Source organism: Triticum urartu, chromosome 4 (genome assembly GCF_003073215.2).
Source record: "Triticum urartu cultivar G1812 chromosome 4, Tu2.1, whole genome shotgun sequence".
In the NCBI taxonomy this organism is placed as follows: domain Eukaryota; kingdom Viridiplantae; phylum Streptophyta; class Magnoliopsida; order Poales; family Poaceae; genus Triticum; species Triticum urartu.
Window position 1 is genome coordinate 448,524,107 of NC_053025.1, and position 72,089 is coordinate 448,596,195.

The 72,089-nt window shown below is 44.0% G+C and overlaps 3 protein-coding genes across 3 annotated transcripts; 2 read left to right on the forward strand and 1 right to left on the reverse strand.

Moving 5' to 3' along the window:
* The first annotated feature begins 11,576 nt into the window (after positions 1–11,576).
* On the forward strand, positions 11,577–14,326 carry LOC125551977 (glucan endo-1,3-beta-glucosidase 9). The gene is made up of 2 exons (XM_048715402.1): positions 11,577–11,992; positions 13,096–14,326. The coding sequence occupies exons 1-2, from the start codon at positions 11,631–11,633 to the stop codon at positions 14,192–14,194; spliced, it is 1,461 nt and encodes a 486-aa protein (XP_048571359.1). The 5' UTR covers positions 11,577–11,630; the 3' UTR covers positions 14,195–14,326.
* A 723-nt stretch (positions 14,327–15,049) lies between these two features.
* Positions 15,050–15,927, forward strand: LOC125553933 (egg cell-secreted protein 1.3-like). The gene has a single exon (XM_048717584.1). The coding sequence runs from the start codon at positions 15,326–15,328 to the stop codon at positions 15,797–15,799; it is 474 nt and encodes a 157-aa protein (XP_048573541.1). The 5' UTR covers positions 15,050–15,325; the 3' UTR covers positions 15,800–15,927.
* Positions 15,928–59,972: 44,045 nt separating this feature from the next.
* On the reverse strand, positions 59,973–60,648 carry LOC125553934. The gene has a single exon (XM_048717585.1). The coding sequence runs from the start codon at positions 60,510–60,512 to the stop codon at positions 60,009–60,011; it is 504 nt and encodes a 167-aa protein (XP_048573542.1). The 5' UTR covers positions 60,513–60,648; the 3' UTR covers positions 59,973–60,008.
* Between the last annotated feature and the right edge of the window lie 11,441 nt (positions 60,649–72,089).

The window sequence follows — 72,089 nt, forward strand, 5'->3', positions numbered from 1 at the left end:
AGGCTTCTCCAATTACTTAATGCTTTGCTTGATCATCCTCTCAAGAAAAATGAAATACTTGATATCTTTTATAGTGGACTAACCGATGCTTCCAGAGACCATCTGGATAGTTGTGCTGGTTGTGTTTTCAGGGAAAGAACTGTTGAGCAAGCTGAATTGCTATTGAATAATATTTTGAGTAATGATAATGATTGGACACTTCCTAAACCAACTCCTAAGCCAACTCCGAAGAAAAGGGGTATTCTATTTCTTAGTCCTGAAGATATGCAAGAGGCAAAGAAATATATGGAAGAAAAGGGTATTAAAGCTGAAGATGTTAAGAATTTACCACCTATTGAGGAAATACATGGTCTTAATAACCCGACACAGGTAGTAAAGGTAAATTCTCTATATAGATTTGATGAAGGTGATATTCCTCGTAATAAGTTTGTCAGCCAATGCTTGGATGAGTTTGATAATTTTATTGTTAAACAAGAAAACTTCATTGCTTATGTTGGTAGACAATTGAAACGTAATGCTTATATGATTGAACACTTGAGTGATTATATGTCTAGAGTTAAAGGTGACCTTAAACTTACTAGTAAACATGCTTCTATGGTTACCACTCAAGTAGAACAAGTGCTTAAAGCTCAAGATGATTTTCTCATTGAATTAAATAATAAGAAAAATGGTAATGTTGTTAGAGTTATGACTAGAGGGGGTAAAATGACTCAGGAACCTCTATATCCTGAAGGCCACCCTAAGAGAGTTGAGCAAGATTCTCAGAGAACTAATGTTGATGCACCTAGTCCTTCTAAGAAGAAGAAAAAGAAAAATGATAGGACTTTGCATGCTTCTAGTGAACCTGTTGTTGACACACCTGAGAATCCCAATGATATTTCTATTTCTGATGCTGAAACACAATCTGGTAATGAACATGAACCGAGTGATAATGTTAATGATGATGTTCATATTGATGCTCAACCTAGCAATAACAATGATGTAGAGATTGAACCTGCTGTTGATCTTGATAACCCACAATCAAAGATTCAACATTATGATAAGAGAAACTTCGTTCCTAGGAAGCACGGTAAAGAAAGAGAACCATGGGTTCAGAAACCCATGCCTTTTCCTCCTAAACCATCCAAGAAAAAGGATGATGAGGATTTTGAGCGCTTTACTGAAATGATTAGACCTATCTTTTTGCGTATGCGTTTGACTGATATGCTTAAAATGAATCCTTATGCTAAGTATATGAAAGATATTGTTACAAATAAAAGAAAGATACCAGAAGCTGAAATTTCCACCATGCTTGCCAATTATACTTTTAAAGGTGGAATACCAAAGAAACTAGGAGATCCCGGAGTACCAACTATACCATGCTCCATTAAAAGAAACTATGTTAACACTGCTTTATGTGATCTTGGAGCCGGTGTTAGTGTTATGCCTCTCTCTTTATATTGTAGACTTGATTTGAATAAGTTGACACCTACTGAAATATCTTTGCAAATGACCGATAAATCAACTGTCATACCTGTCGGTATTTGTGAGGATGTGTCTGTTGTGGTTGCAAACGTTACTATTTTAACGGACTTTTTTATTCTTGATATTACCGAGGGCGATAGTATGTCTGTTATCCTTGGTAGACCCTTTTTTAATACTGCGGGGGCTCTTATTGATCGCAACAAAGGCAGTGTCACTTTTCACGTTAATGGTAATGAGCATACAGTACACTTTCCGAGGAAACAACCTCAAGTCCACAATATCAATTCTATTGGAAAAATTTCAACGATAACTATTGAAGGTTTTGAATTCCCTCTTCCTACTGCCAAGAAGAAATATGATACTCTTATTGTTGGGGACATGCATATCCCCGTTGAGGTAACCTAGTGTTATTCAAAAATTCTCCGGTTTCATATTATTCGGAAAGAGTTTATTAACAAGACTTGGTCAACCTTGTTAGCGAATTCCTTTTGATGAGCATGAGATGGATGAAGTTAGAAAGCACAACTCTCTGTATCCTCTTTTTACTTTCTGTTATTTAGATTAAATAAAGCAAAAATAGTACTTTTTGTTTGTTTTCTGAATTATCCTTGCAATAAAAATACCCCGAAAATAAAAGTTCTCCAAATGTCCTGAAAATGAAATATGATTTTTTTGTAGAATTTTTAAGAATTTCTGGCACTGAGAACACACCAGGGGGCCACCATTTGGCCACGAGGGTGCAGGGCACGCCGACCCCCTGGGGCGCGCCCCCTGCCTCGTGGACCCCATGTGGCCCCCCTCCAATTATTCCAGCACCCACTCACTTCGTCTTCCTCTAGAAAAAAAATCCTCCCATAGTTCAAACCCGTGTTCTAGCTCATGTTGATGCCATTTTCGATCTCCTTGCTCAAAGCTCCATTCATAAAACTATTTAGGGAGATTGTTCTTCGGTATGTGACTCCCCCAATGGTCCAATTAGTTTTTGTTCTAGTGCTTTATTTATTGCAAATTTTTGCTGCTAAGGTGACCCTGTTCTTGAGCTTGCATGTCAAATTTATATGGTCCAAAGTAGTTTTAATGCATGATATAGTCTCTAGGCACTTGTGAGAATAGTTTCTATCAATCTTGTTGAGTATGGTTCACTTTTATTTTGAGTCACTACAAAATTTCAGAAATTTTTCAGAGAAATAAAAATGCATAGGGAAATGTACCAAGGTGGTTCCTCAAGGAAGCAAGGATTTAGGCTCGCGATACGTGAGCCGGACGATGAACCACCGAGGGAAGCTCAAGAGCAGCCTTGTGAATGGTCGTCAGAGGAGTTTATGGTCCAGGCAGGCATCAAGGATGAATTTGATGCGTATATGCGAAATGCTGATCTTGAGGACTTCGTGTCAGATAAGTGCCTACAGTACCACTACTTAACTGATTCCTTTGTGAGGAGGTTTAAATTTACATCCTCGCGCAATTCTCACGCTGTTTTATTTGATCTTTATGATAAATCATATACCATGGACTAAGAAGATTTTAATACTGCTTGTAAATTCCCGCAGTGAGGCAATGTTAGTGAACCTCACAAGTCTGAATATAAAGACTTTCTTGCTAGTATTACTGTGGGGGAATCTAGGGAAATCACACAAGCTGCCATAGGGAGCATTCATTTCCCTTCCATACATTATTTTGCTCTCTTTATTGGTAGATGCATTAACAGTAAAGATGAGGCTTGTCACATGTGCGTTCCAGATCTTAGTGTCCTCAAGAGTGTGGTATTAGGTGATAAACAATATAACTTGGGGGCCATTGTTGCACGAAGGTTGCATCTTAACGGTATAAGTGGAGATTTGTTTGGTGGAATTTATGCAACTCGTGTAGCTAATTATCTTAGTATACCCATACATGGAAATGATATAGAGTTGCCTCCTGCTTATCTAGATTATAATGCTATGGTTTGCCATCAGTTTCTTGAGATGAACGAACAGTTTCTCCAGTACCGACTAGTCTTTGACAGACAGCGCACTGTCCATGTTGCCCTCCTTGCTCCTACTTTCTTTAACTTTCCGGCAAAAAGGAGATATGTTATAACCAGGGAGGAGGCGAACGAGTACAAGAGGAGGACGGAGGCAGCTCGCCACCAAGCTGCGGCTCTTTAGGAAGTAGCTGCTGCATCTCAGTACAACCCCAGCTACGACTTTGGATACCCACCAGGCCAGCGGTGGCCATAGACCAACTTAGGCCAAAACCCTAAGCTTGGGGGAGTACGTATTTCTCACCGACATTACATTCATGTTCACACACTCATGCCAGTTGTCGGTGCTCATACTTTTTCATTGTACTATCCATGCTAGTTTATTTTCTTTTCTAAGCCTTCTTCTTGTGTGTTTGAAAAACCTTAAGAAAAATAAAAAAATTAGTTGTAGCTTTTAGCTAGTTTACTTTCCATGCCTGTAGTAGTAGTAACTAAAAGAAAACCCAAAAATATTTATCGTTATTCTTTTGCTTGTTAGGAGCTTTCCCATGTAAATAGTTTTATTTCCTTTCTATTTCTTTGGGGGTCGAGAGGAGAAGACCATGATGAAAATGTTGAGTGGCTCTCATATGCATTATTGTTGATTTAACCAAGAGCCCATATTACCTTGTCTTCTCCTTTGTATTAAATGCTTGCAGATTCCAGCTTAGTCCAATGCACGTGCACTATTATTATTATCCACATTGTTCGGTCGTGCAAGTGAAAGGCAATAATGACGATACATGATGGACTGATTGAGATGAGAGAAGCTGGTATGAACTCGGCCTATCTTGTTTTTGTAAATATGATTAGTTCATTGTTCCTGATTCAGCCTATTATGAATGAAACATGTTTGCAATGACAATTAGAGATTATAGTTGCTCATGCCATGCTTAATTAGCTAGGAGCTTATAATGGTTTACCTTGCGTGCCAACATGCTATTAAAATGGTTGTGATGTGGTATGATAGGGTGGTATCCTCCTTTGAACAATTCGAGTGGCTTGACTTGGCACATGTTCACGCATGTAGTTGAAACAAAATCAACATAGCCTCCACGATATTTATGTTCAGGGTGATTTATATCCTACTCATGCTTGCACTCATTGTTGATTAATCTTAATGCATGTTCATGACTGTTGTCGCTCTCTAGTTGGTCGCTTCACAGTCTCTTTCTAGCCTTCACTTGTACTAAGCGGGAATACTGCTTGTGCATCCACTTCCATAAAACCCCAAAGTTATTCCATATGAGTCCACCATACCTCCTATATGCGGTATTTACCTGTCGTTCCAAGTAAATTTGTATGTGCCAAACTCTAAACCTTCAAATGAAATTCTGTTTTGTATGCTCGAATAGCTCATGTATCAACTAGGGTTGTCTATATATTCCTGCTAGGTGGGTTATTCTCATGACGAGTGGACTCCGCTCATCACTCACGAGAAAATGGCTGGTAACCGGGATGCCCAGTCCCATGCTCAAATCAAAATAATTACAAACAAAACTCCCCCAGGATTGTTGTTAGTTGGAGGCACCCGTTGTTTCGGACAAGCCATGGAATGATGTTTGCTAGTGGGGGGGGGGGAGTATAAACTTTACCATTCTGTTTGGGAACCGCCTATAATGTGTGTAGCATGAAAGATATCGAGATCTCTTGGTTGTTATGTTGACAATGAAAGTATGCTACTCAAAATATTATTTATCTCTGTTTCAAAATTCGAGCTCTGGCACCTCTGCAAATCCCTACTTCCCTCTACGAAGGGCCTATATATTTACTTTTATGTTGAGTCATCATCCTATTATTAAAAAGCACCAGTTGGAGAGCACCGCTGTCATTCGCATGCGTTGCTATTAATTTACATTGAGTATGACTGTGACTGGATCTCTTTTACCATGAATTACAATGTCTAGTCAGTCCTTGATCTTCAGGAGTGCTTGCATTTATGTTTTGTGATCTCAGAAAGGGCTAGCGAGATACCATCTTGTTATATCATATTATGATTGTTTTGAGAAAGTGTTGTCATCCGAGATTTATTATTATTGCTCGCTAGTTGATTATGACATTGATATGAGTAAACATGTGACCTAAATGTTATTGTGAATATGGTTAGTTCATAATCTTTGCTGAAAACTTGAATGCTGGCTTTACATATTTGTAACAACAAGATCAAACAGAGTTTGTAAAAGTTTTTCTTCATCACTTTCAGTTTGTCAACTAAATAGCTCGAGAACAAGCGAAGGTTTAAGCTTGGGGGAGTTGATACGTCTCCAACGTATCTACTTTTCCAATCACTTTTGCCCTTGTTTTGGACTCTAACTTGCATGATTTGAATGGAACTAACCCGGACTGACGTTGTTTTCAGCAGAATTGCTATAGTGTTATTTTTGTGCAGAAATAAAAGTTCTCAGAATGACCTGAAAATCCACGGAGACACGTTTTGGAATTAACAAAAAATACTGGCGAAAGAATCAGCATCAGGGGCCCACACCCTGTCCACGAGGGTGCAGGGCGCCCCCCCCCCGGGTGCGCCCCTACCTCGTGGGCCCCCTGGGACTCCACCGACCTCAACTCCAACTCTATATATTCACGTTCGGGGAGAAAAAAAATAAGCGAGAAGGATTCATCGCCTTTTACGATACGGAGCCGCCGCCAAGCCCTAATCTTCATCGGGAGGGCTGATCTAGAGTCTGTTCAGGGCTCGGGAGAGGGGAATCCGCCACCATCGTCATCATCAACCTTCGTCCATCACCAATTTCATGATGCTCACCGCCGTGCGTGAGTAATTCCATCATAGGCTTGCTGGACGGTGATGGGTTGGATGAGATTTACCATGTAATCGAGTTAGTTTTGTTAGGGTTTGATCTCTAGTATCCATTATGTTCTAAGATTGATGTTGCTATGACTTTGCTATGCTTAATGCTTGTCACTAGGGCCCGAGTGCCATGATTTCAGATCTGAACCTATTATGTTTTCATGAATATATGTGAGTTCTTGATCCTATTTTGCAAGTCAATAGTCACCTACTATGTGTTATGATCCGGCAACCCCGAAGTGACAATAACCGGGACCACTCCCGGTGATGACTGTAGTTTGAGGAGTTCATGTATTCACTAAGTGTTAATGCTTTGGTCCAGTACTCTATTAAAAGGAGGCCTTAATATCCCTTATTTTCCAATAGGACCCCGCCGCCACGGGAGGGTAGGACAAAAGATGCCATGCAAGTTCTTTTCCATAAGCACGTATGACTATATTCGGAATACATGCGTACATTACATTGATGAACTGAAGCTAGTTCTGTGTCACCCTATGTTATAACTGTTGCATGAGGAATCACATCCGATATAATTATCCATAATTGATCCATTGCCTATGAGCTTTTTACATATTGATCTTTGCTAAAGTTATTTTTCCGTTGCCACTATTATGATTGCTACAAAAACTACTATTGTTACTTTTGCCACCGTTACCGTTACTTTCATACTACTTTGCTACTAAATACTTTGCTGCAGATATTAAGTCTTTCATGTGTGGTTGAATTGAAAACTCAACTGCTAATACTTGAGAATATTCTTTGACTCCCCTTGTGTCGAATCAATAAATTTGGGTTGAATACTCTACCCTCTAAAACTGTTGCGATCCTCTATACTTGTGGGTTATCATCCTCCGGCAAGGAGGAGGCAGGCATCTCCTCCGGTGACGAGGAGGACCAACCACAGTAGTGGCTCCGTCTTCTCTCGGAGGCGGCTTTGATGGACGAAGAATCCGTCCGTCAGATGGAGATCATGATGGAGTGTTCGCTCCGTCAGATGGCCTGGCGCCATCATCGCCGACGCACGTGAAGGAGGATCCATCGTCCCCACCGAGGGTCCATGTTAAGCGGGAGCCGGCATCCCCACTCCGATGCGTGAAGGACGAGTCAGCGTCCCTGCCATGCAACCGCGGCCTCCACATCAGCGGTCGCGTGAAGCAAGAGCCGACGTCCCCTCCCCCACCCCCCAGCGCCTCCGTCGCGTGAAGGACGAGCCGGCATCGCCCTCGCCGTGCAGCCGCTACACGTGCATCGACAGGCCCTCCTTGCCACCACGACGCCACCGCCGCTTGATAAAAAAGGAGCTACCGCGCGTGATCACCAATGCGCGTGGCCGCATCCTCCGCTACCTCAGAGCAGGTTGTGCCTCCGGCTCTCGAGCCGTGGTATCCGAGGCCGAGCATGCACACGGCAGCAGGCGAGGTACGACCAACACAATGTCGGTCGCCGCTTTGCGTTCACTAAGACGGATGTCGCATCGGAATTGGTCCGCAATGACCTGGACCTCACCGCGGTGTGGGTGCTCGATCGCTTCGGCACCATCGCGGAGACAGCCGCCACCGCTGCCTTGACGTCGAGCTCGCCGAGATCGGCGAGGAGTGGTCGCTTAACCTATGTAATACTCCCTCCGTTCACAAATATACGTTGTTTTAACTTTTCTTTGAATTATATATATATATATAGACACGTTTAAGTGTATTTGTTCACTCATTTCAGTCTGTATGTAGTCCATACTGAAATATCTAAAACATCTTAGTCTCTCTTTGATTCAAAGGATTTCTAAAGGAATTTTGAAGGATTCTAATCCTTAAGGTTTGATTTGTAGGATTACAATCCATAGGAATTTTTCCATAGTATTCACTTGTACTCTCTCCGGTCCTTTTAGTCTGTATATAAGTTTTGTCCAAAGTCAAACTATCTCTACTTTGACCAAACTTTAAAAAATATTAACATTCACAATGCCAAATTAATATTGTTAGATTCATTATGGAATGAGTCTCATAGTATATATATTTGGTATCGTATATGTTGATAAATTTTTAATATAAATTTGGTCAAAGTTTAACTTAACACAAATATAATATGCAGAGTAAAAAGAACCGGAGGAAGTACTAGTTTTCATAGGAAATTTTCTCTCCAACCATCGTATGTTTTTCCTGTGCACGACCAAACACTCATACTAATCTTGTACGATTGAAAATGGTATGTGATACGTCAATTTTGCATCATGCTTTTATATTGATATTTATTGCATTATGGATTGTTATTACACATTATATCACAATACTTATGTCTATTCTCTCTTATTTCATAAGGTTTACATGAAGAGGGAGAATGCCGGCAGCTGGAATTCTGGGCTGAAAAAGGAGCAAATATTAGAGACATATTCTGTGCAACTCCAAAAGTCCCAAAACTTCACGGAGCATGTTTTTGGAATATATAAAAAATATTGGGCGAAGAAAGTACCAGAGGGGGGCCACCAGCCAACCACAAGGGTGGAGGGCGCGCCCCCGATCTTGTGGGCCCCCTGGCAGGCCTCTGGTGCCCATCTTTGGCTATATGGTGTGTTTTGACCTGGAAAAAAATCAGAAGGAAGCTTTTGGGACGAAGCGCCGCCGTCTCGAGGCGGAACCTGGGCAGAACAAATCTAGGGCTTTGGCGAAGCTGTTCTGCCGGGGAAACATCCCTCCGGGAGGGGGAAATCGTCACCAACGTCATCACCATCGATCCTCTCATCGAGAGGGGGTCAATCTCCATCAACATCTTCACCAACACCATCTCCTCTCAAACCCTAGTTCATCTATGATATTCGATCTTAGTCCCAAAATCTCAGATTGGTACCTGTGGGTTGCTAGTAGTGTTGATTACTCCTTGTAGTTGATGCTAGATGGTTTATCCGGTGGAAGATCATATTTTCAGATCCTTAATGATAATTAATACTCCTCTGATCTTGATCATAAATATGCTTTGTGAGTAGTTACAATTGTTCCTGAGGACATGGGAGAAGTCTTGTTATAAGTAATCATGTGAATTTGGAATTCGTTCGATATTTTGATGAGATATATGTTGTCTCTCCTCTAGTGGTGTTATGTGAACGTCGACTACATGGAAGTTCATCATTATTTGGGACTAGGGGAAGGCATTGGGAAGTAATAAGTAGATGATGGGTTGCTAGAGTGACAGAAGCTTAAACCCTAATTTATGCGTTGCTTCGTAAGGGGCTGATTTGGATCCATATGTTTCATGCTATGGCTAGGTTTACCTTAATTCTTCTTTTGTAGTTGCGGATGCTTGCGAGAGGGGTTAATCATAAGTGGGAGGCTTGTCTAAGTAAGGGCAGCACCCAAGCACCGATCCACCCACATATCAAATTATCAAAGTAACGAACACGAATCATATGAGCATGATGAAAACTAACTCGACAACAATTCTCATGTGTCCTCGGGAGCCCTTTGCTTTATATAAGAGTTTGTCCAGGCTTGTCCTTTGCTACAAAAAGGATTAGGCCACCTTGTTGCACCTTAGTTACTTTATTTACTTGTTACACGTTACAATTTATCTTATCATAAAACTATCTGGTACCGATAATTTCAGTGCTTGCAGAGAACACCTTGCTGAAAACCACTTATCATTTCCTTCTGTTCCTCGTTGGATTCGACACTCTTACTTATCGAAAGGACTATGATAAATCCCCTATACTTGTGGGTCATCAGTATGCCATTCAATTCCTCCGGCTTTTCCTATTCTCATGTATTGCAAATCCCATGAATCAAAGAGGACCTTATATTTGTGAACAGAGGAAGTAGCTACGTTGGAATTCAAGTTTTATCTTAAGAGATGTAATTAACTGAATTTTTATGTAAATATAATAGTTCTGAAAATAAAGTATCTACAATGTTTGATGCTACCTTTAGTTTATGTATTTACGCATCAAATCTATTCATTTTGTATTATTGACGTGGATGAGTATTTTCCGCCTAATTTTAATGTCATCAACATGGAGCTTGGAACATGTAGCGCTCGAATGCTCATTTTTGGCCGATGGACGTTCAGGAGATCTTGAAACGTACGTCCCCGCTTAATTGGCATGACTTTTTTTTGCTTCATCCCTGAAGAAGAGCGGTCGCTTCTGGGTAAAGAGCGTGTACTGCCTAACAACAAGTACAGTGACACAATTTGTTGGGGATACGTCCAACAGTAACCCTGAAGGAGACCGACTTATATGGCTTTGTATTTGGAACTTGTCGGTTCCATAGATGATGAAGATCACGACATGAAAAATATCGATAGGAGCCTTGGCTACTAATTAGTGCAAGGTTCACATGCATTTGGTGAAGCCACACGTGTCCACTATGCGGAGTTGAAATATAAGGAAGCTTTCATGCCTTGGTAAACTGAGGGCACGTCATGATTTTGTGGGAACTCATGAGAGTAGCATGGTTGCTTCCTGCCAGTAATTTGCTGATTGATACAAGCAAACGACCACTAAATGTTCTAGCAGGGTGTGAGAAGAATGTCCACAATATGATAATTATGCTTATTTGGCGTATCTGGTAGCTTCGCTTAGATATGGACCATGGAAAAGAAGTACTTCCCCTTGAAACACATGTTGAGTTCTTGCAGAGTTACATGAAGTCACAGCTCCTTTTAAGGATGTATAGCACTAACGAAATCATTAAAGGGAAGATGACAGTATATGAAACTTGTTCTATGCCGGAGATTAAGAGTTATGTATCGGTACAACCTTGATCGCATCGCCGACAAACCAATAAGCCCTTGGTGGATGACTCTTTTCTTGCTCGTGATAAAATGGTGGCGGCGGGCATACCCTTCGAAGGCATGATGGCAACATAATCTTTTTAGCTTACCGGTTCTTATCGCATTGCAATGATGCTCTAGAGACGGAGATTCGCGCACTGATGCAGGGATGGCCTTGACCATACATCATTCAGAAAACCCAGACATAATCTAATCGGACTCCTCTGAGGCATTGGTGACTTTATTTGGTGATAGCTTAGCTCGCTCAGCATATGAACATCTTGCTACTGAGATCAGGTCCTTGATGGAGTAGGGAGTTTATCCCATAGAAGTTTCAATGCAAACAAGATAGGGCAGCTTACAGGCGCAACAAATGTAACACTGTTATATGAATATTGTATGGACATGTAAAGGATTGGGAAACTTACCTTTAACTGTAACCCTATAATTTTAGAATTAAACCCTGTTTACCGGAACAAGAAAAAGTTTAAAGGGGCATTTTGAACCAAATTGAAGTTTGGGGTTGTAGTGTAAACCGCTGAACAAATTAAATTTAGGAGGCGGCAGCACCGCAACGGTGTGTACACGGAACAGCAGGCAATGCGGCCCAGCCGCCGCCGCCCGCTGCGGCCAAGGGCACCTGCGCTCCCGCTTCTCCTTTTCCTCGCCGTCGCCGTTGCGCCGCCGCCGGCCGCCGCGGTGGGCGTGAACTGGGGCTTCGCGGCATCCCACCCGCTCCCGGCGGCGCAGGTCGTGCGTGACCTCCTCCTCCCCAACTCCGTCCCCCGCGTGCGCCTCTCCGCCCCCTCGCCCGACGCGCTGACCGCCCTTGCCGGCACCCGCATCGCCGTTACCATCGGGGTCCCGAACGAGCTGCTCCGCCCCCTCGCCTCCTCCAGGAAGGCAGCCGCCGCCTGGGTACACGACAATGTCACCCGCTACGCCTCCGGCGTACTGTTTGAGTAAGAGCCGCATCCCCTTCTCCCCTTTCAGTGCTCGGTTTCCTTCTCTTTTAGTCTTGCGCTGATCCTTTTCTCTTCTTTCCGACATATTTTAGTGATCTTATATCATGAAATGCGAAGGGGCCAAGGTGTATTCGTTAGATAGTTACTGTATGATACTAGTTGACTGAATAAATCAAGTCTAAATTATGCCTCAAGCTGACCCCGTTGCTATAATTAGAAATATTATAGGCTCCATTGGCACCAGATGATGCGATTAGTCAATTTGTGTCCACTGGATTTGCCAATCATGCATGCTGACATGCTCAAAACCAATATCATTAATAATGTTGACGGTTGACCAATCTGATCTGAAGGAGGAAGGCGCTGCTTTAGTTAAGTCCATTGGTTGACTTCAATAGGTTGTTATGTCTATATTGCATTAGTGCACTGGAATTTTCTTCTAGGTACCTCAAGGTCTTCTTTTCATGGAACAAACAAGTATGATCTATGAAACACTCAACAAATGTCAATTACCAACGTGCTAGTAGGTGTTTATACTCTACAAAGTTTCAGATCCTATGACTTGTGATGGATTCCTCTTGGTGAACTAAAGATGATAAAAGGAACATGCCCGGACCTAGTTAACAATGGGAAAATTTGGATGTATAGCACAGCTAGATCCTATCAATTTGTCCTGAACATTTGGGGATGGAGTGTATTTTTCTGAAGAGCTGCAAACTTCAGCGGGTAGATCTGTGCACAGATCTGTAATTTTCTGTTACAAAACTTGACCGTCCGGCTTCTGTTGATATTTCGCTTGTGGCTGAGCATTCTTCCTTTCTTTTCTAGCTTAAGTAGCAGAGATTCTTCTGTATTAATCAAATGTGTTTGGTATATTTGTATCAAATCTGAATTAATAGTAGCGGAGTGTAGGGTAATATGGTTGTTAAAGAGAGTACATAGCTGTCTAGGTGAGGTTAAATCTGGATTTGAGGCAGGCGATCTGTTTGGCAACAATGCTTAATTTGTTTGTTTCATGTTTGCATTGATGTTACATTTCACATTTTGTGGGTTTTCTTGATATTATAAGTTTTTATATTGACGAGTAATGTAATTTGTAGGTTTATTGCTGTTGGAGATGATCCATTTCTTCTTAATCATGGGCAACAGTTTCAACCTTTTGTGGTCCGTGCAGCAGCAAATATTCAACGGGCATTGGATGATGCAAAGTTATCGAGCAAGATGAAAGTAGTTGTGCCTTGTAGCTCTGATGCATACCAAAACGCATCAACTCTGCCTTCGAAAGCTTACTTCAGGCCAGATGTTAACAAAACCATGGTTGAGCTCCTCCCATTTCTTGCTAATCATAGCTCACCGTTTATGGTCGAGCTGAATCCTATTTTGAGCTTTCAGCAGAAGAAGAATATTTCATTAGACTATTACCTTTTCCAACTAATGTCGCGTCCGATAAGTGATGGTCATAGCAAGTATGACAACTACTTCGATGCGAGCATAGATGCTCTGGTTACTGCTCTAACTAAAGCTGGATTCGGTGATATGGACATCGTTGTTGGGAAAGCAGGATGGCCAACAGATGGAGCTGTGAACGCAACTTCAGCTATTGCTCAATCCTTCATGACAGGCCTGGTCAACCACCTGGCGAGAAAATCCGGGACTCCACTTCGCCCAAAATTTGCTCCAACTGAGACATACCTCTACAGCCTTTTAGACGAAGATCAACACAGTATAGCAAGCGGAAGTTATGACAGGCACTATGGCATTTTTACGTTTGACGGCCAAGCCAAGTACCATGTCAACTTGGGTCAAGGCCCTACGGCTCTCAAGAATGCGCTGGATGTGGACTACCTTCCATCGAAATGGTGTGTGGTGGACAACAACAAAGACCTTTCCAATGTTTCTTCCAGTTTCTCTGCCGCTTGCTCCAATGCCGACTGCACCGCTCTGTCCACTGGTGGCTCCTGTGCAGGTCTTGGCTGGCCTGGGAATGTGTCGTTTGCCTTCAACAGTTACTACCAGCAGCATGATCAGAGTGAGGAGAGCTGCAGCTTCAGTGGCCTAGGTTTGATAACCACAGTTGATCCATCCGTTGATAATTGCCTCTTTGCTCTTGCAATTCGCGCTTCTGCTGCTGCTTCCTTTCACCCAACATTTGCCGTGCTGTGGATACTAGTTTCGGTTTGCATTTACAGTTTAGTCTGATGTAGCTGCCCAATGACTTGGAGGCTCGATTTGAGCCTTCAAGATTTGTCCGTGTGTCTCATGTAGCATGTGTTAACTCAAAAATCTTGCGCACTGTCAAAACTAGTACTAGTATCTCTGAAGTTGTGCAAATTCGTACTACGTTGTAGAGGACTCCATGCATACTCCACTTGGCTCGGGGGGGATATAGCTGAGTTGGTAGAGCTCCGCTCTTGCAATTGGGTCGTTGCGATTATGGGTTGGCTGTCTAATTGTCCAGGCGGGGTTAGGATCTGAGGAAGCTTAGTTTGGATGATGGAACATTCGCTGTTCTGATTGTTGAGATACCGCAAATCCACTTATCCAACAATTTCAGTCCATTTTCCTACTTTTTCTGCAGCCCGTTGCAAGGAAGGAAAGAGCAAGAACTAGGGCTAAGTGCTGAGTTACGGTTGCTGACTCGGAATTGTAAGCCGAAGAAGCATTCCTGTGACCTGGCCGTATGAATGGTTTCTTTCTCAATACTAGAGCTAAATAATTAGGCATCAAAATTCAAAGAAGGTGATACTTTTCACGTACTCCTTTGGTTTGGAGGAATTTCATAAGAATTCTAGATGATAGGATTCTTATAAGATTTTTTCCTATAGAGCCCTTTGGTTCATAGGAATGGATTCCTATTCCTATATAGGATTGGTTCCTATCCTTTATATTTCATAGGAAAATAAAAATGAACCTAGACTCAATGGAAAAATTCCTTTGGTGTCAACCAAATGACATCTCGTTTTCTATTCCTACTCATAGGATTTGAGATAGATGTCATCTCATTTCCTACAAAATTCATATTCCTACGATAATTTTATCCTATGAACCAAAAGAGGCCTCAACTATTGGTACCAGGAAAGAAAGGGGATTTTGGGGGGAGATGAGAAACGAGGGGATCACGCCCCGATTAATTTTCTGTGGATAGAGTAACGTAGGAAGGAGAGGAAGGGGCAACGCATTCGCGTTTAATTAAGATAATTTTGATTCGTTTGGACTTCCACGTTCTCGTAAAGCCTTTTCGCTTACCTGACGTTACGGTTACTTGCTATGATAAGTAGTAGTACGTCAGCCTCCTCACTCGGTAGCACCAGCTAGAGTCGACCTCAGATCATGGCTTCGTCCACCTCTCTGCTCCCCACTCTCCTGGTGCTGCTCGCCGTCGCCGCCACCGCGTCGGCGGCTGCGTCGACGTTCGTCCGGGCGGCCGACCTCGCCGAGCGGCTGGACGGAGTGGGGCAGCAGCAGTGCTGGGGGACGCTGCTGGACGTCAAGTCGTGCACGGGGGAGATCATCCTCTTCTTCCTCAACGGCGAGGCGTACCTGGGGCCCGGGTGCTGCCGCGCCATCCGCATCATCGAGCGGCGCTGCTGGGCCGCCGACCTCATGCTGTCCGTCATCGGCTTCACCCCGGAGGAGGGGGACATGCTCAAGGCCTACTGCGACGCAGGCGACGACGACAACGACGGCGGCGAGGGACGTCATCATGGCGTCGGCGGGTTATCCCCGGCTCCGCCGCCTCACCGTGCTCTTGACGGCGTCGCGAGTGGCGGCACAGCCGTGCCCGTGGCGGGAATGGTTAACTAAGCCGAGTCAGTGTGTGTCCGCGTCCGCGTAGGTTCTCCTCGCGAGTCCTGATGAAGTGATGAGATGTTTGCGAAGCTGAAAAGTGAATGATTTATCTAAGTTTTGTTTGTGGAAGCATGTTAGTCATCCTCAAACCATATTAGTTTTCCCACCTACTCCTTGTTATTTCTTTAAAAAATGCTAAACGTACAAACAAATAGGGAGTTTTACATACTCTTTTCAGTATTGACCAATCACAAACTTGCTAATGCATTATGCATATGCTGTTGGACGAGAGACAACCGTGAAGAATGATTTGATCGAACCGTACCTTTCATTGATGATCCATGAGGATTATATACATAAGGAACCGTCGCCACGAACGGATGCGTCCGATTGTGGGGGTCGTGGGAATGTCGAACGGGTGCCTGTAGCAACCGACGTCCGTTTACACAAGGGAGGATTATCCCTAATAACAGAATTAATTTAAATCCTAACACTCTCCCTAATCCTCGCTTGTCCTTGAGACTGGTCATCTTTGAAATATTCTCCTCCAAAACCCTGTGGGAAAAATTGAGAAGAAAACATACAATATGCCATGAAAAACTCCTTCTAAAATCCAGTGAGAAAATAAGGAGAAAATGACATATATCGTCCATGCTTGCATTGATATTGCCTCATTAAAAACCTTACATGAGAAACCATTTGGAAAAACTCATAAAGGAAAAGAGTGCAATATTAATGATCTTATGATCTTAACAGGTTATATCTTAGGAGATTTCTCCCCCTGAATTTTGCAAGTCTCGAAGTCGTCGCATACCAATTCCAGTTACATATTTATGAAACAGAGAACTTGGTAAGGACTTAGTAAACAGATCAGCGAGGTTGTCGCATGACTTCGTTTGCAAAATACTTATCTCCCCCTTTTCTTGCTGATCATGGGGATAAAATAATTTAGAAGAAATATGCTTCGTAATATTGCTCTTAATATAACCCGTTTGCATTTGTGCAATACAAGCAGCATTATCTTCATAGATAATAGTGGGTGATTTTAACGAACCAATCCCACTTGAACTTTGGACAAAGTTCATCATTCTGCGAAGCCATACACATTCTCGTGTTGCTTCGAACAAAGCAATTATCTCAGAATGATTGGTGGACGTTGCCACTAAGGTTTGCTTTGTCGACTTTCAAGAGAAGGCCGTATCTCCATGTAAGAAGACAAAACCAGTCTGCGATTTGGCATCATGGGGATCTGACAAGTATCCAGCATCGCAATACCCCACCATGGTTCTCTCTTGATTTTTCTTATAGAATAAACCAAGATCTTTGGTGCCCTGAAGATATCTGAAAATATTCTTCACACCAACCCAATGCCTTTTCGTTGGTGATGTACTGTATCTAGCCAGTAAATTAACTGCAAATGCTATGTCAGGCCTGGTGCAGTTCGGTAGCTACATTAATGCTCCAATAGCACTGAGGTAAGAAAACTCAAGTCCTAATACCTCTTCATCATCACCCTTAGGCCTAAATGGGTCTTTATCTCTTTCAAGAGATCTGACGACCATAGGTGTTTTTGACGGGTATGCTTTATTCATATTGAACTTTTCCAATACCTTTTGGATATAAGCAGACTGATGAACAAGTATTCCTGAAGAAAAATGTTCAAGTTGCAAACCAAGACAAAATTTGGTTTTACCCAAATCTTTCATCTCGAATTCCGTCTTCAAATGATTACATGCCTCATGTATTTCTCGTGTAGTCCCAATGATGTTCAAGTCATCAACATACACGGAAATTATACAAAATCCATCAGTGGATTTCTTGATAAACACACATGGGCAATCATTGTTGTTTGAGTAACCCTTCTTCAGAAGGAACTCGCTTAGTCGGTTATACCACATTCTGCCCGACTGTCTCAAGCCGTATAATGACTTTAGTAGCTTTACGCAATACATGTTGCGATTAGCTTTTGGATCCGGAATCTTCAGTCCCTCAGGAACTTTCATATAGATATCCGTCTTAAGTGACCCATATAAATATGTTGTCACCACATCCATCAATTGGATATACAAATTCATTTGCACTGCCAGTAATATCAAGTATCGGTATGTGATTCCACTCACCACAGGAGAATATGTTTCATCATAATCGATGTCGGGTCTCTGTGTAAACCCTTGTGCTACAAGCCTCGCTTTATATCTCACCACCTCATTGTTTTCGTTCCTTTCACGAACAAAAACCCATTTTGCCCCCACGGGGAAAACATTAGGAGGAGTAGGTATTGCTGCAGTAAATACCCCTCTCTTGGCAAGCGAGCGCAATTCGTCCTCTATTGCAACCTTCCAGTTGGACCAGTCTGAGCGTTTCATACACTCTGCCATGGACTTAGGTTCATGATAATGCCAGGTCATCTGCAATCTTTGAGGCAAAAAATATGTCGACAATTGTAGTCTTTCTATTGAATGATTCTCCTGATTCAACATAGTTGATGGAAATCTCATCAATACCTTCTGACTCATCGTGATTTTCCACAACAATCGAGTCACGGTGTACCGATGTCCCAGCACCAATATTTGTGTGCACAGTTGTGCTGGGTTCTGGATGCATAAGATCCTTCAGGTGTCTTTCAACACTAGGTTGAATATCAACTCGCGGTTGACCTGCATTTACCATTTGAGGGATCCTCATTTCCCGCGGACGCTTCTGATAAGCATTGTCCTTTTTGTCCAGTTTTCTCTCCCTCTTGGGCGGTTGAGTGGTCTTATGAGATATCTCAACTCTCTCTGAAACATTCATAGCAGGAACATGGGATTTAGTGACACATTTATAATCAATAAATGCATTTGGCAGATTATTTGCAATATTTTGCAAATTAATAATCTTCTGAACTTCCAGTTCAGATTCATTTGTACGTGGACCTAAGGAATGAATGCCTTTGACATTCCAATCTATTTCTTGGCATTCTTTGAGGTTCTTTTCTCCCCCTAATGCCGGAAAATTGTCCTCATCAAAGATACAATCAGCGTACCGGGCTATAAATAGATCCCCTGTTAGAGGTTCCAGGTACTTTATAATCGACAGAGAATTGTACCCCACATAGATTCTCATTTTTCTATGTGGACCCATCGATGTACGCTGAGGTGGTGATATCGGTACGTACACAGTGCATCCGAATCTTCGAAGATGGGAAATACTTGGTTGATTTCCACGTACTAACTGCAACGGGGAGGCCGTATGATATGCAGTTGGTCGAATTTGTATCAACTCCGCGGCATGCAATACCGCATGTCCCCAACAAGATGTTGGAAGATTACAGTTCTGTAGGAGTTGTCTTGCTATCAACTTGATCCTCTTGATAAGTGATTCCGCAAGACCATTTTGTGTGTGTACATATGGTACAGAATGCTCCACAGTTATGCCCAAAGCTAGGCAGTAATCATTGAATGCTCGTGAATTAAATTCAGCAGCATTATCCATTCTGATGGATTTTATCCTGTGTTCAGGATGATTTGCCTTCAGTTTAATGATTTGAGCGATCAGCTTTGCAAAAGCATGATTCCTTGTTGATAATAGACACACATTGCACCATCTTGTTGATGCATCAATGAGCACCATAAAATATCTAAATGGTTCCGATAACGGTTGAATTGGACCACATATATCTCCTTGAATGCGTTCAAGAAAATTAAGTGGTTCATTCTTGATCTTCAGATATGAAGGTCTTGTGATTAATTTCCCAGTTGCACATGCAGTGCATACGAAATCCGAGGATTTGGGGAAATTAGCAACCGTTATGTTGTGTCCAGTTGAACCATCAATAATTTTTATTATCATCCCCACACCAGGATGACCCAGGCGATCATGCCATATCTTGAACTTGTCAAGATTCTGAAAAATTATTTTGTATGCCAAATGTTGCTCTGGCTTGATGTATGTGTAATATAGTCCAGAAGATAGAGCAGGCAGTCTCTCAAGGGTTTCCTTGTCGGATCCCTTCTGTTGAGTTATGAGTAGGCTTTCAACCGCATTGTCTTCATGAGTTTCAATATGGTAGTCATTCATGTGGATATCCTTAAAACTCAACAGGGTACGAGTCGAATCCGGATACAATAAAGCCTCCTGGATTTCAAGTTTTGTATCATTCGGGAGTGTAAATATGGCTTGACCAGAACCAACAATTACTGTGTCATGACCACCAATTGTCATAACACTTCCCTTACTCTTTTTGAGACTTCGGAAGTATTTAACTGCTCGTAGAATTGTGTTAGAGGCACCACTGTCCACTAAACAAATTTCCTCCTCCATTGGATTGTTTCTCGAAGTTTTCTATAGGGTAAAAGAATAAAATTCATTATTTATTCAATCTCATATAGAAATAACACATACATTACGCACTATGTATGTCTGCTACATATTATAATACATTATGTTTAAGGACATAATTATTACAATACCATATGTCCGAGGACATAATTATTTTACAACACACAATATAACTAAGGACATATCACAATACTTATGACATTATTGGAAGATCAAAGCATATCTCCATATATGTCATTAGTAGAAGCGAAATCCACCATGTCTTCAACAGTAAGTGGTGGTTCTTCCTTTTGCTGAGCCTGATCTTGGTTCTCCATGTTGTCATGAACTTCGTTCTGATGAACGCCTTGAGAACTTTCAATCATTGGACCAGTGAAGTGAGCTTCGTACTGGTTCCCTTGAGCCTTCTTGCTCTTGCCAATTGATTGCTGATACAGCGTCACCAAATGCTTAGAAGTTGTACACATCCTTGCATGATGAGTAGTACAACCACATCTGTAGCAAGCTTGAGAGCTGCTACCCTTATCATTTTTCTTAAAATGATTCTTGCCCTTTTGTACTCCATTGCTATTCTGATTCTCATTGCGTCTCCACTTTCCTTTAAACTTCCTATGGTTCCTTTTGGGACCACGGGACTTCTGAGTATTCTGAGAATTGAAATGTGCTTCAGGCAGCGGCAGTGTTCCCGTTGGACGGAACATATTATTCTTATCGAGAATTTCACTGTGCTTTTCTGCCTGAAGAAGTGCATATATCAACTCAGAATGCTTCTTGTATTTCTGCTGACGATGTTGTTCAGCAAGAATCCTCATATTAGGATGGAAAGTAGAAAGTGTTTTTTCAATGAGATCCGCATTGGAAACTGCGCTGTTGCAGGATCTCAACTTTGAGTTGATTTGATGCATGGCAGAATTGTATGCTGCAACAGACTTAAAATTCTAGAAACGGATAAGTGCCCATTCTCTCTGCGCTTCAGGCAACATCACCGACCTTTGTTGATCATAACGCTCCTTTAAGGAGTTCCACAATGATAGAGGACTTTCCTCCATCATGTACTATTCTTTCAGAGCAGGATCAAGGTGGTGTCGAATGAAGTGCAAAGAAGCATACTTTGTCGTATCTGCGATAGCAGGAGCACCTTGAGTAGGTGTGGTTATAGTGCTGATCAGATTCCTCGCCGCCAAGTTGATCTTGACATCCATGGCCCAGGTCAAATAGTTTCTTCCATCAATGGCAAGCTCAGCAAATTCCTTCTTGGATATGTCAGTATAACGCCCTCGATGCGGCTATAGCTCCCACGTGTCGAGGCACGACTTAGAGACATAACCGCATTGAAAGCAATGTCGCAAGTCAGGCAATCATTACAACAACCCATGTAATATATAATAAAAGGGGAAGAACATAGTTGGCTTACACTCGCCACGTCACATCAGAGTACATAAATAACATCCATCATACAAACACTCATGGCCCGACTACGGCGCCAAAATAGAAGAAAACCCAAAATGCGACAAGGCCCTGAATCAAACCCCAACTAGGCACCACTACTGGTCATCGGGAAAGGAAACATAATAACACTGAGAGTCCTCGTCGAACTCCCACTTGAACTCGTACTCGTCACCTGGAGCGAAATCACCTGGTCCTGCATCTGGAATTATAGTATTTGTGAGCCACAGGGACTCAGCAATCTCGCACCCTCGTGATCAAAACGATTTAAGCTTATAGGAATGGATGAGACAAATATATGTGGAGCTGCAGCAAGCGACTAGCATATATGGTGGCCATCTTATACGCAAAAGAGAGCGAGAAGAGGAGGCAAAGCGCGATCGAGAATCTAGAAGAGCAACCTGCGCAAGCATTACTCCAACACCGTGTCCACTTCCCGGACTCCACCGAGAAGAGGCCATCACGGTAACACACACAGTTGATTCATTTTAATTAATTAAGGTTTAAGTTATCTACAACCGGACATTAACAAATTTCCATCTGCCCATAACCGCGGGCACGTCTTTCGAAAGTTCAATCCCTGCAGGGGAGTCCCAACTTAGCCCATGACAAGCTCTCACGGTCAACGAAGGAATAGACCTCCACCCGAGACACACCGATCAGACTCGGCAACCCGGTACAACAAGACAATTCGACAGGTTAAAACAAGACCAGCAACACCGCCCGAATGTGCCGACAAATCCCGATAGGAGCTGCACATATCTCTTTCTCAGGGCACACTCAGATGAGCCAGACGTCGGGTAAGCCAGCCCAGAGTTGCCCCTGGTAGCCTCGGACATCGCTCAGTGGGACCAACACTCAGAGGAGCACTGGCCCGGGGGGGGGTTAAAATAAGATGACCCTTGAGTCTGCAGAACCCAAGGGAAAGAAAAGGCTAGGTGGCAAATGGTAAAACCAAGGTTGGGCATTGCTGAAAAAGCTTTAATCAAGGCGAAATATCAAGGGGTTCCCATTATAACCCAACCGCATAAGGAACGCAAAATCCGGGAACATAACACCGATATGACGGAAACTAGGGCGGTAAGAGTGGAACAAAACACTAGGCGAGAGGCCGAGCCTTCCACCCTTCACCAAGTATATAGATGCATTAAGATAACATAGCAATATAATGATATCCCCAACAAGAAAAATAAATGATGTTCCAACAAGGAACGGCCTCCAAACTTCACCTGCAACTAGCAACGCTATAAGAGGGGCTGAGCAAAGCGGTAACATAGCCAATCAACGGTTTGCTAGGACAAGGTGGGTTAGAGGTTTGACATGGCAATTGGGAGGCTGACAAGCAAAAGGTAGGCATCGTAGCATTGGCATAGCAAGAGCGAGCAAACTAGCATAGCAAAGATAGTAGTGATTTCGAGGGTATGATCATCTTGCCTGCACAGTTGTCAGAGTTGACTGGATCCTCACAAGCAAACTCAATGGGCTCCTCGGTAGCGAACTCGTCTCCCGGCTCTACCCAATAAGACAAACAAGCAACAAGGATACAATCAACCACGTGCAAGACCAAGCAATATGATAAAATGATGATATGCTATGCGGGATGCGATGCGGGATGCAAAATGCAAGTTATGACAGGAAAAACATGAACCTGACCTCAACTTGGAATTTCAAGGGTGCCACTGGATAGAGGGGATGAAATCGCTTGAAAACGATATAAAGATCATTGGAATCGGAGTTACGGTTTGGAAATGGCAAGCGTTTTAAGATATGACACCGGTCTGCGATTTACAGCAAGTAGTCATCTAAATGCAACGAAATGAACATGCTACAGCCACCAAACATGACAACAAAATACATGGCAGGGATGCCCACAATATGCTTAACAAAAGACTAGCACTGAGCCACGGCCAATTCATCCATTATAAGGTTCAAACAAGCATGGCAAAAACGCAAATGCAAAACAGATTCCAGACTTAGTGAAATTAACACTAGTCTGAAATTTCAGATCACGATGCTCTCTTCGGAGCAGCAAAACAACATGACACATGACCTGAAAATGACAAGTAAGAACATGTCATGGAGCTACTCAACAAGCTTAACAAAATACCCAAAGTGACCTGGGGCCAAAAGGGTTCACAAAATATATTAACGGGCACACGAACATAGCTAAAACACACTCAGTTTTCAGACTTAGTGAAAACTGAGACATGCTGAAATAGAACTCACGAAGGCATGTAAACGATCTCGATGCACTCACCATGGTGCAAGTCACAGCAAGGAAAGCATACATCCATTAAGAAGGCATAAAATACAAGCTAGACATGGCAAGAAAAATGGCATAGCATGCACGGATCAACTACAACAACACCGGCAAAATCGCAAACAAGTTGACGATCTGCCCAGATTCACCACGAAGCAAAAGTAGAGCTCGATTGACTCAAGCTATGGTGCTCCATAATTGCAAACAAAGACATGGATGGGTAGAGCACAACATTAATAATAAAACTCCTTTATTGATCATCCTCAAAAGAGGCACGGATCACTAGGAAACAAGCTGAACATATGGCATCATGAACTAAAGTATCCCAGACTTAGTGAAAACAACTAAGTCTCTGAAAACAGATTTCCCGGGTGCCTCTCTTTGCGAGCTTGCACAAGTCATCACACACATCCTAAAAATGCATGGGTTGCACCTCTGGAAAGAAGACAAAATTCTTAACAAAACATATGAAGTACTCACAGGCATAGCATGCACACAATAATCATGGCAAAAATGACAAAAGTCTAAGATGAACTAGCAGATCTGACAATTAACTCATGAAGCCTCCTTCTAACAGCATTTTGGGCATCAAGATGAACTCAAATGAAAATGATACAATGGAATGAAATGATGCACTCGTCGAGGCGAACATTTTGATATATCATATGTCCAAAAAGGAGCTATGGATGCAAAGTTACGGGGCCTCGAACAGAGCAACTTGGATCAAGAATTTCAGGACTTAGAAAAATAAACGAGGTTAGGGTTTACTGTAGCTGCGACCGGATCCAGATCGGGCGAGGACGCTCGGAGCCCGAGGATCGCCGGGGTCTTCGCCGGCGTTGAGGTCCGCGGTGGCCGGCGTCGAGGGAGGTGAGGCGGGGCCGGCGATGGCGGCAGGCGGCGGAGCGGCGTGGCCGGCTCGGGCGGCGGGCGGCGGCGAGCGCCGGGCGGAGGAGGCGGCGAGCTCCGGCGCCGGCGCCGATGGCGCGGTGGTGGCGCGGGTTCCCGGAGCCGTGGAAGACGGGCGGCGCGGCGGCGGCTGGGACTGGCCCGGAGAAGCGCGGGAGCGGGCCCGCCTCGGGCCGGTGCGGGCCGGCGGGAGCTGCTGGCGGGGAAGTGGTCCGCCCGCCACGTGGCGGCGAGGGATTGGCGGCGGAGAAATGTCCGGCCGGGTCGGACGTGTCCGGCTCGGCGCGGAGATGTTTTTTTTAGAACTAGGGTTTCGAGGGGGGGGGGAGAGATCCGAAAATGGAGGGGGCTATTTATAGGCATAAGTGGAGCTAGGAGAGTCCAAATGAGGTCCGGTTTTCGGCCACGCGATCGTGATCGAACGCTCTAGGACATGGAGCAGAGTTTGGTGGGTTTTGGGCCAAATTGGAGGGGTGTTGGGCTGCAACACACACGAGGCCTTTTCGGTCCCTCGGTTAACCGTTGGAGTATCAAACAAAGTCCAAATGATACGAAACTTGACAGGCGGTCTACCGGTAGTAAACCAAGGCCGCATGACAAGTCTCGGTCCAATCCGGAAATGTTTAACCCCCACACACGAAAGAAAGCTAGAAATGGCCACCGGAGGAGAACGAAGCGCCGGAATGCAAAACGGACAACGGGGAAAATGCTCGAATGCATGAGATGAACACGTATGCAAATGCAATGCACATGATGACATGATATGAGATGCATGAAAACGAAAACAATACACGGAGACAAAGACCCGAACCCGAGAAATAAATATAACTTAATGCCGGAAATGGCAAGAGTTGGAGTACAAATAGGGAAAGTTACATCCGGAGTGTTACAACACTCCACCACTACGAAAAGATCTCGTCCCGAGATCTAGGACTGAAAGAACTCCGGGTGCTCAGAACGGAGGTGATCCTCGCGTTCCCAGGTAGCTTCACGGTCGGAATGGTGTGACCACTTGACTTTAAGAAATTTGATTGACTTGTTGCGAGTCTTGCGTTCAGTCTCTTCAAGAATAGCAACTGGGTGCTCACGATAGGAGAGATCTTCTTGGAGCTCAATGTCCTCGAAGTTGACGGTGCGGTCAGGAGTCTTGAAGCACTTTTGAAGCTGAGAGACGTGGAACACATCATGAACATTTGCAAAGTTTGAAGGAAGCTCGAGTTGATAGGCGAGGTCGCCTCTCTTGCTGACAATCTTGAAAGGTCCCACGTATCTAGGGGCAAGCTTCCCTTTGATACCGAAGCGACGAGTACCTTTCATAGGAGAGACACGGAGGTAAACATGATCTCCGATCTCGAAAGCCAAATCACGGTGCTTACTATTATAGTAGCTCTTCTGGCGGGATTGGGCTGCTTTGAGGTTATCACGAATGACTTTGCACATTTCTTCTGCTTCTGTGATTAAGTCATTACCCAGCAGCTGACGTTCACCGGTTTCAGACCAGTTGAGAGGGGTACGACACTTCCTGCCATACAGAATTTCAAATGGGGCCTTACCCGAACTTGCTTGAAAACTGTTGTTATAGGAGAATTCAGCATAAGGAAGACAATCCTCCCATTTCAGGCCAAAGGAGATCACACAAGCCCTGAGCATATCTTCAAGAATCTGGTTGACACGCTCAACTTGACCACTTGTTTGAGGTTGGAAAGCAGTGCTGAAGCGGATGTTAGTGCCCATGGCCTTCTGGAAAGAATCCCAAAACTTCGAGGTAAAGATGCTGCCACGGTCTGAAGAGATCACTTTAGGAATACCGTGCAGAGAGACAATGCGAGAGGTATAGAGTTCCGCCAATTGAGCCGCAGTGATCGACTCTTTGATAGGCAGAAAATGAGCCACTTTGGTGAGTTTGTCGATGACAACGAATATAGCATCATTGCCACGCTTGGAATTTGGAAATCCAGTCACGAAGTCCATTTCAATGTGGTCAAACTTCCATTCTGGAATGGCAAGAGGTTGGAGGAGACCAGCTGGCCTTTGGTGTTCTGCCTTCACTCTTCTGCAGACATCACATTCATTCACGAATTGAGCGATCTCGCGCTTCATTCGAGTCCACCAATAAGCTTGCTTGAGGTCCTGATACATCTTCGTGCTCCCAGGGTGGATGGAGAGGAGAGAATTGTGAGCCTCGTTCATGATCACTTTACGAAGTTCACCTTTGGGCACAACAATACGATCCTCGAAGAAGAGAGTGTCCTTGTCATCAAGGCGGTAGCACTTGTACTTGGACTGACTCTTGGCAATCCCAATCTTCACCTTTTTCACCATAGCATCAAGAAGCTGGGCTTGGCGAATCTGGTCTTCTAAGGTAGGAGAGACTTGAAGGTTGGCGAGGAAACCTTGAGGAACAACTTGCAGATTAAGTTTGCGGAAAGCTTCACAAAGCTCGGGTTGATAAGGCTTGAGAATCATACTGTTGCAGTAGGCCTTTCTGCTCAAAGCGTCAGCAATCACATTGGCCTTGCCTGGAGTATACTCAATACTCAGATTATACTCTTGAATCATTTCGACCCATCGAGTTTGCCTTAGCTTGAGATTAGGCTGAGTGAAGATGCACTTGAGACTCTTGTGATCAGTGAAAATGTCCACTTTTCTTCCCAATAGAAGATGTCTCCAAGTCAAAAGAGCATGCACAACTGCCGCCAACTCGAGATCATGAGTGGGGTAGTTCTTCTCATTAGGCTTCAACTGGCGAGATGTATAAGCAACCACTTTCTTCTCTTGAATCAAAACTGCGCCAAGACCTTGGAGAGAGGCATCACAAAAGACCTCGTACGGCTTGGATTCATCAGGCGGAGTCAGAACTGGAGCAGTGATCAACTTCTCTTTCAAAGTGTTGAAAGCAATATCACACTCCGGAGACCAAACGTACTTGACATGCTTCTGAAGAAGATTTGAGAGAGGCTTCGCGATCTTGGAAAAGTTTTCAACGAATCTTCAGCAATAGCTTGCGAGACCGAGAAAACTGCGGAGTTGCTTCACATTCTGAGGAGGTTCCCAATTCACAATTGCGGAAACCTTCTCGGGATTCACGGAAATGCCCTTGGCAGAGATGATATGACCAAGATAAAGAACCTCATCGAGCCAAAATTCACACTTGGAGAACTTGGCGTAGAACTGATGTTCCCTGAGCTTATCGAGAACCAAACGCAAGTGCTTGGCATGATCTTCCTTGTTCTTCGAGAAAACCAGAATGTCATCGAGATAGACCAAAACGAAGTCATTGGTGTAGGCGTTGAAGATGAAGTTCATCATGCGAGAGAACGTCGGAGGAGCGTTGGCGAGGCCAAAAGACATGACAGATTCATCAGCAAGGCCCAACCTTGGTTTTACATTTGCCTAACAACCTATAACCTTCCCTTGGGTTTTCGCGAGCCCGAGGGTCATCTTATTTTAACCCCCCCAGGCTAGTGCTTCTCTAAGTGTTGGTCCGAACCAGAGCACTGATGACCCACAAGTATAGGGGATCTATCGTAGTCCTTTCGATAAGTAAGAGTGTCGAACCCAACGAGGAGCAGAAGGAAAAGATAAGCGGTTTTCAGCAAGGTATTCTCTGCAAGTACTGAAATGAGTGATAACAGATAGTTTTGTGATAAGATAAATTGTAACGAGCAACAAGTAACAAAAGTAAATAAAGTGCAGCAAGGTGGCCCAATCCTTTTTGTAGCAAAGGACAAGCCAGAACAAACTCTTATAATAGGAAAAGCGCTCCCTAGGACACATGGGAATATCGTCAAGCTAGTTTTCATCACGTTCATATGATTCGCGTTCGATACTTTGATAATTTGATATGTGGGTGGACCGGTGCTTGGGTGCTATTCTTACTTGAACAAGCATCCCACTTATGATTAACCTCTATTGCAAGCATCCGCAACTACAAAAAAAGTATTAAGGTAAACCTAACCATAGCATGAAACATGTGGATCCAAATCAGCCCCTTACGAAGCAACACATAAACTAGGGTTTAAGCTTCTATCACTCTAGCAACCCATCATCTACTTATTACTTCCTAATGCATTCCTCTAGGCCCAAATAATGGTGAAGTGTTATGTAGTCGACGTTCACATAACACCACTAGAGGCTAGACAACATACAACTTATCAAAATATCAAACGAATACCAAATTCACATGACTACTAATAGCAAGACTTCTCCCTTGTCCTCAGGAACAAACGTAATTACTCACAAAGCATATTCATGTTCATAATCAGAGGGGTAATAATATGCATATAGGATCTGAACATATGATATTTCACCAAATAAACCAACTAGCATCAACTACAAGGAGTAATCAACACTACTAGCACCAATCCCGGACTTTGAGACAAGAATTGGATACAAGAGATGAACTAGGGTTTGGAGATGAGATGGTGCTGGTGAAGATGTTGATGGAGATTGCCCTCTCCCGATGAGAGGACCGTTGGTGATGACGATGGTGATGATTTCCCCCTCCCGGAGGGAAGTATCCCCGGCACAGCAGCTCTGCTGGAGGTCTAGATTGGTTCTGCCAAGGTTCCGCCTCGTGGCGGCGGAGTCTCGTCCTGAAAAGTTCCTTCTGATTTTTTTCTCATCGAAAGACTTCATATAGCAGAAGATGGACGTCAGAGAGCCACCAGGGTGCCCACGAGGTAGAGGGCGCGCCCTAGGGGGGGGGCGCCCCCCACCCTCGTGAGCAGGGTGTGGGCCCCCTGGCCTTCATCTTTGGCAAGGATTTTTCTTTATTTATTTTAAGATGTTCCGTGGAGTTTCAGGACTTTTGGAGTTGCGCAGAATAGGTCTCCAATATTTGCTCCTTTTCCAGCCCAGAATTCCAGCTGCCGGCATTCTCCCTCCTTATGCAAACCTTGTAAAATAAGAGAGAATAGCCATAAGTATTGTGACATAAAGTGAAATAATAGTCCATAATGCAATAAATATCGATATAAAAGCATGATGCAAAATGGACGTATCAACTCCCCCAAGCTTAGACCTTGCTTGTCCTCAAGCGAAAAGCCGATAACAATAAATATGTCCTCATATTTAGAGGTAGAGGCGTCGATAAAAAATAAAATACGGACATGAAGGCATCATGATTATTCTCATAACAACAACATATATAGATTTTGTCATATGATTACTTATGTTCAAGTGATGATCTATTCACAATGCAAGAGTATAAATCATAAACCTTATTGGGCTCCGACAAACTATAATCTCAGTCATTGAAGCAATTGCAATTTATCATAACATCGGAAAGAGTCTATGTCAGAGCTAAAAAACAAGTCCACATACTCAACTATCATTTAGTCCTCCATAATTGCTAACACTCACGCAATACTTGTGGTTATGGAGTTTTAATCGGACACAGAGAAAGATAGGGGCTTATGGTTTTGCCCCACAACCTTTTACCTCAAGGGTAATGTCAACAATAATGGTTCATGCTCCCCTACATCCAATTAGATATATATATATCATGTTCTTTCCAACATGCTGAGCTTGCCAAAGGATAAAATGAAAAAGAAAAGGTGAAGATCACCATGACTCTTGCATAAGGTAGAAAATAATAATAAAGGATAGGCCCTTTGCAGAGGGAAGCAGAGGTTGCCATGCGCTTTTATGGTTGGATGCATAAAATCTCAATGCGAAAGAACGTCACTTTATATTGCCCCTTGTGATATGAACCTTTATTATGCAGTCCGTCGCTTTTATTACTTCCACATCACAAGATCGTATAAAGCTTATTTCTCCCACACCAATCAATCATACATATTAGAGCAATTTTTATTGCTTTGCACCGATGACAACTTACTTGAAGGATCTTACTCAATCCATAGGTAGATATGGTGGACTCTCATGGCAAAACTGGTTTAAGGGTATTTGGAAGCACAAGTAGTATTTCTACTTGGTGCTGAGAATTTGGCTAGCATGAGGGGGAAAGGCAAGCTCAACAAGTTAGAGGATCCATGACAACATACTTTATCTCAGATATAAGAAAGACATAACTCATTATGTTGTCTTCCTTGTCCAACATCAACCCTTTAGCATGTCATATTTTAATGAGTGCTCCCAATCATAAAAGATGTCAATGATAATATATCTATATGTGAAAACCTCTCTTTCCTTATTACTTCCTATTAATTGCAACAATGACCAAAGCTATGTCTGCCAACTCCCAACAACTTTTAATCATCATACTCTTCCTATGTGAGGTCATTACTCTCAATAAGATCAATATGAACTTTTTGTTTCTTTTTATTCTTTTTTTCTTCTTTTATTCACCCAAGATCACGGCAAAATAATCAAGCCCTTGACTCAATACTAATCTTTATTATATATAACTCACAGACTCGATTACAAAGAGAGATCATAAAGCAAACTCAAAACTAGATCATGCCAAAAACTTTATTCTACTAGATCAAGATACTTCTAATAGGATCGAACTAAGAAAAATGATAAAGATAGGAGTTGTGATGGTGATACGATACCGCGGCACCTCCCCCAAGCTTGGCAGTTGCCAAGGGGAGTGCCCATACCCATGTGATTATATCTCCTTTGTCGGTGAAGAAGGTGGAAGTGTTGTAGATGACGCGGGCCTTGCGTCCATCTTCCAAGGCATAGGTTCTCCATCATAGAAAGATGATCGAGTCTCCGGGATTCTCAAATCTGCAGCCAAACTCATCCTTTTGAATCTATATTCATACTCACAGTTTTGGTTTTGCAGGTCATAGATTTGGGCTTGGAGGTGCTCGATCTTCTCATGAAGCTTGAAGATAGTCTCCCTGATGTTGTCAGCATCCAACTTGTGGTTGCTAGTGAACTCCGCAATCATCATGTGGTTAGAGTTGAGTCCATGTTCCACCATCCCTTGGCACTTGAAAACTTGTTGCTCCACTGCTTCGAGCCTCGTCTCCATGCTTCCGGTCCCCTTTGGTCCCTCTTCATCGCGGATGTGCAGCAACCCATCACGCAACTCAATGGTTTGAGGGTGTCGCAGCACCTCCGCGAGGTAAGGGTCGATGACCTTCTCGAAGAACTTGTCCTTGGAGGCGCTTGGGGCCGTCATGATAACCTAGATCTGTCAGAAAAATAGCTCGAAACAAGAATAGAGGAGGTTTGCGTGATACGGGAGTCAAAACCTTCGGGAGGTTATATAATGAATTTTTACCGACCAAAATACATATCGTGCAAGAAAACGGAGTCCGGAAGGCACACGAGGTGCTCATGAGGTAGGGGGGCGCGCCCACCACCCTCATGGGGCCCTCGTGTCCTTCCCGGACTGCTACTTATTTTTCTATTTTTCTAAATATTCCAAAACGGAGAAATATTGCCTTAAAAATTGTTTTGGAGTTGGTTTGCTTACCGTACCACATACCTATTCCTTTTCGGAGTCTGAAACATTCCGGAAAGTGTCCCTTATGTATTCCTTCGGGGTTACAGTTTCAATAATATTGGTTTCAACATTTATGGGATTACCTGAGATATAATGTTTGATTCTTTGACCGTTTACCACCTTCGGATTTGTGCCCTCGAAGTTGTTGATTTTTATGGCACCGGAACAATAGACCTCTTCGATAACATAGGGGCCTTCCCATTTAGAGAGAAGTTTTCCTGCAAAAAATCTTAAACGAGAGTTGTATAGCAATACACAATCACCTACATTAAACTTCACGCTTTTGTATCTTTTTGTCATGCCATCTTTTAACTTTTTCTTTAAACAACTTGGCATTTTCATAAGCTTGGGTTCTCCATTCATCAAGTGAGCTAATATCAAATAACCTCTTCTCGCCGGCAAGTTTAAAACCATAGTTGAGCTCTTTAATAGCCCAATACGCCTTATGTTCTAGTTCGAGAGGTAAGTGACATGCTTTTCCATAAACCATTTTATACGGAGACATACCCATAGGATTTTTGTATGCAGTTCTATAAGCCCATAATGCATCATCAAGTTTCTTGGACCAATTCTTTCTAGACCTATTAACAGTCTTTTGCAAAATTAATTTGAGCTCTCTATTGCTCAACTCTACTTGACCACTAGACTGAGGGTGATAAGGAGATGCAATTCTATGATTAACATCATACTTGGCAAGCATTTTACGGGAAGCACCATGAATAAAGTGTGAACCACCATCAGTCATTAAATATCTAGGGACTCCAAACCTCGGGAAAATAACTTCCTTAAGCATTTTAATAGAAGTGTTATGATCAGCACTACTAGTTGGAATAGCTTCTACCCACTTAGTAACGTAATCAACAGCAACTATAATATGAGTATATCCATTAGAGGCAGGAAAAGGTCCCATATAATCAAAGCCCCAAACATCAAACGGTTCAATAACAAGAGAATAATTCATAGGCATTTCTTGACGTCTACTAATATTACCAATTCTTTGACATTCATCACAAGACAAGACAAACTTACGGGCATCCTTGAAGAGAGTAGGCCAATAAAAACCAGATTGCAATACCTTATGTGTAGTTCTATCTCGAGCGTGGTGTCCTCCATAAGCCTCGGAATGACACTTGCATAGGATCTGTTCCTGTTCATGCTCAGGTACACAACGTTTAATAACACCATCTACTCCTTCTTTATAAAGATGTGGGTCATCCCAAAAGTAATGTCTCAAATCATAGAAAAACTTTTTCTTTTGTTGGTATGTGAAGCTAGGTGGTATAAACTTAGCAACAATATAATTAGCATAATCAGCATACCATGGAGTACTATGAGAAGTACTTATAACATTTAATTGTTCATCAGGAAAGCTATCATTAATAGGTAGTGGGTCATCAAGAACATTCTCTAACCTAGACAAGTTGTCTGCAACGGGGTTCTCAGCTCCCTTTCTATCAACAATATGCAAATCAAATTCTTGTAGCAAGAGAACCCATCTAATAAGTCTAGGTTTAGCATCTTTCTTTTCCATAAGGTATTTAATAGCAGCATGATCAGTGTGAATAGTTACTTTAGAATCAACAATATAAGGTCTGAACTTATCACAAGCAAATACAACTGCTAAAAACTCTTTTTCAGTAGTAGCATAATTTCTTTGAGAATTGTCTAGAGTCTTACTAGCATAATAAATAACATTTAATTTCTTATCAACTCTTTGCCCTAGAATAGCACCTACAGCATAATCACTGGCATCACACATAATTTCAAAGGGTAAATTCCAATCAGGTGGCTGAACAACAGGTGCAGAGACTAATGCTTTCTTAAGTATTTCAAATGCTTCTACACAATCATCATCAAAGACAAATGGTATATCTTTTTGCAATAAACTAGTCAGAGGCCGAGAAATTTTTGAGAAGTCCTTAATGAACCTCCTGTAAAATCCGGCGTGACCAAGGAAACTTCTTATACCTTTGATGTCCTTGGGACATGGCATCTTTTCAATAGCATCGACCTTGGCTTTATCAACTTCAATACCTCTTTCAGAAACTTTGTGCCCCAAGACAATACCTTCATTAACCATAAAGTGGCACTTTTCCCAATTCAAGACAAGATTAGTTTCTTCACATCTCTGCAAAACTCGATCAAGATTTCTCAAGCAATCATCAAAAGAGGAACCATAGACGGAAAAATCGTCCATGAAAATCTCACAAATCTTTTCATAAAAGTCAGAGAATATAGCCATCATGCATCTTTGAAAGGTAGCAGGTGCATCACATAAACCAAAAGGCATACATCTATAAGCAAAAGTACCAAAAGGGCATGTAAAAGTAGTCTTTGATTGATCTCTAGCCGACACAGGTATTTGAGAGAAACCAGAATAACCATCTAGAAAGCAGTAATGTGTATGTTTGCATAATCTTTCTAGCATTTGATCAATAAAAGGTAAGGGGTAATGATCTTTCTTAGTAGCCTTATTTAATTTACGGAAATCAATTATCATCCTATAACCTGTAATAATTCTTTGTGGAATCAATTCATCTTTATCATTAGGAACAATAGTAATACCTCCCTTCTTAGGGACACAATGGACAAGACTTACCCATTGACTATCAGCAACGGGATAGATTATACCTGCCTCTAGAAGCTTGAGTATTTCTTTTATTACCACTTCTTTCATTTTAGGATTCAGACGTCGTTGAGGATCACGAACTGGTTTGGCATCTGCTTCCAAATTTATTTTATGTTGACATAGAGTGGGACTAATGCCCTTAAGATCATCAAGAGTATATCCAATAGCGGCACGATGCTTCTTCAGAGTTTTCAATAACATTTCTTCTTCATGCTCTGAAAGGTTAGCACTAATAATAATAGGATATATCTTCTTTTCATCAAGATAAGCATATTTAAGATTATCAGGCAACGGTTTAAGCTCAAACACGGGATCACCCTTGGGTGGAGGAGGATCCCCTAAAATTTCAACATGCAAGTTGTGTTGCAGAATGGGTTCCTGTTTAAAGAATACTTCATCTATTTCCCTTCTTTCATTCATGAACATATCATTTTCATGGTCTAGCAAATAGTGTTCTAAAGGATCACTAGGAGGTACGGCAATAGAAGCAAGACCAATAATCTCATCCTTACTAGGTAATTCTTCCTCACGATGTTGTTTACTAAATTTAGAGAAATTAAACTCATGAACCATATCACCTAAGCCAATAGTAACAACATTCTTTTTGCAATCTATCCTAGCATTAACAGTGTTCAAGAAGGGTCTACCAAATATAATGGGACAAAAGCTATCTGGCGGAGAAGTAAGAACAAGAAAATCAGCAGGATATTTAGTTTTCCCACACAAGACTTCAACATCTCTAACAATTCCAATTGGTGAAATAGTATCTCTATTGGCAAGTTTAATTGTGACATCAATACCTTCTAACTTAGCAGGTGCAATTTCATTCTTAATTTCTTCGTATAAAGTATGCGGTATAACACTAGCACTCGCAACCATATCACATAAGCCATGATAACAATGATCTCCTATTTTAACAGAAATGACAGGCACGCCTACCACAGGTCTATGTTTATCTTTAGCACAAGGTTTAGCAATTATAGCAGTTTCACCTTCGAACTGAATAACATGCCCATCAATATTATCAGACAAGAGATCTTTAACAATAGCAATATTAGGTTCTACTTTAACTTGCTCAGGGGGTGTATAAGTTCTAATATTGCTTTTACGAACAACAGTTGAAGCTTTAGCATGATCCTTTACTCTAACAGGGAAAGGTGGTTTCTCAACATAAGAAGTAGGAACAATAGGATCATTATAAGTGACAGTCTTTTCTTCGAATTTAATAGGTGCAGCTACTTTTACTTCTATGGGAGGATGATATTTAAACCACTTCTCCTTAGGGAGATCAACATAAGTAGCAAAAGATTCACAGAAAGAAGCCACTATCTCAGAGTCAAGTCCATATTTAGTGCTAAACTTACGAAAAATATCAGTATCCATAAAAGATTTAACACAATCAAACTTAGGTGTCATACCTGACTCCTTACCTTTGTCGAGGTCCCAATCTTCAGAGTTGCGTTTAATTCTATCCAATAAATTCCATCTGAATTCAATAGTCTTCATCATAAAAGAGCCAGCACAAGAAGTATCGAGCATGGTTTGATTATTATGAGAAAGCCGAGCATAAAAACTTTGCATAATTATTTCTCTCGAGAGCTCATGATTGGGGCATGAATATAACATTGATTTAAGCCTCCCCCAAGCTTGATCGATGCTTTCTCCTTCGCGAGGCCAGAAATTATTATATAATTGCGATCACGATGAACAAGATGCATAGGGTAATACTTTTGATGAAATTCCAATTTCAATCTTTTATAGTTCCATTATTTCATATCATCACATAGCCTATACCATATCAATGCGTCTCCCTTCAAAGATAAAGGGAAGACCTTCTTCTTAGCAACATCATCGGGTATACCTGCAAGCTTAAATAATCCACAAACTTCATCCACATATATTAAGTGCTCATCAGGATGCTTTGTTCCATCTCCTGTAAAGGGTTAGCTAGCAGTTTTTCCATCATACCCGAAGGAAATTCAAAAGGAGTTTCATTTTCAATAGGTTCAGTAGGTTGAGGAGCAACTCTTTGCTCTACTGGATGGGGTGAAGATACCCTGAACAAGCCCCTCAGAGAATTACTTTCCATAGTAGCAAGTGACAGTAAGTTTCAGCACACTATATAAATTTTTCCTTACCAAGTTCCACCTACCAAAGGCGCTACACTCCTCGGCAACGGCGCCAGAAAAGAGTCTTGATGTCCCACAAGTATAGGGGAGCTATCGTAGTCCTTTCGATAAGTAAGAGTGTCGAATCCAACGAGGAGCAGAAGGAAAAGATAAGCGGTTTTCAGCAAGGTATTCTCTGCAAGTACTGAAATGAGTGGTAACAGATAGTTTTGTGATAAGATAAATTGTAACGAGCAACAAGTAACAAAAGTAAATAAAGTGCAGCAAGGTGGCCCAATCCTTTTTGTAGCAAAGGACAAGCCGGAACAAACTCTTATAATAGGAAAAGCGCTCCCTAGGACACATGGGAATATCGTCAAGCTAGTTTTCATCACGTTCATATGATTCGCGTTCGATACTTTGATAATTTGATATGTGGGTGGACCGGTGCTTGGGTGCTGTTCTTACTTGAACAAGCATCCCACTTATGATTAACCTCTATTGCAAGCATCCGCAACTACAACAAAAGTATTAAGGTAAACCTAACCATAGCATGAAACATGTGGATCCAAATCAGCCCCTTACGAAGCAACGCATAAACTAGGGTTTAAGCTTCTGTCACTCTAGCAACCCATCATCAACTTATTACTTCCCAATGCCTTCCTCTAGGCCCAAATAATGGTGAAGTGTTATGTAGTCGACGTTCACATAACACCACTAGAGGCTAGACAACATACATCTTATCAAAATATCAAACGAATACCAAATTCACATGACTACTAATAGCAAGACTTCTCCCTTGTCCTCAGGAACAAACGTAATTACTCACAAAGCATATTCATGTTCATAATAAAAGGGGTAATAATATGCATATAGGATCCGAACATATGATCTTTCACCAAATAAACCAACTAGCATCAACTACAAGGAGTAATCAACACTACTAGCAACCTACTAGCACCAATCCCGGACTTTGAGACAAGAATTGGATACTAGAGATGAACTAGGGTTTGGAGATGAGATGGTGCTAGTGTAGATGTTGATGGAGATTGCCCTCTCCCGATAAGAGGAGCATTGTTGATGACGATGGTGATGATTTCCCCCTCCCGGAGGGAAGTATCCCCGGCAGAACAGCTCTGCCGGAGCTCTAGATTGGTTCCGCCAAGGTTCCGCCTCGTGGCGGCGGGGTCTCATCCCGAAAAGTTCCTTTTGATTTTTTTCTCATCGAAAGACTTCATATAGCAGAAGATGGACGTCGGAGAGCCACCAAGGGGCCCACGAGGTAGGGGGCGCGCCCTAGGGGGGCGCCCCCACCCTCGTGAGCAGGGTGTGGGCCCCCTGGCCTTCATCTTTGGCGAGGATTTTTCTTTATTTATTTTAAGATGTTCCGTCGAGTTCCAGGACTTTTGGAGTTGCGCAGAATAGGTCTCTAATATTTGCTCCTTTTCCAGCCCAGAATTCCAGCTGCCGGCATTCTCCCTCCTTATGTAAACCTTGTAAAATAAGAGAGAATATCCATAAGTATTGTGACATAAAGTGAAATAACAGTCCATAATGCAATAAATATCGATATAAAAGCATGATGCAAAATGGACGTATCAAGCACCATGAGGGACCGTCCCTTGGCAACTTGGGTTATGTAGCGACCAGACCTCAAACAGTCTGATCTCTGTGCTCCGGTGTCATCCCTAGATCAGTAATGCTGACACCACACAGTACTCGGAGGATTTATAGCAGAGTAGCAATCACACACTTATTACATTGAGTGTCTCAAAAGAGAACTTATTACAATAAATATGGCTTAAGGCCATCTAATAATGATAACAACGGAAGGCTTGGAAGATAAGTGAGTCCATCAACTCCAACGGCATCACTGAGTATAGAACCACGACCTAAAACTCCTTAATCATCGTCTGAAAAGTCTGCAACATTAACGTTGCAGCCCGAAAATGGGTCAGCACATGGAATATGCTGGCAAGGTAACACATAGAGAGTAATGGAATGCAACAGCTATACTATATGCATATTTGGCTGGTGGAAAGCTCTATGGTTACCGTTTTTGCGTAAAGCCAAATTTTCCCTGCTTCAAAGGAATAATTTTATTTAACTATCATGGTAGTTGTTAAACATTGAGAATGGTTGACAGCATTCTCAATCCCAATTAAGCATCATCATTAAACATAACCCAACAAAATTAATTTAGAGTAGCATGTTGAGATTCACATGATAATCCAAGTACTAGATACTCAAGATGTCCATAACCGGGGACACAGCTAATCATGATTAGTTTGTTACACTCTGCAGAGGTCTGCGCACTTTTCCCCACAAGACTCGATCGCCTCCGTTTGGTTTCTCGCACTACAGGGTGTTTGAGAAGACGGATGACCGAGACATAGTCTTTCAGAAGCGCTAGCACCTTACGATCGGGTAGACCGTACCACCTACATCCCCTACATCTGCTAGTCTACCACTATAAGAGTTCGCACAACTTAGTCAACTATGCTAGAGCCCATAATAGCTTGTGGCTGCACACGGAAGTTTCTAGTATGAATAGTCTTATGATCCCTTTGAGCCTGGGTGGCGGTCCAAAAGAAAACAGGCAAGTCCTGGAATACCCAGGTGCCTCAATCCACCCAGATGTGTGTTTAAGTTGCCACCTTAGATAAACCATTAATTAACAATGTCACATCTGTTAATGGATTTCACTCACCCAATCCATGTCTACTAGCATAGCATGGCATGAAGCAAACGTAGAAGTAACTCCCAAAGGTTTGAGAATAAACTGGTAATAGGTACTACCTCATCTACTTTCCATCCCACAATTTAATTAGATCCTAATAATGCAATGTGTGTGGATTGATCTAATGCAATAAAACTGGGTAGTAGAGATGGTATGATCAAAGTGTTACTTGCCTTGCTGATGATCCGGGAAACCTAGCGATTCGAAGTAACAGGTGGCGCACTCCGAATATTCTATCGCAAACAAACAAAGGAGCATACAATAAGTACTCATCTAATGCACAGGTAAAACTCAAATAAGAGATCTAACCAGAAGGTTCAACTTAAGAACTCCGGTTGGCAAAAGAATCAAATCGAACGAAGCAACGAAAGACAAACGGCGAAAGAAAACAACTTCGTTCTAGCAATCTGGATCTAGGGCAAATTTTACAGTAGCGAAATCTTGTTTAGGTTGGTTAAACGGATAGAGGGTTTCGAGACGAATCCCTAGGCGCTTGAATCGCCTGATTCCGATAAACGAGCGAAAAGTTAAACTAAAACGAAAATCGGATTAGAAATTGCGATCAGAAAATCGTGGATTTAATCCGAGAAAAGAAAAACGAAGAACAGATTAACGAACGAACGTTCGTTATCTGAAACTAAACGATGAACGCGTTCGTTAAAACGAACGAATCGGTGAACGTTCACTAATTAAGTAAACCAGAGAAATAAACCGATCTAGGGTTTCGAAAAAAAACCGAGACGGTTTCTTAAAAAAATGAACGGCGAACGGCGGCGGCTATACCTCCGGCGAGGTACTCCGGCGGGCGGGGCGGGGCTCCGGCGGTGGTGGCTATGCGGGGCGGCGGGGCGGCTCGGCAGCGGCAGCGGCAGCGGCGGCGGCAGCAACACAGGCGGCGGGGCGACTGCGGCTGGCGGGCGGCGGGGCGGGGTGAGGTGAGGGGCGGTGGGGCGGCTCGGTATTTAAGAGAGGGGGGGTGCTGCCTTGGGGGAGGGGGCACGGCGGCGGCCCCGAGCCGGACTCGGCGGCGGCGCGGCTTCGGTCTCCTGGAGGGAGACGCAGGCGGCGGGGTGGGCCGTCGACTGGGCCTTGGCCCAGTCGGCGCGCAGCGCGTTTTTTTTTAAATTTCGCTCGGAAGAAAAGAAAAAAAAGAAATACTAAACGGACTCCAAAATTTCCGAAATAAATTTTCACGGGCTTCTAAAATCAAGCCTCACAAGGTGAACATTTATTTGGGACCTAAATGCAATTTTGAAAAACGCATTTTTTCCTAATTCAAATAAAACACCGAAAAACTCCGAAATAAAATCTTATTTGATTTTATTATTAAATCCTCAATATTTCTTTATTTTGGGAAAGTCATTTTATTCCCTCTCTCATTTTTTGTAATAGAAATAATTGATGATAAAATAAATAAAATCAAATGATCCTATTCTCAAAATTTGAGAGAACTCAAATATGAAAATATCGAAATCCCCAACTCTCTCCGTGGGTCATTGAGTTGCGTAGAATTTCTAGGATCAACCAAAATGCAAAAGAAATATGATATGCATTGATGATCTAATGTATAACATTCCAAATTGAAAATTTGGGATGTTACAAACCTACCCCCCTTAAGATGAATCTCGCCCTCGAGATTCGGGTTGGCTAGAAAATAGGTGAGGGTGGTCCTTGAACAAATCTTCCTCTCGCTCCCAGGTGGCTTCATCCTCTGAGTGGTGGCTCCACTGAACTTTGCAAAACTTGATAACCTTGCTGCGAGTAACTCGGTTGGCAAACTCTAGGATCTTAACTGGCTTCTCCTCGTAGGTCAAATCGTTATCCAACTGAATAGTTTCCAAACGCACTGTTCTCTCAACGGTATGTCAGCCATCTCCGCGTGACACTTCTTCAGCTGAGAAACGTGGAACACATCATGAACTCCTGACAATCCTTCGGGCAATTCCAACTTGTAGGCTACTTCCCCCATACGTTCCAATACTCGATATGGTCCTACAAATCATGGTGCTAACTTCCCTTTAACTCCAAAACGCTTTGTTCCCCGAAGTGGAGATACTCGAAGATAAGCTCTATCTCCGACTTCGTAAACTGTCTCCTTGCGTTTAGAGTCTGCATAACTCTTCTGTCTGGACTGGGCTACCTTGAGCCTATCGCGAATCAACTTCACCTTCTGTTCAGACTCTTTAATCAAGTCAGGACCAAACAACTGACGGTCTCCAACTTCGTCCCATGACAACGGTGTCCTGCACCTCCTTCCGTACAAGGCTTCGAAAGGGGCCATCTTTAAACTGGTTTGGTAACTGTTGTTGTAAGAGAACTCTGCATATGGCAAATTGTCGTCCCAACTAGATCCGTAATCTAGCGCACAAGCTCTCAGCATATCCTCCAAAATCTGATTGACTCTCTCGGTCTGTCCATCTGTCTGTGGATGAAAAGTTGTACTGAACTCTAGCCTGGTACCCAAAGTTTCGTGCAACTGCTTCCAGAACTTTGAGGTAAACTGGGTTCCTCTATCTGATACGATACTCCTTGGAACTCCATGCAGACATACGATCCTGGTCATGTATATCTTTGTCAACTTAGCACTGGTGTAAGTGGTCTTTACTGGGATGAAATGAGCTACTTCCGTCAATCGATCAACTACAACCCAAATTGAGCCATAGCCTGAGCGAGTCCTGGGCAATCCCGTGATAAAATCCATGCCTAGATTATCCCACTTCCATTCGGGTATCGGTAATGGTTGTAACAATCCTGCTGGCTTCTGATGCTCTGCCTTTACTCTCTGACATACATCACAAACTGCTACATACTCCGCAATATCCTTCTTCATTCCGGTCCACCAGAAAATATCCTTCAAATCCAAATACATTTTGGTATTTCCTGGGTGAATCGAATACGGTGAGTCGTGTGCCTCTTGCAGTATCAACTTCCTGATCTCCGGGTCATTGGGCACGTAAACACGGTCTTCAAACCATAGGGTGTCGTGCTCATCCTCACGAAATCCTTTAGCTTTTTCTTTGCTCAGTTTCTCCTTCATAGCGGCAATCTCTTTGTCAGCTTTCTGAGCTTATCTGATTATATCCATCAAAGTTGACTGAATCTCCAATGCTGCTACACAGCCTCTCGGAACTATTTCCAAACATAGTTCACGAAGATTTTCCGCTAACTCCTTGGGTATTTCTCCTGTCATTAATGTATTGACATGGCTCTTGCGGCTTAATGCGTCAGCTACTACATTAGCCTTTCAGGGGTGATAATGCAATTTCATATCATAATCCTTGATAAGTTCCAGCCATCTCCTTTGTCTGAGATTCAACTCCTTCTGGGTGAAAATGTACTTCAAACTCTTATGATCCGTGTACACCTCACAATGATTTCCAATTAGAAAATGTCTCCATGTTTTCAACGCATGCACTACGGCTGCTAACTCCAAATCATGCGTGGCATAATTTAACTCATGAGGCTTCAGTTGTCTTGAGGCATATGAAACAACTCTCCCTTCCTGCATAAGCACTGCTCCAAGTCCTCGACGTGAAGCGTCGCAGTACACCTCATAATCTTTGGTCTGGTCTGGCAAAATCAACACTGGTGAGGTAACCAAACGTTTCTTCAACTCCTGGAAACTAGCCTCACACTCCTCTGTCCATATGAACTTGGTATCCTTCTTCAACAACTCAGTCATAGGCTTCGCAATCTTTGAGAAATTCTCAATAAATCTCCGGTAGTATCCTGCGAGTCCAAGAAAACTTCGGATCTCTACAACTGTTGTTGGGGCTTTCCATGTGGTCACGGTTTCAACTTTAGCGGGATCTACTGCTATACCTTCACCAGATATAACATGTCCGAGGAATCCTACTTCCTTTAACCAAAACTCACATTTGTTGAACTTGGCATATAGTTGATGTTCTCTAAGTTTTCCAAGTACCAAACGCAAATGCTCCTTATGTTCCTCTTCATTCTTCGAATAAACCAGGATATCATCAATGAACACTATGACGAACTTATCCAAAAACTCCATAAACACTTTGTTCATCATGTTCATAAAATAGGCAGGTGCGTTAGTCAAACCAAATGACATAACAGTATACTCATATAGCCCATACCTGGTGGTAAAAGCTGTCTTCGGAATATCCTATTCTCGAATCTTCAACTGGTGGTATCCTGATCGCAGATCGATCTTGGAAAATACCTTAGCTCCTTGCAATCGATCAAACAGATCATTGATCATTGGTAGTGGGTACTTGTTCTTGATCGTTACTTCATTCAATCCTCGATAATCAACAACCATCCTTAACGATCCATCCTTCTTCTCCACTAGAAGTACTGGCACTCCCCAAGGTGAAGAACTTGGGTGAATATATCCCTTATCTAGTAACTCCTTAATCTGCTTCTTAATTTCCACCAAATCCTTTGCTGGCATCCTATATGGTCTCTTTGATATTGGCCATGTGCCTGGCAATAGCTCAATCAAAAACTCAATATCTCTATCCGGTGGCATGCCTGGCAACTCTTCTGGAAATACTTCTGGGAAATCTCTTACCACTGGTACTTCCTCCTGCACAACTCCTGTTAGGCAATTTACTTGAGTCCTATTTGGCACATGCCGGGATACATACTTGATCCTTCTCCCTTCTGGGGTAGTAAGCAAAATTGACTTACTAGCACACTCAATATTCCCTTCATACTTTGATAACCAGTCCATGCCTAATATCACATCCAATCCTTGAGATTCCAATACTATTAGGTCTGAGGGAAAAACATAGTTACCAATCCTTAATGGTAACCGATCACACCATAGACTAGCCACATACTCTGCTCCGGGCGAGGTTACTAACATGGGTGACCTAAGGGCTTGGGTTGATAGGTTATACTTATCCACAAATCCCCTTGAGATGTATGAATGCGATGCACCAGTATCAAAAAGAACTAGTGCAGTAAATGACTTAACCAAAAACTTACCTATTACTGCAGCGGGCTAAGCTTCAACCTCCTCCACGCTAACGTGGTTCACCTGTCCCCTGTTGAAAGGGTTCGGCTTCTTCCCAGAACTTCCATTGCCATTTTGGCTTTCAGGACATTCATTGGCATAATGTCCGGTCTTCGAACACTTATAGCAAGTGACTTGGCTTAGGTCCTTCTTGGCTGGGGTTGAGGGGTTGGTGCGGTTCTGGCCATTGCTTCCTCCATTGCCATTACCATTCTTGGTGCCATTGTGATTATGCGAGCTACCTCCTCCATGGGTATGCTGAAAATGTCCTCCTGGTCTAGGGGTAAAACATGGCTTCTGCTAAGCTCCTGAATTGTACTTTCCTTGTCCATCCTTCCTCTTGTGATTCTCAATTTTCTGCTGCTTCCCTTCAATCATAAGAACACGATCTACCAACTCCTGGTAGTTGTTGAAGGTGGCTACCATCAACTGCATGCTCAACTCATCATTCAGTCCTTCCAGAAACTTCTCTTGCTTAGCTGCATCCGTAGCGACGTCATCTGGGGCATAACGTGCTAACTTACTAAATTCCTCCACATACTGGCCAACTATCCGTCCTCCTTGGCGCAAGTTACAAAACTCACGCTTCTTCATGGCCATAGCTCCTGCTGAAACATGGGCAGTACGGAAAGCCTGCTGAAACTGGTCCCATGTGACAATGTCGACTGGGAAAGTGGCTGTGAAATTCTCCCAACATGATGCTGCGGGTCCTTCTAGCTGATGTGCGGCAAAATTCACCTTCTCCACATCTGTGCATCCTGCTGTGGTCAACTCCCTAGCTGTCTTGCGGAGCCAATCATCTGCTACTATCGGCTCGGTGCTACTGGAAAACACCGGCGGATTCAGCCTAAGAAAACGGGCTAAGTGGCCAACAGGTGGTGGTGGTGGTGGTGGGTTGTTGTTGTTGTTCCCCTGATTCTGATTCTGGACTAGCAACTGCATCAATGTGTTCTGCTGCTGGATCAACTGGGTGAGCTCCGGTGGAAATGCAAATCTGGGGTCACGTCTCGGAGGCATCTGAGGGTTTAGAAAAGATGAGATGTAAGAATAGAGGGGGTCTAAAGAGAAAACACTACCCATATGCACATGAGGCAAAAGCAAACAATTCACTTCATTCAATCAAACAAGGGCATACAATCGATCTAACTATCGCAAAAGTGCTCGGGCTACTATATTTACATGGTGGACTACTACTACTGAGGAGGTGGTCTACTAGAAATATTCTTCGGTCGTTGACTCCATGATATCTACTCCAGCTTCATCAACATAGTCATCATCGCTACTGTCTGGTTCCGAGTCGGTGTCGTCGATGATGATGTAGTCTTCTGGGTTAATTTCCTTGGGTTCTTCGTCTTCATCTACTGGTGTCGGGCCTCCCATAAATATTCCAATCTTCTTGATCAGGTCGTCATTCTTCTCCACCAATACTTCAATTTCTTCTTCATAATCTTCACGTGTAGCCTTGAGTTCTTCCTCCATTTCCTTGATTCTAGTCTTAGCCTTCTTCAGATCTATCATGTCGGCACACATCTGGTTCTCCTGTCGTCGAATGTGCTGGTTTAATTCCTGGATAAAAGCTGCGATTGATCTATCCTTCCTGGTGCTGATCATCTCCCAGTGTTCATCTCGGCGCCCACAAATCTGGTAGATAGTATCTTTGAGATCCTTGCGGTAGACTTCTCCAATGCGTCCCATGGCGATGTGAGCTGCCATGCTCTTTCCTAGACTCCAAGTTGGTGCATCAAAAGAAAACTCTATGGGCTCAGTGACTGGCATGAACGTCCTTCCTGGAACTTGAACTTGAATCATCCAGCGCTCTTCTTCAGGTAAAGTGGCGTTGTAGGTTCCCGTGAAGCTTGGTACTCCTATGTTCAGGTATCTAGTGACTTCCTTCAAGTGGCGTCCAAAGGGTGTATCTTCATCTGGTTGTGTGAACTTGTTCCTTGCATCCGCCATCCTAAAGAGTAGAAAAGATGAGGAGTCAGAGAAGAAGAGAGTGAATAGTGATCTAGGTCTTTTAGCTTAGTGGTCGTGTCCTACAGTCAGCGTGTGCTCTGATACCATCTCTGTAGCGACCAGACCTCAAACAGTCTGATCTCTGTGCTCCGGTGTCATCCCTGGATCAGTAATGCTGACACCACACAGTACTCGGAGGATTTATAGCAGAGTAGCAATCACACACTTATTACATCGAGTGTCTCAAAAGAGAACTTATTACAATAAATATGGCTTAAGGCCATCTAATAACGATAACAGCGGAAGGCTTGGAAGATAAGTGAGTCCATCAACTCCAACGGCATCACTGAGTATAGAACCACGACCTAAAACTCCTTAATCGTCGTCTGAAAAGTCTGCAACATTAACGTTGCAGCCCGAAAACGGGTCAGCACATGGAATATGCTGGCAAGGTAACACATAGAGAGTAATGGAATGCAACAACTATACTATATGCATATTTGACTAGTGGAAAGCTCTATGGTTACAGTTTTTGCGTAAAGCCAATTTTTCCCTACTTCAAAGGAATAATTTTATATAACTATCATGGTAGTTGTTAAACATTGAGAATGGTTGACAGCATTCTCAATCCCAATTAAGCATCATCATTAAACATAACCCGACAAAATTAATTTAGAGTAACATGTTGAGATTCACATGATAATCCAAGTACTAGATACTCAAGATGTCCATAACCGGGGACACAGCTAATCATGATTAGTTTGTTACACTCTGCAGAGGTCTGCGCACTTTTCCCCACAAGACTCGATCGCCTCCGTTTGGTTTCTCGCACTACAGGGTGTTTGAGAAGACGGATGACCGAGACATAGTATTTCAGAAGCGCTAGCACCTTACGATCGGGTAGACCGTACCACCTACATCCCCTACATCTGCTAGTCTACCACTATAAGAGTTCGCACAACTTAGTCAACTATGCTAGAGCCCATAATAGCTTGTGGCTACACACGGAAGTTTCTAGTATGAATAGTCTTAGGATCCCTTTGAGCCTGGGTGGCGGTCCAAAAGAAAACAGGCAAGTCCTGGAATACCCAGGTGCCTCAATCCACCTAGATGTGTGTTTAAGTTGCCACCTTAGATAAACCATTAATTAACAATGTCACATCTGTTAATGGATTTCACTCACCCAATCCACGTCTACTAGCATAGCATGGCATGAAGCAAACGTAGAAGTAACTCCCAAAGGTTTGAGAATAAACTGGTAATAGGTACTACCTCGTCTACTTCCCATACCACAATTTAATTAGATCCTAATCATGCAATGTGTGTGGATTGATCTAATGCAATAAAACTGGGTAGTAGAGATGGTATGATCAAAGTGTTACTTGCCTTGCTGATGATCCGGGAAACCTAGCGATTCGAAGTAACAGGCGGCGCACTCCGGATATTCTATCGCAAACAAACAAACGAGCATACAATAAGTACTCATCTAATGCACAGGTAAAACTCAAATAAGAGATCTAACCAGAAGGTTCAACTTAAGAACTCCGGTTGGCAAAAGAATCAAATCGAACGAAGCAACGAAAGACAAACGGCGAAAGAAAACAACTTCATTCTAGCAATCTAGATCTAGGGCAAATTTTACAGTAGCGAAATCTTGTTTAGGTTGGTTAAACGGATAGAGGGTTTTGAGAAGAATCCCTAGGTGCTTGAATCGCCTGATTCCGATAAACGAGCGAAAAGTTAAACTAAAACGAAAATCGGATCAGAAATCGCGATCAGAAAATCGTGGATTTAATCCGAGAAAAGAAAAACGAAGAAAAGATTAACGAACGAACGTTCGTTATCTGAAACTAAACGATGAACGCGTTCGTTAAAACGAACGAATCGGTGAACGTTCACTAATTAAGTAAACCAGAGAAATAAACCGATCTAGGGTTTCGAAAAACACTGAGGCAGTTTCTTTTTTAAAAAACGAATGGCGAACGGTGGCGGCTATACCTCCGGCGAGGTACTCCAGCGGGCGGGGCGGGGCTCCGGCGGCGGTGGCTATGCGGGGCGGCGGCGGCGGCAGCGCAGGCGGCGGGGCGGCTGCGGCAGGCGGGCGGCGGGGCGGGGTGAGGGGCGGCGGGGCGGCTCGGTATTTAAAAGAGGGGGGGTGTTGCCTTGGGGGAGGGGGCACGGCGGCGGCCCCGAGCCAGACTCGGCGGCGGCGCGGCTTCGGTCTCCTGGAGGGAGACGCAGGCGGCGGGGTGGGCCGTCGGCTGGGCCTTGGCCCAATTGGCGTGCGGCGCATTTTTTTAAAAAAAATTCGCTTGGAAGAAAAGAAAAAAAAAATACTAAACGGACTCCAAAATTTCCGAAATAAATTTTCACGGGCTTCTAAAATCAAGCCTCATAAGGTGAACATTTATTTGGGACCTAAATGCAATTTTGAAAAAACGCATTTTTTTCCTAATTCAAATAAAACACCGAAAAACTCTGAAATAAAATCTTATTTGATTTTATTATTAAATCCTCAATATTTCTTTATTTTGGGAAAGTCATTTTATTCCCTCTCTCATTTATTGTAATAGAAATAATTGATGATAAAATAAATAAAATCAAATGATCCTATTCTCAAAATTTGAGAGAACTCAAATATGAAAAATATCGAAATCCCCAACTCTCTCCATGGGTCATTGAGTTGCATAGAATTTCTAGGATCAACCAAAATGCAAAATAAATATGATATGCATTGATGATCTAATGTATAACATTCCAAATTGGAAATTTGGGATGTTACAGGTTATGTTGGTACCTATACGCTTAGCTTATCCGGTGTGCCCTGAGAACGAGATATGTGCAGCTCCTATCGGGATTTCTCGGCACATCCGGGCGGTCTTGCTGGTCTTGTTTTACCATTGTCGAAATGTCTTGTAACCGGGATTCCGAGTCTGATCGGGTCTTCCTGGGAGAAGGAATATCCTTCGTTGACCGTGAGAGCTTGTGATGGGCTAAGTTGGGACACCCCTGCAGGGTTTGAACTTTCGAAAGCCGTGCCCGTGGTTATGGCCAGATGGGAATTTGTTAATATCCGGTTGTAGAGAACTTGACACTTAACTTAATTAAAATGAATCAACCGCGTGTGTAGCCGTGATGGTCTCTTTTCGACGGAGTCCGGGAAGAGGTCACGGTCTCGTGTTATGCTTGAACGTAAATAGCTTCAGGATCACTTCTTGATCACTATTAGCTTCTCGACCTTGCTTTGCTTCTCTTCTCGCTCTCTTTTGCGTAAGTTAGCCACCATATGTGCTTAGTTCTTTGCTGCAGCTCCACCTCACTACCTTTTCCTACCTTTAAGCTTAAATAGTCTTGATCGCGAGGGTGTGAGATTGTCGAGTCCTCGTGACTCACAGATACTTCCAAACAGTTGCAGGTGCCGATGATACCAGTGCAGGTGATGCAACCAAGCTCAAGTGGGAGCTCGATGAAGATCGTGTTCGTTGTGTTGTTTCGTTTCCTGTTGATCAGTAGTGGAGCCCAGTTGGGACGATCGGGGATCTAGCATTAGGGGTGGTCTTTCTTTATTTTTGTTCCGTAGTCGGACCTTGATTGTATTCTGGATGATGTATGACTATTTATGTATTGTGTGAAGTGGCGATTGTAAGCCAACTCTTTATCCCTTTCTAATTCAGTACATGGGATGTGTAAAGATTACCCCTCTTGCGACATTCCTACCATGCGGCTATGCCTCTAAGTCGTGCCCCGACACGTGGGAGATATAGCCGCATTATGGGTGTTACAAGTTGGTAATCAGAGCCATCCCCGACTTAGGAGCCCCCTGCTTGATCGAATCGCTGATGTTATTGAGTATAGAAAAAAATGTTTTGAGTCTTAGGATTATATATATCGGAGAGTAGGATTCTTTTTGCTCCTCATTCCATTCGTCGCTCTGGTGAGGCCTCCCAACGTAGAAGTTTTGACTCTTCTCTCCTCAAATTTCATGAAAAAAATTTAGGATCACGCGGGTATCTTGGAATTGTTCTGATGGTTTTGTGACGAGAACATTGTTCTTGGTGCCTCCTGACATTTAGGGGTTGTGTCAGTGTCCCGGGGAGTCGAGCTCCGAGGTGTTGTCGTCACAATTTTATCGTTGCAGCTCTAGAATACCTGAGTTTGCCGACATCGAAAATCTCTTTTATGCAGTTGTTGGTGAGATAACCTCGATGCCACCCAGTACTGGGGCGGGAGTTCGGGAGTATTGCCATAAATCGTATAACAGATGCTTTTCAAAGGTTGAGGTACAAGATTTCCGAAGGTTTCTTAGTTATGTGTTGAAGGATGGATACAACTGGATGTAGGAATTGTTAGTTTGGGTGAGATATTATGCTTCGCCTGTATCCCCAACACCTGATTGCATAACCATAAAGTTTCGGGAGTTTATAAGTGGGAATTCAAGTAGCTCGTAGGAATTCTATCCAACAGACACATGATATGACATGGGGTCTATCATATGTTTGTTCTGGCTTATTCTGCAAGCCAATCCTTTGTTTTGTTTTGAGTTGTGGTATTCGAGTTGCTTCGAAGTGAAATGTTGATTCCATGCCTCTTTCTAAGCGGTGTTCTTGTATTTCTATGTGAATACTAATCCTTCATGATAATCGAGATTGTCATGTCAATCCTTTTGAACTGGTGTGTTTCTCTTCAAGTGGATCCGATCATTTCAACATCCGCAAGATCAACTCTAAGTTTTCTCGATGGTGTCCTTTTCCATCTGCCCAAGTTGCCTTTGTTTTCCTGCCCTCCCACCCTTTTTCTTCAAGGACTCAGATTTCTGAATCAAGTATCCATCTTATGGTTGTGAAGTTTCTTCATTCTTTCCTCAATGTTCTTATCCGGTGATTCTCAGGAAGATACTAAGGAAGCTTCAAGTTCATCATTCTTCATTCTTTTTCTTCTCTGGTGGATTCAATTCAAGTTTTGTTGATCATATCCTTTTCCTCGTTTCAAATGCTTTTCCCAAGTCGGTGCACCTCTTAATCGTTCATCTCTCTATTCATATCCGAAGTGCTGAAGATATCTCGAAGATTCGTGTTTGCACTCTGTATTCGTTCAAGCTCTTTCGAGATTGGTATCTCATTCAAGCCATTTAATTCAACCGGCTCAATCTCTCTTTTAAATCTCTTCAACGGTGTTTCTTTTGAGTGGGCCCTAACCCACAGGTCTTTTCCCAGGATCTTACCCGACTCTTCTAATTTTCCCGGAGCTATCCTCAAATTCTTTCCAAGATCTTTCAAATTCTTTTCGTTGTTGATTCAACCTTTATATTCTTCATTATTCCAGAGTGTCTCAACAATTTATGGTGTTGTTTCTCGTCGTCATTCTCGGATTTTGAAGACCGAAGAAGAGTTCCTCTTAAATTCTTACCCGTTCTTTCAAAGATTCGTGATTCAAGCTTGATGGGATCCTCTCATAATTGGTTTTGATTGTGAGAATTCTTCTCAACCATCTGGAGCAATTCAGGAGTCTTTTTAGTTCGATTCTCCGGAGCCCATCATCTCAGAATTATTCATTCTCAGCGTGTAGCTATCGTTCTCCAAATCTTCTCGGTGCATCATTCAAATATTCTTTAATCAGTTCGTGATCTATTCGTTCTCATGTATCAAATTCCCTCAAGTATCTTCATTCGTTCTCTAATTCTTCCCGGTATTTCTTTATCTTTTCTTCAATGATTTTCAATTCTTACGGTGGTTCGTTCAAAATTTCTCTTCCTTCGTTATCATATCAATTAATTCGTTCTTTCCAATCCTACCGGTGGTTCGTTGAAGACCTTCCCAAGTTGCGCCATTTCTCTCTGCAATCTTTTCAAGAAGAATAAGTAGTATGACAATTCCGTTGCTTGTCATCAATTTAAGTTGATGAAGGATAAGCATAATGTAATTCTTACTCTTGTTTCATCAAGTGAATCCAATTTCTTATTCCGGAGGTTGATCAAAATTCTTGATCTCATTTGTTCATCTTTATTTCCGGAGTTCCAAGTTTTCTCGGTTATATCATCACGAAGATCCATCTAATCATTGTAAGGCTTCAACCTTATTCTTTTCATCCTTCATTTCGTTTGATCATTCTTTTATTACCAGAGTTCTTCATGGAGGCTCTATATGGTGGTTCATCAAGGATTTAGTTCCTTCTCGGAGTGTTCATCGAGATTCTTTTCAGAGGAGCTCAAGTATTTTTCATCTTGCATTCTGAAGTGTGATTCTTTCTACCTTATCTTTTGAGGTGGTGCTATATCTTTTCTTGACAATTTCCATTCTTGTTTCGCGATTCACATGTTGTCAAGAATGAGGTATTTTAAATCCATCAATCTCTTCATTGGAGTTATCTTGGGTTATATTTCACCTAAAGCCTTCCCTAAGGATAGTTGCTATTTATGGTGCTTATAAATGACCCAAGTTCTTCATTTATCCTCCCAGTGAAATAAGTTTCTCGTCTCCTTGTTGATATCAATCCAATCTACCATTTCTGTAGTGGCAGAATTTCACCTCATAATTTGGAGAAGTTGTCCATAAGCCCACTACAAGTTTATTCATTTCGTTGTTGGTTTTCCAACAACTCTGTTATAACCTTCTTGGAAGAGTGTTCTCCAAGCTCATTTGTGGCAGAAGTTGGTTTTTTCATCTACATTATTTTATTTCAATGAGCTATCTTCTATTCTCTCTTCTGGAGGCATTGTGATGTTTCTCTCTTCACTCATCATCTCGGATTGTGAGGACCATGTTCTTTTCATGCTTATCCATTCAATCAGAGTGTCGTGCCATCTTTTCAAGTTCTCTCATCTTATCAAGTTTTGCCTCCCTTCTCAACCGGAGTGCCGTCTAAAATCTTTCTTACCCATTGTGCCATTCTTTCAATAGTTTTGGAGACAGTGTGTTTTTGATTTCATCAAGTATCATCCAATCTTCCCAAGTTCATATTCAATTCCTTTCATTTACAGTTGGAGTGTTGTCCAAATTATATCATTCTTTTTCCTCCTCTATCTTGTTTCTACCGGAGTGTTGTCGTAATTGATCCTTATCGTTCCTTGTACATCTCGGAGTGCTTGCTTGTACTTCTTGTCTATTGTACCCCTTTTCTTATGTCTTTCAACCTACAGGGTTCTCGTATGTTCCTTGTTCCTCTTTTCTAACGAAGTGTTTTCAACTTCGTTCATCTTCGTTGTATTCTTTCTTTCTTTCAATTTGTTCAACCTCTCAAGATTCGTGGTTTCACTCGTTTGTCAAAGAAGCAACTTAGTTTTACCTCTTCTCTTCCTCTTCCGTTTCCCTCCGATGCCATCCTAGATCTCGGGACGAGATCCTCTCATAGTGGTGGAGTGTTGTAGCACCCCGAGACCGATGCGCCAGGTGTCTTTTAGTTATTCGCTGTTGTTGCCGTGTCATTCGCTTGCGTGTTGCATATTTCCATGTCATCATGTGCATTGCATCATCAAATTTTCAAAACTTGCATCCGTCCGGGTTCCCCCAGTTCCGTCCGTTGTCCGTTCTGAACCCAGACACACTTGCACGCGCCCGCGGCACCTCTAAAATATTATTTTATAAGTGGCCAGAAAATGTTCTCGGAATGGGATGAGAGTTGGCCTGTGGTGTTGTTAGGTTGTAGGTAGGCCGTCTTCCAAGTTTCATCGCATTCGGAGTTTGTTTGACGCCCCAACGGTTAACTATAGCGGCAATATAGTCGGTCTAACGTCGGACATTTTCGGTCTCTGGAAAATTGTTGCCGGGCTTTCCCTCTTTTTCCTCCCTAAACCGTCTACACAGTCCACTACCTACCGCCAGGCCGAACCTAACCTCTCTCGTCAGCCCGCGGCCCTCTTTTTCCTCCCTAAACCGTCTACACAGTCCACTACCTACCGCCAGGCCGAACCTAACCTCTCTCGTCAGCCCGTGGCCCTCCTCGCGCGCGCGTCCGAAAGCGGTCCCGGACCCGACCCGGGTTGTCGTTACCGATGAATCCGGATCTGCCCCAAACATCCCTAAATCATCATCGGTTTCTCTTTTGGACTCCCTAGCTATTTTATTCGCGATCGTCCGATTGTGATCGGAGGGACGAGTTAGCCCCTAACCTAAATTCATTTGATATAAATATCAGTCTAACCCTAGATCCTAGGGGTTTGTCCCATCCATCAAATCACCTCACCCGCCGCCGCCACTCTCTTCCTTGGGATCGCTCCTGATCCAAAAATCCACCGGGCCAACCACCTCCTCCCCTCGATCCCCTCCTGATCCATTCCACCAACCAGCGCCCGAGCCCGAGCTCCTTCGATTGGAGCCACCAGAAGATCCCTGGTGCCCCGACCGAGAGCGAGCTTCTCCCGTTTGCTCCTCTCTCCATGGCGCCGTCGCCGCCGGCGAACTCAGTCGCCCCTTCCCCTCTTCTTCTCCTCTTTCCCTCCTCCCTCTGGTTCACTCCCTCGCTTCTCATGCCTCCCCCTCGCTGTTCCAGGAGGAAACCAGGAGCCGCCATGGTTGGCCGCAGCTCCCTCGTCGCCGGGAACGAGTCCCTCCGCCCCAGCTCCTCCCGAGACCAGCCACTGCCAGCTTCCTCCATCCCGTCCTAGCACTGGACCTAGAGCCCCGACGCCCCGCCTCTCTGCCTTGAGCAGAGGAGGAGGACGCCCGCGTCTCGCCGCCCGAGCACCACTGCCTGCCCTCGTTCCTGATGCCAGCAGCTCCCCTCGCGCCTCTCGGACCTCGCCGGAGTGCCATTTTTCGTCGAGCTCGACCCCTCCGCCGCCGTGCAAACTCACCGCTTCGCCGTTCCCATCGAACGCCATCGCCTGAGCCTCCCAGCGCCCACCTGCCATGGCCAACCTCTCCTTCAAGTCGCGTCCTGCGCCCTCGGCTTCCACACGCATGGATCCCCTATCCCCGACGCCCTGCTGCCGTGAGGAAACCATGGCCGTCGTGCCCTCCTCCTCCCTTCGTTTCCCTTCTCGTTTTCCCTCTCACCCCCCTCTGCTCTGCCTCGTCAGGAACGAGTAGCCGTGGAGGTTTACTGGCGCTCGAGGATGCAAGCCGCCGCCGTTTGCCTTGTCTCCGGCCTACCTCCTTGTTCGGATCCGGCCGATCTCTCTGCGCCCTGCTACCTCCTCTGCATCGTGCCTGCATCCTGCATCACCAGCCGCCGCCCCCTGCTTCCTCTCGCCAGTGACGACAGCGCCAAGTCCCTCTTCACCCGCATTGACTTGTCCTCGATCACGCCTCTCCTAGCTGCGTGGGCTGCAGCCAGGCCAAGTTCGACCGCGGCCCAGCCAGCGCCCTACCGGCCCAGCCTCCCCTCTAGCCGCGCGTGCTTCTGGCCTATTGGACCCAATGTGAGCAGCGCACCAGTTTCATTCCACTGCTTGATTTTTTCCTTCACCATTTTTGCTTATAACCAATGAATTACCTTGTTTTACAGAAAACCCCTCACACATCATACATATAATAACTTCTCAACCGTGCATCATATGTAGAAACTTTAAATATGTAGAATGCCTAGAATTTTGCCTACTTTCATAAAATCAAGCTTTCATGCATGTTAAAAATGTTTAAACTTTCTGTTTGCATTGTTTTGTCATATTGCCATGTTAAAATGATTTAATTCATAACTAATTAACCGTAGCTCCAAATTTAATGAACTTTATATGTAAATGGGGTAGAAAAATGCCTAGTTTAACATGGTGCACTATTATTGCATGTTTAACAACTCTAAAATTATGTTTAGGACAGAACAGTACCAAATGCATAATTTACATATGGGGATTCTCCGGACTTGTTGTTCGTTGTTCCGGCCTCATTTAAACTTGGCTAGTTAAGTAGTTTTATTATGCTTCACCCCTTGCCATGCTAACCAACATTTATTTTTGTTGAGTACTTAAACGGGAGAGAACTAAATAATTGTTGTGGTGTTTCGTCAAAATACAACTCGTTGGATATTGAGCTCCACTTAACTTGTAGTTTTCTTGTGCATATTGCCATGCCATGCCTCATTAAAACGGACATGCATCATACTTGGTTGTGCATCATGTCATGCTTATGTGATGGTTGTTTACCATGTTGTTTGCTTCTTTCCGGTGTTGCTTCTTTGGGTTGTTTCCGATAACATCGCGTTTGTGAGGATTCGTTCGACTTCGTCCGTTTGTCTTCTTCATGGACTCGTTCTTCTTCCTTGCGGGATCTCAGACAAGATGACCATACCCTCAAAATCTCTTCTATCTTTGCTTGTTAGTTGTTCGCTCTATCGCTATGTCGCGCTACCTACCACTTGTTTATCATGCCTCCCATATTGCCATGTCAAGCCTCTAACCCACCATCCTAGCAAACCGTTGTTTGGCTAAGTTACCGCTTTGCTCAGCCCCTCTTATAGTGTTGTTGGTTGCAGGTGAAGTTGAAGGTTGTTCAATGTTGGAACATGGATATGTTATATCATAATATCTCTTATTTAATTAATGCATCTATATACTTGGTAAAGGGTGGAAGGCTCGGCCTTATGCCTGGTGTTTTGTTCCACTCTTGCCGCCCTAGTTTCCGTCATACCGGTATTATGTTCCTTAATTTTGCGTTCCTTACGCGGTTGGGTGTTATGGGAACCCCTTGACAGTTTGCTTTGAATAAAACTCCTCCAGCAAGGCCCAACCTTGGTTTTACATTTGCCTAACAACCTATAACCTTCCCTTGGGTTTTCGCGAGCCCGAGGGTCATCTTATTTTACCCCCCCCCCGAGCTAGTGCTTCTCTAAGTGTTGGTCCGAACCAGAGCACCGTGCGGGACCGTCCCTTGGCAACTTAGGTTATGTTGGTACCTGTATGCTTAGCTTATCCGGTGTGCCCTGAGAACGAGATATGTGCAGCTCTTATCGGGATTTGTCGGCACATCCGGGCGGTCTTGCTGGTCTTATTTAACCATTGTTGAAATGTCTTGTAACCGGGATTCCGAGTCTGATCGGGTCTTCCTGGGAGAAGGAATATTCTTCGTTGACTGTGAGAGCTTGTGATGGGCTAAGTTGGAACACCCCTGCAGGGTTTGAACTTTCGAAAGCCGTGCCCGCGGTTATGGGCAGATGGGAATTTGTTAATATCCGGTTGTAGAGAACTTGACACTTAACTTAATTAAAATGAATCAACCGCGTGTGTAGCCATGATGGTCTCTTTTCGACGGAGTCCGGGAAGAGGTCACGGTCTCATGTTATGCTTGAACGTAAATAGCTTCAGGATCACTTCTTGATCACTATTAGCTTCTCGACCTTGCTTTGCTTCTCTTCTCGCTCTCTTTTGCGTAAGTTAGCCACCATATGTGCTTAGTTCTTTGCTGTAGCTCCACCTCACTACCTTTTCCTACCTTTAAGCTTAAATAGTCTTGATCGCGAGGGTGTGAGATTGCTGAGTCCTCGTGACTCACAGATACTTCCAAACAGTTGCAGGTGCCGATGATACCAGTGCAGGTGATGCAACCAAGCTCAAGTGGGAGCTCGATGAAGATCATGTTCGTTGTATTGTTTCGTTTCCTGTTGATCAGTAGTGGAGCCCAGTTGGGACGATCGGGGATCTAGCATTAGGGATGGTCTTTCTTTATTTTTGTTCCGTAGTCGGACCTTTATTGTATTCTGGATGATGTATGACTATTTATGTATTGTGTGCAGTGGCGATTGTAAGCCGACTCTTTATCCCTTTCTAATTCAGTACATGGGATGTGTAAAGATTACCCCTCTTGCGACATGCCTACCATGCGGCTATGCCTCTAAGTCGTGCCCCGACACGTGGGAGATATAGCCGCATTGTGGGTGTTACAGTCCCAACCTTTACAACGGTAGTTTTGTGCTACATGGACATAAAAGGCGGAAATGTTGAGTGGGGGCCTTCACAACATTCACGGGGGCTATTAAATCAAACATTCAACAGAAGATCTCATATCCTTATAGGCGTTTAAATTCTATACATACTAGATGTCATCCATACCCTCTAGAACTAAGAGAACTACTCAGACATGGAGATAACAAGCATCATATGAATAGCGGGGACAAAATTGGACGATAAATTGGAGTAACACACTTAGGAATCCTCTAGTGTTTGGTATTACAACGAGATGGAGATGGCATGGCGATGAAAATGTGCTTCCCTGCTTGGGACATTGTTTCTGAAGTTGTGCTTTAGCTAGGGGAACAAGTGGAGGATGGTGGTGATCTTGTTGGCACTTGTGCGGTAACGACAATGGAGATGAGTGATGCGGGGGTTGCAAAAGGGTTGTGGTTGTTGGCCTTTCGGTGTGTGCACGGGGTCGTCGTGGTTTGTTTGTTATTGTGAAGTTGGATCCATGATGACAGGGTCAGAGTAGTGAGATGACTGGCGACAGATGGTATGGATTGATGATTCTTCGTGAAGCCAGCCTAGCATATTTCTCCTTTGTAGTTCACCTTCTGGACTGAAGTTGCCATGTGGGATCTTAGCGTGACTTTCTACACCTGTTGCGGTGAGGGGCTTCGTCGATGGTCGTGTGTGGTGAAGTTGGAATCGCTTTCTCAAGACGCAGTGATGACACGCGATGGCGTGCAACTTTGGTGATATTCCCTTCAACGCGGTTTGCGTGGTGTATCTGTTGTATGCCAGGTCGGCAGTGTGTGCCTTAGAGTTCGTCAAGTTCCACAACGTTTGCTATGTGCGTTTGTCTTGCTTTTCGAATTTGGCATCATTTCAAATCACAACAATTCTCTAGATTGGGCGCCGGAAAAATCTCGCGTCCATGCATCATCCATTTAATGCCTTAGATCATGAGCAATGCAATGCACTCAGGAGGGCGTGCTTAGTAAAAAAAAAATTCCTAAGCACCAAGGGCTTATCTCAAGTTGTGCCTAGTTAAGCATTTGTCACATATAAATAAGCATCGACGTTTAGGCAAAAATCAATTTATTTCTGTATAAGCATCTCTCTCGAAGAACTTAATTATACAAGTCCTTAAACGGCTCGCATTCGCTTGTGTTAATTCTTTTGCGCTAGTAGGGCATCTAAAACCGGTGCTTAGGCCAGGCAACATGATTCAATTTCTGGCTGTTCCCGTCCGATTGGAGGATCTTGGCTGGCGTGGAAAAGGAATCACGTCAGTGCTAGTCACTTCTCCGTTGAGTAAACAAACTCCCACACCGATGCATCGTCCTTAATTAATTATTTTTGTTGTCTAAGCGTCCAATCAGAGGCCCTTGCAAATTGCAATGTAGATGGCCCACTTCATGAGATCGTTTTTGTTAGGATTTAAATTAATTTTGTTATTAGGGATAATCCTTCCTTGTGTAAACGGACGTCGGTTGCTACATGCACCCGTTCGACATTCCCACGACCCCCACGATCGGACGCATCCGTTCGTGGCGACGGTTCCCTATGTATATAATCCTCATAGATCATCAATGAAAGTTACGGTTCGATCAAATCATTCTTCACACGTTATCAACACTTGTCTCTGCCCAGAGCACGCATAGGCAAATCACGCCGGCGACAGTCGCCGGAAAAAAGAGCCAGAAGGAAAGAAAGGAAAAGGTGAGAGGATGCCTCGTGGTCTCCTGTCCTTCTTCCCGCACCTTGTTCGTAGCGGCGGTAGACGCCGACAGGGCCGTCGCCGTCGCCATGGTGTTGGTGGACTTCGCCGCCACAACCGCCACGCCCGTGATCTGCGCCGGTTCGGAGGCCGCCGGAACGGTTTTCGTCGCCGTGGACCACGTCTTGGACATGGCGTCCGAGGTCGCGATGGTGCTGGGCCTTCTAATGCTCCGCCCGAACCGGCCATGCCGGCGGCGGCGCCGCTCCCGGCCTGGATTCTTGCCGGACCGGCCGCTCCAAACCTGTACGCGAACGATGTACTGGAGCCCGCGGACGACGCAGTGGACGTCGACGTTGAGCCGGAACTTGCGGCTCCTCCACCACCGCGTCCGTGCCCGGTGCATGGTTGGGGGCCATGGATGGTCCTGCAGGCTGCAGCCACCCCCGCCACAAGATTACGAGGTCCAGGAGGAGGCCGAACTTGCGCCGCCTGTGCCGCTCGCGGAGCCCGCGCAGCCGGACTCCCCGCGTCTTCCATCTCCGACGCCGGCGCACGAGGCGGCCGGCGCTGGGGCTTCTTCGTCGAGCGCTAGCCTCGGGCTGCGCCTCCCCGCGCGGGCTGCTGTGCTCGGGGACGTCTTCGTCAACTGGGCGAGCAGCTCCACTGGCCCATCGGCGCCCCGCCGCTGGGACATAGTGCCGCGGGCCGAGCTGCAACGCAGCCGCGCGGTGGTTCTCGGACTGGCCAACGGCCACTCCAATGCAGCCGCGCCCGGGACAGACCTTCCTGGTGGATCTTCTTCAGAGGAGGAGGTCGCACCGGGGGCTTCGAATTCGCGCCGGTGAGCCAGACGCCGGTGGCGGAGGTTGGTGGTAGTGGTGCAGACGGCCGCCGCTTAAGTTGGATTGGGGATGAGTTGTTGATGGGAACGAGAAATATCCCCTCGCCTCCCTTATCTACTCGTGCGTGCGTATGGGCTGTTGGAGCCAGCACACTAGCCACTAGCCCATGGCGTACAAGCAGCAGAGAAAAAAAAAGAATCATAAATGAAAATAAAAAGGTGGCTTAGCCACGCTAGTAGGCTATCCTGTCTTTAGCCTATTGCCATTATTTTTCGTTTTCTTTTCTGATTAGCTTCTAGCTTTTTCAGTTTTTGTACAGATGAGTTTGTTAGTATTTTCTAACATAGTACTATGTAATGTCTGCTTATGTAATGTCAACATCTTTATGGATGCAATCTTTAATTGCTACATGTTGATTGTGCTTGAAAATTATATGACTACTTTCAATTTTTGCGCATATTTTATGAATTGCACTTATGGCAATACATATAGCTTTGTTCACAACCGTGAGGTCTACACCATCTGGTGATTACCTTTAAAGTGTTTTAAGTAACACAAGGTTGTACAAAAGGTGAAGATTGGGATTGCCAAGAGTCAGTCCAAGTACAAGTGCTACCGCCTTGATGACAAGGACACTCTCTTCTTCGAGGATCGTATTGTTGTGCCCAAAGGTGAACTTCGTAAAGTGATCATGAACGAGGCTCACAATTCTCTCCTCTCCATCCACCCTGGGAGCACGAAGATGTATCAGGACCTCAAGCAAGCTTATTGGTGGACTCGAATGAAGCGCGAGATCGCTCAATTCGTGAATGAATGTGATGTCTGCAGAAGAGTGAAGGCAGAACACCAAAGGCCAGCTGGTCTCCTCCAACCTCTTGCCATTCCAGAATGGAAGTTTGACCACATTGAAATGGACTTCGTGACTGGGTTTCCAAAGTCCAAGCGTGGCAATGATGCTATATTCGTTGTCATCGACAAGCTCACCAAAGTGGCTCATTTTCTGCCTATCAAAGAGTCGATCACTGCAGCTCAATTGGCGGAACTCTATACCTCTCGCATTGTCTCTCTGCACGGTATTCCTCAAGTGATCTCTTCAGACCGTGGCAGCATCTTTACCTCGAAGTTTTGGGATTCTTTCCAGAAGGCCATGGGCACTAACATCCGCTTCAGCACTGCTTTCCATCCTCAAACAAGCGGTCAAGTTGAGCGTGTCAACCAGATTCTTGAAGATATGCTCAGGGCTTGTGTGATCTCCTTCGGCATGAAGTGGGAGGATTGTCTTCCTTATGCTGAATTCTCCTATAACAACAGTTTTCAAGCAAGTTCGGGTAAGGCCCCATTTGAAATTCTGTATGGCAGGAAGTGTCGTACCCCTCTCAACTGGTCTGAAACCGGTGAACGTCAGCTGCTGGGTAATGACTTAATCACAGAAGCAGAAGAAATGTGCAAAGTCATTCGTGATAACCTCAAAGCAGCCCAATCCCGCCAGAAGAGCTACTATGATAGTAAGCACCATGATTTGGCTTTCGAGATCGGAGATCATGTTTACCTCCGCGTCTCTCCTATGAAAGGTACTCGTCGCTTCGGTATCAAAGGGAAGCTTGCCCCTAGATACATGGGACCTTTCAAGATTGTCAGCAAGAGAGGCGACCTCGCCTATCAACTCGAGCTTCCTTCAAACTTTGCAAATGTTCATGATGTGTTCCACGTCTCTCAGCTTCGAAAGTGCTTCAAGACTCCTGACCGCACCGTCAACTTCGAGGTCATTGAGCTCCAAGAAGATCTCTCCTATCGTGAGCACCCAGTTGCTATTCTTGAAGAGACTGAACGCAAGACTCGCAACAAGTCAATCAAATTTCTCAAAGTCAAGTGGTCACACCATTCCGACCATGAAGCTACCTGGGAACGCGAGGATCACCTCCGTTCTGAGTACCCGGAGTTCTTTCAGTCCTAGATCTCGGGACGAGATCTTTTCGTAGTGGTGGAGTGTTGTAACGCCCCAGATACGACTTTCCAAATTTGTATCCAACTCTTGTCGTTTCCGGCGTTAAGTTATATTTATTTTCTCGGGTTCGGGTTTTGTCTCCGTGTGTTGTTTTCGTTTTCATGCATCTCATATCATGTCATCATGTGCATTGCATTTGCATACGTGTTCGTCTCATGCATCCGAGCATTTTCCCCGTTGTCCGTTTTGCATTCCGGCGCTTCGTTCTCATCCGGAGGTCATTTCTAGCTTTCTTTCGTGTGTGGGGATTAAACATTTCCGGATTGGACCGAGACTTGCCATGCGGCCTTGGTTTACTACCGGTAGACCGCCTGTCAAGTTTCGTACCATTTGGACTTCGTTTGATACTCCAACGGTTAACCGAGGGACCGAAAAGGCCTCGTATGTGTTGCAGCCCAACACCCCTCCAATTTGGCCCAAAAGCCACCAAACTCTGCTCCATGTCCTAGAGCGTTCGATCACGATCGCGTGGCCGAAAACCGCACCTCATTTGGACTCTCCTAGCTCTACTTATGCCTATATATACCCCCTCCATTTTCGGATCTCGTCTTCCCCGTCCAAACCCTACCCAAAAAAAAAAGATCCTCGCACCGACGGACACGTCCGCCCCCGGCCGGACGCGTCCGCCCGCCGCCGCTATCCAGTCAGCCGCCGCCACGTGTCCCTGGGGGACCGCATCGCCGCCGCCACCGACGCGGGCCCGCAGGCCCAGCGCCGGCCCCCTTCCTCCTCCACCCGGGCCCGAGGCCATCTCCCCGCGCCGCCTTCGTCTTCCCCGCGACCGGCCGCCGCCCGTCACCGACCACCGCACCACCGCGCCCCGACGCCGGAGCCCGCCGCCCGACCACCTAATCCGGCAGCCGCCGACGCCGGCGCCCCGCGCCACCTTCCCTCGGGGCCCGGTCGCCCCTCGCCGCCCCGCGCCGCCCCGGGCCGGCGCCACCTCGCCGCCACCGGACCCGGCCGCCTCGGCCACCACCTCGCCGGAGCCGGTTCAAGCTCGCCGGAGCACCTCGGTTCGTGCGCCCGATGAACAGTGCCCGTTCCAGATCTGAGATCCAAAATTCCTAGGGTTCACTTTTTCCCTCTTCCCCCTAAGTTTTTATGCCTACTTTGACTGCTCGTAACTTTTCATCCGTAGCTCTGATTTGGGCATATAATATATCAAAATCTTCGCCTCGACGAGTACATCATTTCATTACATTGCATCATTTTCATTTGAGTTCATCTTGGTGCCCAAAATTCTGGTAGAAGGAGGCTTCGTGAGTCAATTGTCAGATCTGCTAGTTCATCTTAGACTTTTGTCATTTTTGCCATGATTAATGTGTGCATGCTATGCCTGTGAGTCCTTCATATGTTTTGTTAAGCATTTCGTTTTCTTTCCAGAGGTGCAACCCATGCATTTTTAGGATGTGTGTGGTGACTTGTGCAAGCTTGCAAAGTGAGGCACCCGGTAAATCTGTTTTCAGAGACTTAGTTGTTTTCACTAAGTCTGGGATATTTTAGTTCATGATGCCATATGTTTAGCTTGTTTCCTAGTGATCCGTGCCTCTTTTGAGGATGATCAGTAAAGGAGTTTTGTTAATCATGTTATGCTCTATCCATCCATGTCTTTGTTTGCAATTATGGAGCACCCTAGCTTGAGTCAATCGAGCTCTACTTTTGCTTCGTGGTGAATCTGGGCAGATCGTCAACTCGTTTGCGATTTTGCCGGCGTTGTTGTAGTTGATCCGTGCATGCTATGCCATTGTTCTTGCCATGTCTAGCTTGTATTTTATGCCTTCATAATGGATGTATGCTTTCCTTGCCATGACTTGCACCGTGGTGAGTGCATCGAGCTCGTTTACATGCCTTCGTGAGTTATATTTCAGCATGTCTCAGTTTTCACTAAGTCTGAAAACTGATTGTGTTTTAGCTATGTTCGTGTGCCCGTTAATATATTTTGTGAACCCTTTTGGCCCCAGGTCACTTGGGTCTTTTGTTAATCTTGTTGAGTAGCTCCATGCCATGTTCTTACTTGTCATTTTCAGGTCATTTATCATGTTGTTTTGCTGCTCCAAAGAGGGCTTCGTGATCTGAAATTTCAGACTAGTGTTAATTTCACTAAGTCTGGAATCTGTTTTGCATTTGCGTTTTTGCCATGCTTGTTTGAACCTCATAATGGATGAATTGGCCGTGGCTCAGTGCTAGTCTTTTGTTAAGCATCTTGTGTGCATCCCTGCCATGTATTTTGTTGTCTTGTTTGGTGGCTGTAGCATGTTCATTTCGTTGCATTTAGATGCCTACTTGCTGTAAATCGCAGACCGGTGTCATATCTTAAAACGCTTGCCATTTCCAAACCGTAACTCCGATTCCAATGATCTTTATATCGTTTTCAAGAGATTTCATCCCCTCTATCCAGTGGCACCCTTGGAATTCCAAGTTGAGGCCAGGTTCATGCATTTCCTGTCATATCTTGCATTTTGCATCCCGCATCGCATCCCGCATAGCATATCATCATTTCATCATATTGCTTGGTCTTGCACGTGGTTGATTGTATCCTTGTTACTTGTTTGTCTTGTTGGGTAGAGCCGGGAGACGAGTTCGCTACCGAGGAGCCCGTTGAGTTTGCTTGTGAGAATCCAGTCAACTCTGACAACTGTGCAGGCAAGATGATCATACCCTCGAAATCACTACTATCTTTGATATGCTAGTTTGCTCGCTCTTGCTATGCCAATGCTACGATGCCTACCATTTGCTTGTCAGCCTCCCAATTGCCATGTCAAACCTCTAACCCACCTTGTCCTAGCAAACCGTTGATTGGCTATGTTACCGCTTTGCTCAGCCCCTCTTGTAGCGTTGCTAGTTGCAGGTGAAGTTTGGAGGCCGTTCCTTGTTGGAACCTCTTTTTATTTACTTGTTGGGATATCATTATATTGCCATGTTATCTTAATGCATCTATATACTTGGTAAAGGGTGGAAGGCTCGGCCTCTCGTCTAGTGTTTTGTTCCACTCTTACCGCCCTAGTTTCCGTCATATCGGTGTTATGTTCCCGGATTTTGCGTTCCTTACGCGGTTGGGTTATAATGGGAACCCCTTGATATTTCGCCTCGATTAAAGCTTTTCCAGCAATGCCCAATATTGGTCTTACCATTTTCCACCTAACCTTTTCTTTCCCTTGGGTTCTGCAGACTCAAGGGTCATCTTATTTTACCCCCCCCCCCCCCCCCCGGGCCAGTGCTCCTCTGAGTGTTGGTCCAAACTAGAGCCCCTTGCAGCGCCACCTCGGGGAAACTCGAGGGCTGGTTTTAGTTGTACAGATTGCTTATCTGAGTGTGCCCTGAGAAAGAGATATGTGCAGCTCCTATCGGGATTTGTCGGCACATTCGGGCGGTGTTGCTGGTCTTGTTTTAACCTGTCGAATTGTCTTGTTGTACCGGGTTACCGAGTCTGATCGGTGTGACTCGGGTGGAGGTCTATTCCTTCGTTGACCGTGAGAGCTTGTCATGGGCTAAGTTGGGACTCCCCTGCAGGGATTGAACTTTTGAAAGCCATGCCCGCAGTTATGGGCAGATGGGAATTTGTTAATATCTGGTTGTAGATAACATAAACCTTAATTAGTTAAAATGAATCAACTGAGTGTGTTACCGTGATGGCCTCTTCTCGGCGGAGTCCGGGAAGTGGACACGGTGTTGGAGTAATGCTTGCGCAGGTTGTTCCTCTAGATTCTCGCTCGCGCCTTGCCTCCTCTTCTCGCTCTCTTTTGCGGATAAGTTAACCACCACATATGCTAGTCGCTTGCTGCAGCTCCACATATATTTGCCTTATCCATTCCTATAAGCTTAAATAGTTTTGATCGCGAGGGTGCGAGATAGCTGAGTCCCCGTGGCTCACAGATGCTATAACTCCAGATGCAGGTCCAGGTGATTCCGCTCCAGGTGACGAGTACGAGCTCAAGTGGGAGTTCGACGAGGACTCTCAGCGTTATTATATTTCATTTCCCGATGATCAGTAGTGGTGCCTAGTTGGGGTTTGATTCAGGGCCTTGTCGCATGTTGGGTGTTCTTCTATTTTGGCACCGTAGTCGGGCCATGAGTGCTTGTATGATGGATGTTATTTATGTACTCTGATGTGACGTGGCGAGTGTAAGCCAACTATGTATCTCCCCCTTTTATCATATATTACATGGGAGGTTGTTATGATTGCCTAACTTGCGACATTGCTTTCAATGCGGTTATGTCTCTAAGTCGTGCCTCGACACGTGGGAGCTATAGCCGCATCGAGGGCGTTACATGGAACAACCTTCAACTTCACCTGCAACCAACAACGCTATAAGAGGGGCTGAGCAAAGCGGTAACTTAGCCAAACAATGGTTTGCTAGGATGGTGGGTTAGAGGCTTGACATGGCAATATGGGAGGCATGATAAACAAGTGGTAGGTAGCGTGACATAGCGATAGAGTGAACAACTAACAAGCAAAGATAGAAGTGATTTCGAGGGTATGGTCATCTTGCCTGAGATCCCGCAAGGAAGAAGAACGAGTCCATGAAGAAGACAAACGGACGAAGTCGAACGAATCCTCGCAAACGCGACATTACCGGAACCAACCCGAAGAAGCAACATCGGAAAGAAGCAAACAACATGGTAAACAACCATCACATAAGCATGACATGATGCACAACCAAGTATGATGCATGTCTGGTTTAATGAGGCATGGCATGGCAATATGCACAAGCAAAACTACAAGTTAAGTGGAGCTCAATATGCAACGAGTTGCATTTTGACGAAACACCACAACAATTATTTAGTTCTCTCCCATTTAAGTACTCAACAAAATTAAATGTTGGTTAGCATGGCAAGGGGTGAAGCATAATAAAACTACTTAACTAGGCAAGTTTAAATGAGGCCGGAACAACGAACAACAAGTCCGGAGAATCCCCATATGTAAATCATGGATTTGGTACTGTTCTGCCCTAAACATAATTTTAGAGTTGTTAAACATGCAATAAGAGTGCACCATGTTAAACTAGGCAATTTTTGTTGGGGAACATAGTAATTTCAAAATTTTCCTACGCACACGCAAGATCATGGTGATGCATAGCAACGAGAGGGGAGAGTGTGTCCACGTACCCTCGTAGACCGAAAGCGGAAGCGTTAGCACAACGCGGTTGATGTAGTCGTACGTCTTCATGATCCGACCGATCAAGTACCGAACGCACGGCACCTCCGAGTTCAGCACACATTCAGCCCGATGACGTCCCTCGAACTCCGATCCAGCCGAGTGTTGAGGGAGAGTTTTGTCAGCACGATGGCGTGGTGACGATGATGGTGTTCTACCGACGCAGGGCTTCGCCTAAGCACTGCTACAGTATTATCGAGGTGGACTATGGTGGAGGGGGGCACAACACACGGCTAAAAGATCAACTGATCAATTGTTATGTCTCTAGGGTGCCCCTACCCCCGTATATAATGGAGCAAGGGGGGTGCGGCCGGCCAGGAGAGAGGGCGCGCCAGGAGGAGTCCTACTAGGACTCCCCCCTTTCCTAGTTGGATTAGGACTTGGGAGGGGGAAAGAGGAGGGAGAGAGGAAGGAAGGGGGGGCGCCGCCCCCCTCTCCTTGTCCTATTCGGACTAGGGGGAGGGAGGGGCGCGCGGCCCAACCCTGGTCGCCTCTCCTCTTCTCTGTAAAGGCCCACTAAGGCCCATTAACCTCCCGGGGAGTTCCGGTAACCTCCCGGTACTCCGGTAAAATCCCGATTTCACCCGGAACACTTCCGATATCCAAACATAGGCTTCCAATATATCAATCTTCATGTCTCGACCATTTCGAGACTCCTCGTCATGTTCGTGATCACATCCGGGACTCCGAACAACCTTCGGTACATCAAAACATATAAACTCATAATATAACTGTCATTGAAACGTTAAGCGTGCGGACCCTACGGGTTCGAGAACTATGAAGACATGATCGAGACATGTCTCCGGTCAATAACCAATAGCGGAACCTGGATGCTCATATTGGTTCCTACATATTCTACGAAGATCTTTATCGGTCAAACCGCATAACAACATACGTTGTTCCCTTTGTCATCGGTATGTTACTTGCCCGAGATTCGATCGTCGGTATCTCAATACCTAGTTCAATCTCATTACTGGCAAGTCTCTTTACTCGTTCCTTAACACATCATCCCGCAACTAACTCATTAGTTGCAATGCTTGCAAGGCTTAAGTGATGTGCATTATCGAGAGGGCCCAGAGATACCTCTCCGACAATCGGAGTGACAAATCATAATCTCGAAATACGCCAACCCAACAAGTACCTTCGGAGACACCTGTAGAGCACCTTTATAAGCACCCAGTTATGTTGTGACGTTTGGTAGCACACAAAGTGTTCCTCCGGTAAACAGGAGTTGCATAATCTCATAGTCATATGAACATGTATAAGTCATGAAGAAAGCAATAGCAACAAACTAAACGATCAAGTGCTAAGCTAACGGAATGGGTCAAGTCAATCACATCATTCTCCTAATTATGTGATCCCATTAATCAAATGACAACTCTTTGTCTATGGCTAGGAAACATAACCATCTTTGATCAACGAGCTAGTCAAGTAGAGGCATACTAGTGACACTCTGTTTGTCTATGTATTCACACATGTATCATGTTTCCGGTTAATACAATTCTAGCATGAATAATAAACATTTATCATGATATAAGGAAATAAATAATAACTTTATTATTGCCTCTAGGGCATATAAGGACACTCTCCCACTTGCACTAGATTCAATAATCTAGTTCACATCGCCATGTGATTTAATACCAATAGTTCACATCACCATGTGATTAACACCCATAGTTCACATTGACATGTGACCACCACCCAAAGGGTTTACTAGTGTCAATAATCTAGTTCACATCGCTATGTGATTAACACCCAAAAAGTACTAAGGTGTGATCATGTTTTGCTTGTGAGAGAAGTTTAGTCAACGGATCTGCCACACTCAGATCCGTAAGTATTTTGCAAATTTCTATGTCAACAATGCTCTGCACGGAGCTACTCTAGCTAATTTCTCCCACTTTCAATATGTATCCAGATTGAGATTTAGAGTCATCTGGATCAGTGTCAAAATTTGCATCGACGTAACCCTTTACGACGAACCTTTTTGTCACCTCCATAATCGAGAAACATATCCTTATTCCACTAAGGATAATTTTGACCGATGTCCAGTGATCTACTCCTAGATCACTATTGTACTCCCTTGCCAAACTCAGGGCAGGGTATACAATAGGTTTGGTACACAACATGGCATACTTTATAGAACCTATGGCTGAGGCATAGGGAATGACTTTCATTCTCTCTCTATCTTCTTCCGTGGTCGGGTTTTTGAGTCTTACTCAACTTCACACCTTGTAACACAGGCAAGAACTCTTTCTTTGACTGTTCCATTTTGAACTACTTCAAAATCTTGTCAAGGTATGTACTCATTGAAAAACTTATCAAGCGTCTTGATCTATCTCTATATATCTTGATGCTCAATATGTAAGCAGCTTCACCGAGGTCTTTCTTTGAAAAAACTCCTTTCAAACACTCCTTTATGCTTTGCAGAATAATTCTACATTATCTCCGATCAACAATATGTCATTCACATATACTTATCAGAAATGCTACAGAGTTCCCACTCACTTTCTTGTAAATACAGGCTTCACCTCAAGTCTGTATAAAACTATATGCTTTGATCAACTTATCAAAGTGTATATTCCAACTCCGAGATGCTTGCACCAGTCCATAGATGGATCGCTGGAGCTTGCATATTTTGTTAGCACCTTTAGGATTGACAAAACCTTCTGGTTGCATCATATACAACTCTTCTTTAATAAATCCATTAAGGAATGTAGTTTTTTTATCCATTTGCCAGATTTCATAAAATGTGGCAATTGCTAACATGATTTGGACAGACTTAAGCATAGATACGAGTGAGAAACTTTCATCGTAGTCAACACCTTGAACTTGTCGAAAACCTTTTGTGACAATTCTAGCTTTGTAGATAGTAACACTACTATCAGTGTTCATCTTCCTCTTGAAGATCCATTTAATCTCAATGGCTCGCTGATCTTTGGGCAAGTCAATCAAAGTCCATACTTTGTTCTTATACATGGATCTCATCTCAGATTTCATGGTCTCAAGCCATTTCGCAGAATCTGGGCTCATCATCGCTTCCTCATAGTTCGTAGGTTCGTCATGGTCAAGTAACATGACCTCCAGAACAGGATTACCGTACCACTCTGGTGCGGATCTCACTCTGGTTTACCTACGAGGTTCGGTAGTAACTTGATCTGAAGTTACATGATCATCATCATTAGCTTCCTCACTAATTGGTGTAGTAGTCACAGGAACAGATTTTTGTGATGAACTACTTTCCAATAAGGGAGCAGGTACAGTTACCTCATCAAGTTCTACTTTCCTCCCACTCACTTCTTTCGAGAGAAACTCCTTCTCTAGAAAGGATCCATTCTCAGCAATGAATAACTTGCCTTCGGATCTGTGATAGAAGGTGTACCCAACATTTTCTTTTGGGTATCCTATGAAGACGCACTTCTTCGATTTGGGTTTGAGCTTATGAGGTTGAAACTTTTTCACATAAGCATTGCAACCTCAAACTTTAAGAAACGACAGCTTAGGTTTCTTGCCAAACCATAGTTCATACGGTGTCGTCTCAACGAATTTAGATGGTGCCCTATTTAACGTGAATGTAGTTGTCTCTAATGCATAACCCCAAAATGATAGTGGTAAATTGGTAAGAGACATCATAGATCGCACCATATCTAATAAAGTACGGTTACGACGTTCGGACACACCATTACATTGTGGTGTTCTAGGTGGCATGAGTAGTGAAACTATTTCACATTGTTTTAACTGAAGGCCAAACTCGTAACTCAAATATTTTACTTCTGCGATCATATCATAGAAACTTTTATTTTTGTTACGATGATTCTCCACTTCACTCTAAAATTCCTTGAACTTTTCAAATGTTTCAGACTTGTGTTTCATCAAGTAGATATACTCATATCTGCTCAAATCATCTGTGAAGATCAGAAAATAATGATACCTGCCGCGAGCCTCAATATTCATCGGACCACATACATCAGTATGTAT

Coding starts and splice junctions, on each gene's coding strand:
- LOC125551977 (XM_048715402.1), top strand. CDS start 11,631: ATGCGGCCCAGCCGCCGCCGCCCGCTGCGGCCAAGGGCACCTGCGCTC. Junction 11,993..13,095: donor GCCTCCGGCGTACTGTTTGA/GTAAGAGCCGCA, acceptor TGTAATTTGTAG/GTTTATTGCTGTTGGAGATG.
- LOC125553933 (XM_048717584.1), top strand. CDS start 15,326: ATGGCTTCGTCCACCTCTCTGCTCCCCACTCTCCTGGTGCTGCTCGCC.
- LOC125553934 (XM_048717585.1), bottom strand. CDS start 60,512: ATGCACCGGGCACGGACGCGGTGGTGGAGGAGCCGCAAGTTCCGGCTC.